Raw genomic sequence first — 61,590 nt, 5'->3', positions numbered from 1 at the left:
CCAAACTCTGAAGGGCATTAACTTTAGCACACTGCAATGCACTTCCCAAAGCGGTCTTGGAGGGCTGATATAATTTTTTCCCCATATGAGCTGAGACTGTGCCCCTGGCTATCAAAACTATAGCTCACGTCCTACTGTACCGTACCTTCTAAAAGGACCCAAGGACCCATCTCATAACACCTCACCTGACAAAAAAGCGGGGAAACGTTAATCTTTTATGTACAATTGTTGTTATTGGATCAATCAGAAGTAGTCTCTTTCAATGTAGGCAAATTTTGTTATAGTGTCTGCAAAATTAGGCAGACTTTGCGCAATCCACCACCAATTGTTAAATATTATCTTGTCTTTTCATTTCATTTCACTTTATTTTTAATGTTTCTTATTTGTAATGCTGGTCTGTGACTATAATAAAATTACTGGTATAGAAACCTGATCTACAGCATGACTCTTAAGTTCCTATCAGAATAAACTTATACAACATCTTGTTTAAATAGATGCCTAGGATATACTGGGTGGGCTACTAGAAATTTATTAAATTCCTCAAACTTTGAGACTTTTTCTGCTGATGGTTTTGTGAATAAATTTTAGTTTTACAGAAAGACTGGTTTAAAAAAAATCTATGAAAGGAAGCTGGTGGATGAATAATAGTTCAGACTGAAAAACCAGAAATAAAGTTAAAAATCCATAACAATTGCTGGAGTCCAAAATGACTGAATGTGGCTTGAAAATATAATTGCAAACTCAATGGAATATTAATTAAGCTCGATCATTCAAGCTGCATAAATGAAGTACAAAAAACCCTGATTACGATCCTATGGCTAACTGTGAACCAAGTAATTTGAACACTTATAAAAAATTAATAGCAACCCTGGGAGATGGTTCAGATTGCAACGACTGGAGCTCTTTATATCACTTCCCTATTTATAGGATTTGAAAATAAATTTGAAACATGACATTTTATATAAAGCATTTTCAATTTGGACACCCTAGTCCATAAGTCCAAATGCATAAATATTTTAAATTTAATTTTTTAAACAAGATTTTTTTTTTAAAAATTTTTTTTAAAAAATTAACCCATAAATATTTTATATTTTAATGCCAGATGCAAATATATTAATAATATATTTGCTAAGTTACTTTTGAGTAAAAAATATAACCATGCTAAAGCCAGGAGCAGAGCAGGACATCAGTCATAGCAACCCATGTTTCATCAGTCATAGGGACCCAAGTACATAAGGGTAATACAGGGAGTTCTCAACTAACCACCATTCATTTAGCAACTATTCAAAGTTACAATGGCACTGAAAAAAGTTATTTAGAACCAGTCCTTGTACTTCCAACTATCGCAGCACCTCGATCACTTGATCAAAATTCGGGGACTTGGCACCTGGCATATATTTACAAGGATTGCAGCATCCTGGGTTCATGTGATCACCATTGGAGACTTTCCTAGCTAGCTCCTGAGAAGCAAAGTCAATTGGGGTGGGGGGAGCTAGATTTGCTTATTAACCACACAATTCACTTAATTGCAATGATTCACTTAAGAACCATGACAAAAAATGTTGTGAAATCATATGTGACAACTGTTCTGCTTAGGCAATGGAAATTCTGATCCCATGTGTGTTGTTCAGTTGAGGACTACCTGTATTGATGTGATGTCATTGCACGCATACTGTGATTTGGGATTAATCCATTTTGCTATGGATGCCACCAGGCACATAGCATAAGTTACATTTCAAGCTTATCATTCCTCTCCAAACCAGCTGGTATTTCTGAAACTGAGGTGTATCTAGAATTAATAAAAACCAATCATAACACAAATTCAAGCTCTTTCACAAACAGTCTGAAAAAATATTGGACAATTTATCATAGCCTTAGTTAGGCAAATACTTCAGTCAAGTTTCAGATTTAGTTAGCCACAGGCAAAAGGGAAAGTTCTGAACTACCTCACTTAATTAGAAAGTTAAGTGCTAAGAGTATTCATGTTTTATAATAGTTTGTAAGCAGCATGCTATATTGTTTCAATTATATTAAATTTGTTTTTCTGTCGCAAGTCATAAAACAGTAATAGCTGCAGGCATGTTAAAACATTGACAGATTGTTAATTAATCTTTTGAAACATGGCAAATGACATTTTCCATTACAGCCGCACACTATTAATCTATTTATCAATTTAAAAGTAACAATATAATGGAAAAAACTGAATGAGTCAATTGTTGGTTCCTTTCGTCTTTCTCTTGTTAAGTACATTCTTTTAGTTTTAAGACTGCAAGCAGAAAAAAACATATCCAAGAATTCATTAACATACACTATTAAGACCTTTCCATTGGTTCTAAATTATTTTTCCATTCTTATATATTAACTAGGCCAGGGGTAGGCAACCTTGGCTCTTTTATGACTCGGGGACTTCAACTCCCAGAATTCTTGAGCCAGCCATGCTGGCTCAGGAATTCTGGGAGTTGAAGTCCCCGAGTCATAAAAGAACCAAGGCTGCCTACCCCTGAACTAGGCCAAAGCCTGATTAGTCTTTTTTAGTATGTTTTCAAAATGAGAATTGGTGTTACCTCTTGAAAAGCAAGCAGTAAAAATATTGCAACCTTAGATTTGTATATTGCATAAAAAACTAGGTATTTCTGTGAATCTATGTTTGTTAGTAAATATTGTCACTCATAAGATTGTTGCTGTATCTGTAGTCAAACTAATTCAAAAATAACTCCTTTAAAACTCATAGGGATTTTCTTCTAAGAAATAACCACAGGCTGGGCTATTAGTGCAATCGGTGAAATGGCCAAGTAGCAGTAATTATTTGTAAGTCTTGCTCAATAAAATTCAGTAACACATGATTGCAAACCATTGCATGTCCACAGAATTAAACTACCCTTACACACTATTCAAATTAGAAAATGCAAGATTTTAAACCAATACCACATATGGACAGTTTGTAATGAAAAACTGTTAAATTAAATAATAATCTGTTATCAAGCTCTATGTGAGGTTATATATTATCCTCAGGATGTGGAAATGCAAAATCTTGCTTTCTCTACTTTTTTTTGAGTTTATTAACACAAGTTGCAACAACACAATGCTAAAAAATAAACATGCATTATATATACTACAAAACTGTATTCTCTGAAAAACTGTTTGTTACAATTGCATAACAACAAGATTTTTTTTCCCTTTTAAAAGCATTCAGCCTGTAAAAAAGGTGAAAAAGGATGACTATTAAACTCACTACTGTTCAACCCCAGTAAGACTTTTCGCATTCTTGGGTATTTTTTTTTAAAAACTCTTATCACAAAAATTTAGCACTTTTTTCCATTTCAAGATGCGACTGATTTCTATTTACAATAATTTGTCAATAAATTTTAATATTTAAAAATTTACATTCATAAAAGTGTTGCAGAAATTTATATTTACTTTTTTAAAAAAAATGTACATACAAGGAAGTCCTATGTAAAAGGTTCACTGAAGAACTGAACCAATATAAAGAACAATTTTATTAAATTTTGCAAAACTCCACTTGAAGGCAGCTCACATTTCAACATTCAAAAATCCTTATTTGCTTGCTTATGAAAACTAATGTTCCAGTAATAAAGGTGAAAATGTAAACTAATATCCTATTGAGATCAGTAGAAAAATGTAGTTTCCACAGGCAGAGTATGTTCAGTAATGCTTTCTGTAGAAAGTAGTTCAGCTTGAATGTAGTGATGTAACAAACAGGTGACTCAAAAGAGTGGTCTTGAACAAACCTATACTTATTATAATTATTTTAGCAGCCAGCAGTTTTGTTTTCCAGTTCAGCTTTTTAGAGTACTAAAGAGATCTATCAAATTAATACCTTCTCAGTCATTGAATCCAGGGTTTTTGGCATCTAAAAAGACACATAAAAATGTAGTCATATAACATTTGCAGTCTAAATCCATCAATTGCACATAACTGTGCTTAAATCTGTTCTGAAATAATTAGGTACCCAAAATAAGAAAAATAGAAAAAAAATAAAAAATATTGCACAGCCACATACCTAGAAAGTAAAGTTGATGTTAAAAAAGCTCTTCACATGGATGATATAAATTATCTTCCATATAAAAAAGTATAAATATCTCTTAAAATACCGCGAAAACTACAATTTAATATCACACATTATTTATCTGTTAATGAGGTAATAACCAAGTCTGTTACAATGTTTTTATTCCTACTGGAAATATTTTAGGGCAGCAACCAGAAAAAACTTTTCCAAAAATATGTCTGAATCCAAAACAGCAATGTGTGCAGCTCTTCCTATGAGAGAATCAGCTGTGTTTGGCAGTGCACAATGCACATTGTATCGAATTAAATTGCAGTCCTTGCTTTGAAGAACAGGCAGAAGCATATTCTGGATCATTTCAGCATATATTGGTCCTGTAAAAGAAGAATCCACATTACCTATTTAAGTAAGCACTGCATGTATTTCCTTTCTAGCATGCGATTAACAGAACAAACATCATGTTTAAATGTAATCAGTTGAAACTCATTTATAAAACTCCAAGCAAAAAAAGTCTCAGCCTATAATTAGCCAACAACTACATGAACTACTTTAGCTTTAAAAGCCATGTTTGTACTGGCAGAGAAGTTAAGAGTGTCCCTAAAAAGAAAATCCCATAAAGTGCCATCCTAAAAAACTCAAAAAGATCACCTGGCAAATACTTGCTGCATTTCAGTCAAAGGACAGCAAGCAGGGCTTCAAGAGTTGAACAAGCACATAAGAAAGGTTGTATAGAAGGCAAATTTGTACATGTACATATGAACATAGAGAAAGACCACTGATGCTTTTAAAATAACTATTATTTTAAGCATAAAATAACTTCCAAAGTAAAGAAATATGATGACTGATCTGAATGAGACTGGGCGGGGGAAGTTACAAGGAGACTAATGAAAAAGGTGAACATTTGTAGCTGCTTTATAAATTTGGGTTCATTAATGGCAAACATACAAAACATTGCACAGAATTTCTTTTGTAATTTACTGTTTTTAATGAACCAAGATGGTACATTGTCTGTCTGTTAGTTTTTAGTCCTAGCTACAAAGTTCATGGCAAACAGATATGGGAACTCAGAAAGCACTGACTTTTCAAATACAGGCATCCCCCAGATGACTTAGCAAATTCAATGTTACAGAAACGCGGTACGCAAATAGGAGTTTTCATATTTGTGTAATACCATGTGTGATTATTGTATTTGGGTTTTTAAATTTGTTTAAATTACAATAGCAGCTGCCATAATTGCTATTGTAAAATGGGCACTATATAAAGAATATAAATAAAATGTACATATGCCAACAGGGTGCAGGTTTTATAGGAATTTTCATCTTACATAATCCAGGCACTCTGTGTGTGTAATTTCTACCTCGTATTATTCATTATAATTGAACTCTCCTGAATATTTTCTAAATAATGAACAGCTGTTGTTTCACAAATATCAATATTTTAGCTAATACCTGTCTGTTTATCCTTCAATGCTGTTTTGCACATCTCAATGCGGGCAGAATGATAAGGGACGTAACGATCTTGCAGGGATCCTACTAATATTACATTTTTGAAATACTGAAGACCTGTGAAGACAGTAATTATTAATATTAAGAACGCACTCAAACATATCAACAGTTACAAGCTTGGAGAAATTCTGCCCCCCCCCGCCCCCCAACAAAACCCCCTTGAATTAATAGATATTAGGGATGTAACAAATGCTAGGATCCTATTACTCTCTTTAGAACACATAGGGAAGGAGAATAAGGAAAATTACACTCTTTTGGCACTCATCAATACCAAGGTTATGAACTTTAACTGTGGGAAAAGCTCTTTGAAGAATTCTGCATTCATATAGCTACGTAGAGATCCAGAAATATAGGTAAAGGTAAAGGTTCCCCCGCACATGCGTGCTAGTCGTTTCCAACTCTAGGGGGCGGTGCTCATCTCTGTTTCAAAGCCAAAGAGCCAGTGCTTGTCCGAGGACATCTCCATGGTCATGTGGCTGGCATGACTAGACGCCAAAGGTGCACGGAACGCTGTTACCTTCCCACCGGAGTGGTCCCTATTTTTCTACTTGCATTTTTTACGTGCTTTCGGACTGCTAGGTTGGCAGAAGCTGGGACGAGTAACAGGCGCTCACTCTGTTACGCGGCACTCGGGATTCGACCCGCCAAACTGCCGACCTTCTGATCGACAAGCTCAGTGTCCTAACCCACTAAGCCACCGCGTCCCCCAGAAATATAGCTGTATGCAAATATGTTCATGATATTTATAAAAAAATATGACCATACGTGGTAAAATAGTTTGACGATTGCTAATCAATTTATAGAAGAATGGTAAAATACATTTCTTAAATTTCCACCGATAGTTGGAATGGAATTCATTTAGCTTTTTGGGGTACTTAAAGCAACTGTCTCATTTGTAGTTTCTGTGAAACTTGAGATTGCAGTCAAAACTATAATACTTGCCTGGTTAATCTTAAGAGCATTTCTTCCATTACCATCTTACAGAACAGTAGCAAGGCTTAACCTTATGCTTTTATCCACATTTTTTCATTTAATATTTTAGCAGTGGAAATATTTGGCAAGAAATAATATTTCACTGTGCTTGTGAAACTGAGCTACATGACTGTGATTTCCAAAATAAGCTAGCAAGTCCTTATATCAATAGCATAATTATGTTTTGTTTTTTTAAAAAATAGCACCATATACTATATTATTAACAGAAGACCTATGACATTTTGTAGGAAGACTATTTAAATCTGAATGTCTGAGCGCACTGGTATCACATTCACTTGCTCTTCCAGTTTGTTCATAATATACTAATGTATAAATGAAAACAATTCATTAAAAGTTAATGGCTTTAATGAGACTGATGTAACGTACCTGCTTTTCTACTAAGTTTGTATAAGAAGGTTTGTCGGGGGTCTGAATGATCTCGACAGGTCAACTGTAGCAAAGATCCTGACTTCTTCCACTTCTGCATAAACCAGAGACCTATATTTTTGTATATACTACATGTGAATACACAGAGCACAATTATACAAATCTTTAAATAATTTCATAATTAGTGTTCATACATTCCTAAAAGGTTCTACTCTATTTGTTTAGCTAGTATGAATTAAAATTGTAAGCACACATTATCAAATGAACACGTCAATAGACAAAATGCTTACTGAAAACATACACATGCTAAACACAATTTTAATGTTCTTTAGTACATCAGTCTTGTGTTCTTTAGCCAATTGATTAAATGATATGGTCTGTAGCTTTAAAAGCAAATCCTCATTGACAAAACAGAATGGCAATTATTCTGAACACTTTCTAGAAAGTGTTGGTTTTCAATGATCCTGAGTACATTAGGAAACAGTTCATCCCCTATAAAATGCTCTGAAATTTGAGGATGTATCAGTGAAGCTCTACTTCATGTACTAATCGAAGTGACTTTCAGGAAACCAGTGTGATCCTGGTGATCCCTTTTCAATAACATATTAATTTTTGCTCCTTCTTATAACAAATTTATCTTATTCCACACAAATATCAGCTATTTCTTTATGTTGTACCTGTTTATATACACCTGTGTTGGATTTTAGTGGCCTTTCCCTTACATTATTTTAAAATAAATAAAATATATAAATAAATCGCACTTAGCATTCAAAGCTGATACAGAAACATGAATATTGAATTGAAATGTTTTAGCTCCATCAATTCAGTAATGTTAGAGTACTTAATTTTAGGCAATATTATTGTAGAGTGTAGTTTATTTAATACAAAGGTAAGTAATCTCTGTTATATTCCAGATATTTGAACCATAATTCATGTTACTCCTAAGCAATGACCTTAATAGCTGAGAATTACAGCACTTGTGCTTTAATATATCTGGTTCCTTCTTCTTACTTCATTATACCCCTCTGTATTTAAATAGTGAGGCATCCTATGCATTTTAATGGATAGTAGAAATACTTGCTCTGACAATTCGAAGAAAATAATTACACTGTTTAAAAAGATTAAAATAAGCCACTCTTTCTTTATAGTTCTGAGACTTTAAAGTGGACATCAAATCTAGGGGTTTTTTTACCTGTATTAACAAGAGCACTGCTGTTGTAGAGCGTACCAAGATGTGGTCCAGACAGAGAGAGGAAGGTGTAAAGTTTATTGAGGTAATACCTAAACCTAGGTCTTGTGAGTACTGAACGGATTATTAAATTACCCAGTGAATGTCCAATAAAACTGAACAAAAAAGAAAAAAAAAGAGTGTGAGATTTGGAAAAAATATTTTTAATACATTATCAACTGAAAGCTTGCACTTTAACTTCTGTTTTTCTTTGTGCGTTTAATTGTGTCCAAATCTTGGCGACTGCCTTGTCAAGTCCCTGCAGTCTTCTTGGCAAGGAGTGGTTTGCTATGGCTGAGAGAAAATGGCTGGCCCAAAGTCACCCAGCTGGCTTTGTGCCTAAGGTGGGACTAGAACTCACAATCTCCCAGTTTCTAGCCTTAACCGCCACACCAAACTGGCTCTCCACTTTGTTTTGCAGTATGCTTTCTGCACATGCCTAAACAATCATGCAATTCATGAAAGGGTTTTCACTATGATTACCAAAATCACCATCAATAAAAGATTTTGAATAAAAATATTAAGGCAAAGCATGTTTTGGGTATCACTGGTTTCCAATTTTCCACAATACTCTCTATTCATTTCTCTCATTCCTCTAGTTCCCTTCTGAAAACATCAGAGACAGGGATTAAAATTCTGTTAAATGTGGATGGTTTATCTCAATATTTTACACACACACACACACACACACACACACACACACACACACACACACACGTGTGTGTGTGTGTATGTGTATATGTATATATATACATATATATATATATATATATATATATATATATATATATATATATATATATATATATATACACACACACACATACACACACACACACAACCTTTCTTGCTACAGTTGCTAAGTGAATCACTGCAGTTGATAGGTTAGTAACCCAGTTGTTAAGTGAATTTGACTTCCCCATCGATTTTGCTTGTCAAAAGGTTACAAAAGGTGATCACACGACTTTGGGACACAGCAATGGTCATAAGTATGAACTAGTTGCCCAGCATCTGAACTCTGATCACATGATCATGGGGATGCTACAAAGGCTGTAACTGTGAAAAATGGTCACAAGTCACTTTTTTCCGTGCCGTTGTAACTCTGAACAGTCACTAAATGAACTTTTGTAAGTCAAGGACTACTTGTAGTAAATTTGTATGCATATAATACCTGCCTCTTTACTTATCATTTAGTAGACTTTTTGTATTTTCTACAAGTAGTCCTCGAATTACAACCACAATTGAACCAAAAGTTTTGCTGCTAAGCAAGACAGTTAAGTGAGTTTTGCCCCATTTTACATCTTGCTTGCCACTGTTGTTAAGTGAATCACTGCAGTTATTAATAACACCGTTATTAAGTGTATCTCATTTCACCATTGACTTTGCTTATCAGAAGGTTATGAAAGATAATTGCATGACCTCAGGACATTGCAACCATCATAAATATGAGTCAATTGCCAAACATATGAATTCTGATCATGTGACCATGGGGATGCTGCACTGGTTATAAGTGTGAAAAATGGTCATAAGTCACTTTTTTCAGTGCCATTGTAACTTCGTATAATCACTAAAATGATTACAAGTCAAAGATGCCTGTATATTTTTTGCATCACGGATCATGTATTTATACTATTTAGTATACCGTAACATTTATACTATTTAGTATAACATAGTTCAGTTTTTAAAAAATACACAATTATGGCTACATTTCAAGTTGGCATTTTTTATTCTACAACAAAATACATTACCTGATTTTTGAAATTGTTAGATTGTAAATTTGAATATATTGGATTATTTCATCCAAAAGGCGATCTGTCATTGAATCAAAATCAGCAAATGTATCATTCTGTGGGGAAAAATTTCAGGGTTCTTATACAAAACTGTTTTGTGATAAGCATGCATTCCTAGCAAGTTATAGAAATATGGAAAATAACAATAAATAACAACAGTGGTATAATTCCCAAGAAAGCTTTACAATAGACGAAAACAACAGTAAGACAAAAAGTCTTGAGATCAAGACTACTCCCGCCATTTCATAAGCCCTAAAAGATTTTGCTGCTTTCCCAAGCCTTGGGAGATGTAACCCCCATGTTACATGTTAGAAGCATTCATCATATTTTGTATGTTTTGATGTGATTTGTTTGGATTGCCGTTCTGTTGATTCCTGCTTGTTATGTCCCTTGTTTCATTATCTTTTATTATTTTCTTCTAACAAGAGTTGATCTGGTGCCAGGTAGCACCGAAGTAGGGTGGGGATGGAACTGAATGAAACCAAACTAAACCACAATATGCATTAGAACCATTATAACTGCTTTAAAGACTAAAGCCTGGAAGACATAACATGTGTAACTAGACAAACCATATTATTATGCAAACTTAGTTTATTCAACAATTCAAAGTTAAATAAGTAACTATGGTGATTCCCAGTTATCCAGGACATGGTTGTCCCAAAGCTGTTTTTTTCCCCCCAAAAGGCAATTGGACTTTCTTGGTTTTTTTCCTTTGAAAATGTTTTGCTTCTCATCCAAGAAGCTTCTTCAGCTCTGGCTGGATGATGGGGAATGGAAAGACTTATATTCCTTGCACACAGCTGGCCATTTGCATTCTTTTAGAGAGTCGTTGATGCCACTTGGAGGTTTATGTGTGTCCTCAGGGTCACCTGAGTAGTGCAAATGGGTGTGGAACCTTCTTGGAACTGCCGAAAGGATTGTGTTGTAGACTGGAGATAGAAAACAGAAGGCTCCACACCCATTTGCACTACTCAGGTGACCCTGAGGACACAGATAAACTTCCAAGTGGCCTCAGCGACTCTCTAAAAGAATGCAAGCGACCAGCTGTGTGCAAGGAATATAAATCCTTACATTCCCCACCATCCAGTCAGAGCTGTAGATGCTTCTTGGATGAGAAGTGAAACGTCTTCAAATAAAAACAAGAGAGTCCAGTTGCCTCTTAAAAAAACACTTTTGGGACAAGGTTAAACAAGCCATAGCTGACCATGGCTCGTTTAATATCTGAGGTTTAAAAAGCAAACTAGAAATAACTTGGTACCAGCCAAACGACTGTATTGCCCAAAAGTAAAGATTCTGACACTCAAAAATGTGGCAAAATACAACTTCTAGCCAGCCTGGAAGGAATGTGGGATACCAGAGCCTTTTCACTCAGGGTTCAGACCAGGATACAGCACTGAGATGGTAGTGGAAAGTCGGTGTATATGTCGTATCCTGCCTGGATGTCTTGGCTGCTTCTGATTACCACCATGTATCCTTCTGAACTGGGTTTGGGGGCACTGTTTCCTTTCTCAGTGGTCAGTTCCAGCTGGAAATGGGAGTGGAACCTTGTAATGCAGGGTATCTCAGGGCTCAGCCCTTTCCTCCCTCCTCAATATTTGTATGAGATCACCGGGAGAGCTCATCCAGCAAGATTCACATATAAACTAATTTAAACAAGGCATTTCTAGCTTAGGTATTATACATTAATCAGTAATTCTTGGGTGCTACTACCTGATTTCTCTCAGACATCAGAAAATCTATTCGACTTCCAGGAAGACCAAGTTCAATATAAGTTTTTACTAATCTTAAATCTGCACTATTACCTAAAATAAAAGGAAAATTTCAGATATTAGAAAAACTTACTTGCCAGGAAACAACACATTTAAATTAAAACAATTATGTCTAATGCTGTAGAAATGTTAAATCGAAATTCATTTGGTTTGAGACTCACAGTTGAAATTCTATGAATTAAAAGACAACATTTTGCATTTGTTTATATTTAAAACAGAAATATTTTCTTTTGAGAGTTTTTAATAAAAGTAGCTCCTCATCAAAAAGTATACTTTGCTCCAAAATGGGTTTTGTGGTAGTAAATGGTTCCCTTTTAAAGGAACTGAACACTGTGTTTTGTTTCAGTTAATAATTGCTACATAGCTTATGGCATGAATATGCATTTAAAATATCAACACTTGAAAGCTAAACTTATTATTAGTCCTTTGCTCATTTATCTGATTTGTATCAGTTTCCTGTTCAACTAAATACTCAAGGAACCTAAATGGCACCAAAAATAGAACTTGTACAATGAGTTTTAGTAACATTTTATGACAATGGCTTCCCATAAATATTTTGACAGCTGCCTTGTTTTATTAACCCTGCATGACCTAATTTACTACATTAAACAATATGCTACGAACAAGGAATTTAGATAATTGCATGTGTTTATTTAAAAAGAAAATACTTGGTATTTTATGTAATGCAAGGACAGTATCAAACATAAGCAGTTTCCTAATGAGCAATAACTAGATGGAAATGCTAATTTGACTATTTTCAATTTAGTATTTTGGTTTAATTATTATTAGGGACTTGCTTATGTTTTGTATTATGCGGACTAAACGTTCTCATATTTAAACAATCTGAAATCCCAGCATTTCAAATATTTACTAATTTATTGTCAAGCTGCCACAGCATACCATCTAGGCCATGCACACAGATAATGAGATGTATTCCGTCTTCCGGATGTTCTTCTTCTTCTGTGCTGAAATAAGGTAAGGAAGATGCTAGACTGGAAACATCGCTGTACATGAATCCAGGAAGCTGAAGTTGCTTCAATTCTTCTTTAGCGTGAAGGAATCTATAATTAATAGATCTTTTTTTTACATTCAGGTTTGCAAATTAAAATAAGAAAATTGTAGATGTTTAACTTCCGTACATTCATTAAACAAGCCGTCCACTGGAAAACCAGCATCAGATTCCTCAGTAAAACTCATAGATCTTAATTTCTGAAAAATTTACACAGAGAATTTATGTCCTAAATGTCTGTTTACGTTTTCCAGTTATGTGTGCTTCAGATAATAACACTTGCAAGAGCATTCTGCTGCATTTAATAAAACATTCAGTACCTTCACAAGATTACTGAACATCAACCTGCATTTGAACATAACCTTCTTAGCAATTTAGCTGTATTTTCAGGTCACAGAGCTATGTATTACATTATACTGAAACAGCTATCTACTTGTAGAAATTTACAAACTTAAAACTCTCTTCCAGCTTACTGGCCTTCAAATATGTTGGGACTACAACATAAAGTATATCGAGTCAACACATCAGAAATTTCATCAGATCAATTTATTTAAATAAACAATTTAATTGAAAACAAAAAATAAATTAAAAAAACATATAATTTAAAAAGGAAACAAAAATCTCAAAGGACAGATTTGATGGACTAGGTCTTTTTCTGCCCTCAGTTTTCTGTTTCTATGTTTAACAATAGTAACACAATCAAATTAACATTTGCCTATCTCAAGCCCTTGGGAAGAACTAAATAGATGAATAAAAATGCCAAATCCAATCTGTGCAACGAATCATAATAATTAACAACAACAACAAACTACCAATCTCTTTGCATGCACTGTATTTAAGAGAAGCTGTATTTCTTAACCTTCATCTGTGCTGGCTCCCTGTCAGGCTATCCCAATTTCCCTATTTCATTTCCAACATAAACCAAGGTATACAATTTCAAAAATAGATATTTATATATATATATATCTTACCAGCCATCCAGTTTTACCCATAATTGGGGAAAACTGCAACCCCAGTAACTAATCTTACTCAGTAACTGGAAACAACTTCATCCCTTTAAAAAACAAGAATTCAACCTTCCTTTATACACATACAAGCACATTTTTTTAAAAAAGGTTACATTATCTGCATACAATAAAATATGTAGTTTCGTCTAGGACACAGGTCTGCAACCCGCGGCTCCGGAGCCGCATGCGGCTCTTTCAGCCGTCTCCTACGGCTCCCAGTCCTCTGCCATGTGCAGTCCAAAAAAAAAAAGTGGGACTAAAAAAGTTCAACCAATCAATTCAAATATGCAGGGTAGGTGCATATCTCGCCTTGGCTCCACTCTTCAGTCAAACCCTGTTCTGCACATGTGCGCATGTACGCGCATGTGCACACATTTTTTGCGGCTCCCAGTTTTTCCTTTTGTGAGGGAACCGGTTCCGAGTGGCTCTTTCACTGTTTCAGGCTGCTGACCCCTGGTCTAGGAAATGCTTAAGTTTGTGATTTTAGCATATTCTAGTTCTATCCACCAAACTGGTAAACTGTAGATAAATTCTGCTTTCCCAGTTGTTATAGGTAGGGTGCATCAGTCATAGTCCTTGTGAACAAATGGGAAAATGCTTACTATTTTAATAAAGAAATAATCCTAATTCCTGACCAAGCAAAATAAAGAAAATAGCAACAAACAGAAACAATATGCTATTTCTATTTCTGAATTACAACTCAAAAAATTGCATCTTTTTAAAATCTCTTCTGGTCCATTTTTTTTAAAGCATTGACTGAGTGAGTAAATAAGTATATATGTCATCAACTCCATTCAGGTTCATGGAATCTTACAAATCAAAATCAAAGCATCAACTTTAGGACATCAAAACAAATAATAAAACATCCACTTACGCTAGCATTTGTGATTTGGGAGAATATTCATACCAGGGAACAGATAAGATTGCACTACTACAGGATGTGTTACTGGACTGCTTGGAAAAAGAACTGGATTTGTCCTGTGTCGACCATAAATTGCTACTTGGGTATCCTTTCAAGAGTGGAGGAAAAATCAAACTATCTGGCTTGTACAATGGAGCTGTATTTGTCTCATTTCCCAAAAGTTCATTAGACAAACTTTCTATTCTTAAATCTCTTTCACTTGTTAGATCAAAGTTCTCAAGACAGTCATTTTCAGTTTTGTACAAAAGACCATCTTCTGCTTCCTCAAAATAACCATTTTCCACCATGCTTTGATCTTGATCCTCCTCTTCCTCCTCCTGTGGGGAAGCAGAACATAAAGTTCCTCTTTGAGGGCTAACAAGATTGCGGCTGTCCATAGAGTGTACATTGGAAATCTCTGTACTATTCTGATAGCCAAAGTAGTTTTCAACAAGTCCTTGCTTTAGTGTATCAGTACTACCTTCCGACAAGGGGACATTCAAGTCTGTAAGATTTTGATTTTTTGTAATTAATAACTTATCAATCACTTCTTTCTGCTCTAACATTTCATCAATATTCCTTTCACTTGTCTGTCTCACACTATCAGCACAGGAACTTACGGAACCTGAAACAACACAGGAGTTTCCCAGATAAACAACTCCCGAAGGAATTTCATCTGATTTTTCTACAGTGTAAAGGTCTTTCTCTAATCTTTGGGAATCTTTAAACGTATTGTCTAAATTAAATTGTGGGCTGTGAGTGTTCATAGCTGTAGGCATATCTTCATCACAAACTAGCAGTTGAGGATCCTTGATTTTTGAGATCAAGGAAGGCAAACATGTAGTTTCATTATCGGATTGTTCAAAATAGGTTATGCAGTGAGGTGGCAAAATGTCAGGCTCATCGGTATCATCACATTTTGTCAAATCCATTGCTCCCAGGTCTAATACAGTTTTGCTGTCCCTTAACTGGCATTCGTGCAAAACAGATATCTTTGAATTTTCCTCAGGAGAAAGATCATCATCAGAAGGGAGAGAGTTTATAGATGTCAGAGAAGACTGTATTTCACTAACTGCACTTGTGCTCTCAGTACAGTGACTTTCCATCAGAGTTTTAATAATGACATCTGGTTTTTGCACAAGTTGAGGAAATGCTTTTTCACTGTTGCAGGTGCTTTGGCCTTGAGGAGTTTCAAAAGCTGTATCTGCACTTGGGTGCATTGCAAAAGAACTTGGCTCACTTTCTACTCCAGAATCTGAGAACCTAGATGATGTATAAGTATTATTAACATCGGGCAATTTAAGAGTCTCTCCACTTAAAATTGTAGTGGGAATTTCTTTTGTCGATTGATTAGTTGTAACCCTGGCCAAGGAATCCTCAGCATGTTGGAAGTCTGTTTCTTGCAAAACTTTCCTTTCAAGCGTTAGTTCCTCTTCTGATTTAGATCTCTTTTCCGATTCTGAACCTTCAAATGTAAGTTCTGCTAATGCTTTCTCTGGTAAATCTTCTGCCTGTGATCCAATTCGAACAAATACTTTATCTCCTCCATGTGATTTCCTACAGTATGGTTTCACTTCTATTTTTGTAACTCCGGAGGCACTAATATAATTGTCACCAACAGTTCTGGATGTCAAGCTGCTCTCCACAGGACTATCTTCAATTGCAGTGGGCGAGACGGAAAATTTACCCAAACTGACTGAATTTGCACAGGGAGAGGTGACAGAAGCAAGCAGGCTTTCCTCATTCCTTTCTAGTTTAGTCATTTTTTGTTCAACTTTAAATTCTTTTTGACCAACTTGTTGTGGGGAGGTTCTTGCATCACAAACATATTCACCAGCAGCAACATCCAGTCCTTCTTTCTGGCTGCATGAAGATGTTCCTTCAAAACATTTGACAATGTCCTCTGGTGCTGCTGTTTTCAAACATTTATAGCCTACTAGGATAACAGAATCTTTAGAATTTTGTTTTACTACTTTTTTTGGATTTTCAGGTTTAATTGTTTTCATTAATTTGGTAACCTTAACTTTGGACTTGTTTATATCTTCACATTTTCCTTTTGTAGACTTTGTAAACTGCTTTTCACTTTCTGAGACAATCAAATGCTTATTTTTCAACTCTGGACTCAAAAACGTAGTTGTGAAATTTTCTTCAGTATCTTGTTTATCTGGTTTCTTGGAATCAGACTTCGGCTGAAGAGTTAGCCAGGGAACATCCACATCTTTTTATTAAAAGATAAAATATTTAAAAAAAAATTAGAATAAGCTCATGAAACTAATAGCAATACATTTTACTGTATTATTGTAAAGATTTCAAATATATATTAAAGAAGCAATTCTTTCAAGATCAGGTACCTTTAAGATAAAGTCAGACTGCTTATGACTTCATTGTCATATTAGAATATACTATCTAACCAAAAGTAGAAAGCTTTTCTGATTTAATCTAGATGCAATGGAATGAACCCAGGATTCTTTGAACATAAAATATATAAGGTACTTTGGAAGTATAGATCTTCAGCAAATTCTCTGATATCAGGTTATATAAAACAAAGCAATGGAAACGTTGTGTGGCATGTGACATTTTCAAATGCCAATTAAGATTATAGATGCCTATCTTCTCCCTGCAATGCTACACACACACACACACACACACACACACACACACACACACACACAGTGCCTTTATATGAAAAAAAAATCAGTTGAATTAGCTTATTCTGGTCTTGCTTAGTTTCAATTTATAAAACGTATTCAATCCTTGCTTTCAATTAAGAATCTTGCCAGATAAAAAGTCAAAATTTTATTTAATTCCAGCAAAGTTATATCCAACATTTCTGAATTACCTTCAGTGACAGAATCTAGATACCGATCTTCAAAGATTATGGGTAAGGAATTCAGATCTCCATCTAATTCACTGCATTCAATTGGGAGAGGTGGGAGAGAACTACAGAAGGAAGTGCTTTTTATTGCAGTACACATCTGAAGGTAACTCTGGGCACTGAAAGATACCATTTATGTTAAAAGTTGTCACAAAAAGTGAACATGTAACTTATAGTGCAATTAAAATGTAACTGTATTCGTGTATTTCATTAAATCGGGAACACTCAAAATCCAAATCCAAATCCAGTATTTTGCAAATGTGTTGCATTACTTAGGAAAATCATATTCAACAGAACTGCATTACATTTTATGAAGGGAATCTATCTGCCTCACCAACAGATGTGGCAGCAGTTAAGCACAAGGTCATTCATGTATTTCTTGCTGGGTACACTTTTTGAACTCACAGCTTAAGATACCGTGAACCACATATTTTATTTTGCCACTTATCCAAGGAGAGACTTGAGAAATGGATCCTAACAATCTCTCATTACATCACTGACTGAGAATGATGCTTGATATTATTACTCAGAATCTACTAAATTTAGTTGCTTTTTTCTCCAGGGGAGGCTATTTGATCCAATGGAGAGTTCCAAGACAGGAAAAGAGTGAAAGTAGATTGGCCTTATTTTCTATCCGTTTACTCCCTATCCCTGAATCTGGAAGAATTTCCATACATCAGGAGCAGGGCATGATAGGAAGAAAGGGGAACTGGACCCAAAGAACTGGTTCCCACAACTGTTCCCAGAAGACTCCAATAATGTAAGATACTGTAGCACTTAATAAAAGCCGCTAATATAAGAAGACTGAAAATACACATTACAGAATATGTTATACTATTTTATATATTACACAATTAATTTACATCAATACAGAACATAAAGACAAGAGGTTTATGAATTCTGATTTAATCATTTCTTTTTAAAGTTACTTACTAAAGCTCTTGATATGCAAGGGCTGCCTCCCGAGGATGTTCAAAACAAAAAAAAGCTTCAGAAAATCTGCGTACCTAAAATGTTTTAAAATAATATGCTTTGAATTTGCTTTATTTCTCCTAAACAAAATACACAAAGTGTACTTATATCATCATTTTAAAACAATGGTGTTTAATATTTTTTTTTTTAAAAAAATCATATTTAGAGAGTACTGAAATAACACAGATCAAGCTTTGTAGCAATCCTTTGAACTAAAATAAGCTTTTTCAATCTGAACAGTTTATGAGGTAACACCTTAGTGCAGGGGTGTCAAACTCAATTTCATTGAGGGCCGCATCAGCATTGCGGTTGCCCTCAAGGGGCCGGGTGGGCATGGCCTACTGGGTGGGCGTGGCCAGAGTGCGTATGGCCTACTGGGTGGGCATGGCCAGCTCTACATCGTTCGCATCAAGGGTGCCTATGGGGGCCTGGGCAGGAGTGGGACAGATCTGAGGGTCTCTGGCAGAAGGAGGGTCTCTGGGCCAGGGCCAAAGCAGTGGGGGCTGTTCCCTCACTGTTTCCAGCATGGCTTCGCGGGCCACATGAAACCACTTCGCGGTCCGGATTCGGCCCCTGTGCCTTGTGTTTGACATGTCTGCCTTAGTGCAATATAGTATTATTTATGTATAAACCTATAGGGATTTTTAAAACAATAAGCACTACTTGGCTGTTAGCTTTTTTCTTTATGTCAACCTGAGATATATGTAATGGGGAAGCATTCAAAGGGCAATAATAATACATTTAAAGGCTACACATTCTACTCAATGTCTCCAGTCTGAAAAAGTTTATTCATAGTTTTATTTAACAAAATATTATCCATTGTTCTTAGTCATCTAAATTCAACATCCTAGGATTCCTCAGTACATTTCCAAACATCATAAATATCCACATATAAGAAATACAAACTCTTCCACAGGACTTTTATGCAGCTGAAATTGATTTATTTATTGACGTTCAGCTTATATTTCCCTGTACCATATTAATTTAGTCCCTGTACCATATTAATTTAGCTATTCCATTATCCTGTAAGTACATGTTTAGTCTACCTCAACTGCTTCTTATCCTGTCTCCTTTCGTAGCAGTTGAAATTTAATTATTTATATAATGTGCAAGAACTTTATAGTGCAATTCACTGCTTAGTCAAAGTAGCTGACTCAGATGCCATTAGAATTCATTTATATTGAATCAAGATCTACAAATTTAAAAGATCTGTAGGATAACTGAAAGAACGTTAAAGCATCTAATTTAACTTGATCAATACTTAGTTCCAATATTATTCAGATTATAGATGCATTTGTTAGCTATTGTTAGCTGCGAAGTCATGTCCGACCCATCGCGACCCCATGGACAACGTTCCTCCAGGCCTTCCTGTCCTCTACCATCTTCTGGAGCCCATTTAAGCTCATGCCTACTGCTTCAATGACTCCATCTAGCCACCTCATTCTCTGTCATCCCGTTCTTCTCTTGCCCTCAATCTTTCCCAGCATTAGGTTCTTCTCCAGGGAGTCCTTCCTTCTCATTAGGTGGCCAAAGTATTTGAGTTTCAACTTCAGGATCTGGCCTTCTAAAGAGCAGTCAGGGTTGATCTCCTTTAGGACTGACCGGTCTGATCGCCTTGCAGTCCAAGGGACTCGCAGGAGTCTTCTCTAGCACCATAGTTCAAAGGCCTCAATTCTTTGGCGCTCAGCCTCTTATGATCCAACTTTCACAGCCATACATTGCAACTGGGAAGACCATGGCCTTGACTATACGCACTTTTGTTGACAGGGTGATGTCTCTGCTTTTTAGTCTAGATTTGCCATGGGTTTCCTCACCAGGAGCAAGCGTCTTTTAATTTCTTGGCTGCAGTCTCCATCTGCAGTGATCTTGGAGCCCACGAAAATACAATTTGTCACTACCTCCATTTCTTCCCCATCTATTTGCCAGGAATTGAGAGGGCCGGATGTCATGATCTTGGTTTTCTTAATGTTTAGATTCAACCCAACTTTTGCACTCTCCTTCAACCACAACAATAGGCTCTTTAGTTCCTCATCACGTTCTGCCATTTGAGTGGTATCATCTGCATATCTCAGGTTGTTGATATTTCTCCCAGCAATCTTAATTCCAATTTTTGATTCACCTAGCCCTGCCTTTCTCATGAGCTCTGCATATAAGTTAAATAGGCAGGGAGACAGTATACAGCCTTGCCGGACTCCTTTCCCAATTTTGAACCAATCAGCAATTCTCTGTCTAGTTCTTACTGTTGCTTCTTGACCTGCATATAGGTTTCTCAAGAGACAAATAAGATGGTCTGGTACTCCCATCTCTTTAAGAACTTGCCAGAGTTTGTTGTGATCCGCACAATCAAAGGCTTTAGCATAGTCAATGAAGCAGAAGTAGATGTTTTTCTGGAACTCCTAGCTTTCTCCATGATCCAGCGTATGTTGGCAATTTGATCTCTAGTTCCTCTGCCTCTTTGAAATCCTGCCTGTACTTCTGGTAGTTCTCGATCCACATACTGCTGGAGTCTAGCTTGTAGGATTTTAAGCATAACTTTACTAGCATGTGAAATGAGTGCAATGGTGCGATAATTTGAACATTCTTTGGCACTGCCTTTCTTTGGAATTGGAATGTAAACTCATCTTTTCCAATCCTGTGGCCACTGTTGAGTTTTCCAAATTTGCTGGCAAATTGAGTGTAGCACTTTTACTGCATCGTCTTTTAAGATTTTGAATAGCTCAGCTGGAATACTGTCACCTCCACTAGCTTTGTTGTTGTTCAGCTTTCCTAAGGCCCACTTCACTTTACTTCACATTCTAGGATGTCTGGCTCAAGGTCAGTGACCACCTCATTGTGGTTATCAGGGACATTAAGCTCATTCTTGTATAGTTCTTCTGTGTAATTTTGCCACCTCTTCTTAATCTCTTCTGCCTCTGTTAGGTCCCTGCCATTTTGGTCCTTTATCATGCCCATTTTTGCATGATATGTTCCCTTCATCTCTCCAATTTTCTTGAAGAGATCTCTGGTCCTCCCTATTCTATTGTTTTCTTCTATTTCTTTGCACTGTTCATTTAAGAAGGCATTCTTATCTCTTCTAGCTATACTCTGGATTTTTGTATTCAATTGGGTGTATCTTTCTTTTTCTCCCTTGCCTTTTGCTTCCCTTCTTTTCTCAGCTATTTGCAAAGCTTCTTCAGACAGCCATTTTGCTTTCCTGCATTTCTTTTTCTTTGGGATGGTTTTAGTTGCTACTTCTTATACAATGCTGTGAACCTCCGTCCATAGTTCAGGCACTCTGTCTATCAGATCTAATTCCTTAAATCTGTTTGTCACCTCTACTGTATATTCATCAGGGATATGATTTAGTTCATACCTGAGTGGCCTAGTGCTTTTCCCTACTTTCTTCAGTTTAAGCCTAAATTTTGCAATGAGAAGCTCATGGTATTTTCTAAGGTTTATGTTTTTTAATTTTAGTTAGCCAGAAAACTTAGTGGTTAAGAATTAATTATCACTATTATCAATATATTAGATATTTATAAAGTTAAATAGTAGCTTTACACAATTTTAGTAGCTTTAATCCACTGTTAATAATTTTAACATTTTAGAAAGTAATTTATAAACTTAAGGAGATAACAGTTTAAAGAGCTGAACCGATATATTTTAACATTCAGCTTTAATAGAACAGAGCTAAAACATGATTTTACTTTTATGAATTGTAACACAAAAGATAAATACATACACGCATTATATGATGTTCTTGTGATAATAGTGCAATGACATCTTCTTGGAAATTAACAGATTCCAGAAATTGTCCCCATAAAGCCATCAAGAGAGAACACAGCTGTGCAAGATTCATGTTTATAAGTTCTGCCAGTTCATCAGGATTTTCCATTTTCTGCACCAATAGAAACCAACAAGCCTATAATCCTAGAAGCAGAATGGCTAATATCTGAAAACTTATAAGATTATTTTTCCCAAGTGCCCACACTGAAACTTTTTAAAAATATAATTAACTTCTCTTTGTTTGAATTACAATATGTACTTTCAACATCTCTAATAATTTCTACATTAAGAACCATCTGTGAAAGACTGCATCTAGAAATTCATTTTCAATAGTGACTAATCAGATGAAACTTCTGAAATTCAAGAGAATGGGCAAGGAGACAATAAACCTCTCTCTACACTGTTGCTCATGGATTCCAATGAACACTGACTTTGAATTTACATTTCCACTTAGCAATAAAGCCTAATAATCTCTGATAACTTTCTGAATCCCCTTTTAGAGCTTATGATTACCACATCATCTGTACACAGCTAAACAAGCTACCTCCCCAGCACATAAGACATTTTCCATTCTCTCTTCTATGTGTCGCTCCTACAATTGGTAGAAGTTGTTAATTGTATACCATTATCTTTCTTCTTAAATTAGTAAGTCATGAATATATTATCTTTTTTCAAAAAAAAAAGAGTTCTCTATACTTTTAATAATTTTAAGTGTTTTCTTTGGTAAATTTTGTGCTTCTCTGAATACCCTATCAGTGATGATTAACTAGGTTTGTAAAAAAAAAAAATTTTAATTCCATTTATATCCCGCCCTTCTCCGAAGACTCAGGGCGGCTTACAAGCTTAGCAGTAGCCTTCATTCTATGTATATGCCTGCTTATTAGGGCTTTCACACACACCCCAAGCGGCATTATTACAAAGTCAGCTTAATTGCATTAATAATGTTGTATTTTTACTTTTAACATTTGCATTTTCCTTTTCCCCCAGTGTTGCTGATATCTGTTTTGAACACCTTCTTCTTCCTAGTTATCAGTGGGTTTGGGAAGCTGGACATATGCTGATTGGTGGACAATACCTTTATTTCTTCACAGAGTTCCAAAAGGCGTGCTTCTACATCTACATCTACGTTCTCTGAAAAGACCAGTATATGTAAAATTAATATTCCTAAGTTCTAAATAATATTTAAAATACAAGCTAAGCCACAATTGAATGCATCACAGATATAAAAAACAAGGAATTTATCTTGACAGTTTTAAAACATTACAAATATCATATGAAATTTAGTAATTCCTAAAGTGACCCTTCTTCCTGCAATAGTTTCATTCATAATTATGGTTTTAAAATATTAAACACATATGGTAATATAGATTTTTCCTTTAGACCTCTTTTGATTATATATTTTAAAAGGCAACACTGTACAATGCATTAAGATGAAATGTTGACATTTGATTATCATGAGCTCATAAAAATTATCACTAGAAAAACAAGTTTGGAAGAATGTGTACTGAAAATCTAAATGGAGTTGTATTTTAAAAATGTCCAAAACTGGATTGGAGAATAAGGAATATACATGGAGTCTAATGGAAAAGGTTAACAAACTTTATTTTGGAATTTCATTCATCATATGCCCTTGATATAATAAAGGAGTAGGCTGGGATTCTCTTTCTCTCTTTTTTTTTTTACTGAAAATTTGTTCTTTCTCCCTTAAGACGACTGCCTAAAACTATACAGGCAGTAGTTTGACAGAAGGAATTGGCAAAAATGTTTGCTCCACTTTGGCCAGCAATTGTCTCTACTGGAGCCCATTCTGTTCATGTAACTCAAGACAGAAGCTATTAAATTAAATTTATTCAGAATACAAATCACTTACAGGGGGTCCTTGACTTATGATCACAATTGAGACCAGATTTCTGGTTGCAAGTTGTTGTACTCACAAATCAAGACACCTAAGTGACTGAATCAAGTGAAATAAAATACAGGAATTGTAAAGTGTTTTCATATAGGTAAAGTTAATTGCTAAGTTTTTAAAAATAATTGATTAGCCTCACAGATAAAGATATCTGACCTCAATTTAAATCTACTAAGGCATCTTTCAGATTAATTATACTGTAGATGTATTTGTTTTCAAATGAATAATTTACATCTTTTTCTAACCAAAAATTCTCACAACCATCTTTTAAAATTGCATAACTGGCATTAAGATGACCCATTTTAGAAAGTTCCAGGAATGGGCAGAAAGATCTGAACTTGAAGCAAGTCTTTTACCATCCATAGCTTGGACCAAATTTTCCCATAATCCAGAATTTTGTCACAAGCACAGAACAAAATGTTTTAAATATTTTGATGTCTCATAATTGTCTTGTGTTTTCTGTAAATTTCCCCAAGTGATAAAGCTTATTAGAGTCTGTGTTAGCCAAAACACAAGAGCAGGTTTACATTGTTGACATTGACTTGAGTGAGATAAAAGAGGGAATAAAGGGTCATTTAGTGTGAGCCAGAGCCATCATATATTGCGGCCTACATGATAAGTAGCTTTAATTTTGTTTTTAATTATTTGCTGTGGGGAAGTTGCTACTGTTTGTAATGTAATGTGTTGTGCACTTTCTGGTAGATTGCCAATTAGAAAAATGAACATTAAACTAAACATTGGAGAGAAGTCTCCAACCAACAGCCTGAGAAGTGTATTTATGCTGCTGTCAGGCTTTTCATAGACTGTGTTCAAGTCAACACAATGTTGTACTGGTGATTCTTCACTGGGTTTAGTTGTGCATCTGTCTGTCGAAGAAGACTGGAAAAAGTGCACTTAAGCTGTTGCTTTATTTGTTCTTATTAGATTTTTATCCCACCTTTCTTATATTTAACTCAAGGCAGCAAAGATACCTAACAATACAGCCTCCTATTTTCTCCTGAGAAAGCATGACTGGCCCAAAATGACCCAGCTGGCTTTCATGCCTTTCCTGGTTTCTAGGCAAACACCTTAGCCATTGTTAAGTTGCCATTGATTAAGTTAGACAGCCCCTTGCATAGTATGTATTTTCTACACTAGTAAATTATGCTATATATTAGCATATGTTTTAAGGTAATAATTTCAAGACAAAAGTATGGAGCATGTATTATGTGTGAAATATGGAGGAATGGGCTCGTTTTAAACTATGAATCAACAGGGCCACAATCCATATGACAAATCATGTGGAATTAATAATTTACAGTTGCATGTTTTCTTCAATAGGCACGTGAATTCCTTTAAGATACAACAATTGAGTCACAGGAGATGGTATCAAAATATTAGGAAGTCCTCCAGGCAACAAGGCTAAGGAGCACCAACATCTGCAGAGGAATGGGGAAAGATAATGAAATCTGTGTGACATCTACATGCAAATGCATGTGATTTATGTAAGATGTCAGGATGCAAGTATGTCATCAGGGCATTTGGATGGTGGTGTCAGAGCATGCGTTGTCATTTTGATGTCATTAGTTTGCCCCAGATGCTGTTGCTAAAAACATATGATACAAATTGAAGAAATTGCTGAAGAATTATTTTATTTTTTAAACAGCTAGAGCCAGTTTAATGGACAAATTAGGATATCATCCCAGTGATTATTCCAGTTTAAGGGAAATAAATACCAAAAATGCAGTGCTTTTTCCACTTAAAATGGATTGTGTTTTAAGGTACAATTATATTCCTAAGCAGACTAACTACAACTCAGTTAAAATGTATTTTGGTCTTCTGTAATTTAAGACAATCGAGAACATATTCTCCCTTTATCTTTCTAACTAAGAAGCTCAAAATGAACAAGAAAACCGTTATTTTTAAAAATAAATTGTAAGTATACAGAGCATTCAGAAAGTATTCAGACCCCTTTCACTGTTATCAATTTTATTATGCTGCAGCATGATTATACAGTTGTTGAGATTTATTTTTTTCTCATTAATCTACACTCAGCACCCCATAATGACAATATAATTTTAGAAATGTCTGAAAATAAACTGAAATATCACGTTGGCATAAGTATTCAGAACCTTTGCAACAACACTTGAAATTTAACTCAGGTACCCCCCCCCCCTTTTTCTTGATTTTTGTGGACACACCTTGATTGGAGTTGACCTGTGGTAAATTAAATTGATTGGACATGATTTGGAAAGGCACACACATATCTATAGAAGGCCTTACAGCTGACAATGCATACTGTAGCAGAGCAAAAGCCATGAGGTCAAAGGAAATGCAGCCATCACTGCAGCTCTCCACTGATCTGGGCTTTATGGCAGAGTGGCTAGATCAGGGGTAGGCAACCTTGGTTCTTTTATGACTCGTGGACTTCAACTCCCAGAATTCTGGGAGTTGAAGTCCACGAGTCATAAAAGAGCCAATGTTGCCTACCCCTGGGCTAGATGGAAGCCTCTCTTCAGTGCAAAACATCTGAAAGCACACTTGGGAGTTTCCAAAAAATAACCTAAGCAGGGGGATGGAATAGAAGACCTTCCAACTCTGTTATTCTATGCTATTATAAAGATTCTCTGGTCTGATGAAACCAAGACTGAACTGTTTGGCCTCAATTCTAAATGTTATGTCAGGAGGAAACCAGCCACTGCTCATCACCTGCCCAATATCATCCCAACATTGAAGCATGGTGGTGGCAACATCATGCTGTGGGGGTCCCAAAGGTGCTCTGTGGAGGCTATTGGGATGAGTGTTGTCTGCATCTCAAACTGAAGCGCAAATGGTTCCTGTAGTTTGCATTTTTTTTCGGGAAATCCATTCATACTCCTGCACCATTAGAAGGGTGTTCATCCCAAAGTGCACCATTCCCCACCACCCAGTCAGAGTTGAAGAAGGTGTTTCTCAGCAGCAGATACTGAGAGACTGGTCAGGATTGAGGGAAAATGAATGGAGCAAAGTACAGGGATATCCTCAATGAAAACCTGTTCCACAGAGCTCAGGACCTCAGGCTGGGCTGAAGGTTCTCTTTCCAACATGATAACAATCTTAAACACACAGCCAAGACAATACAGGAGTGACTTAGGGACAACTCTGTGAATGTCCTAGAGTGGCCCAGCCAGAGCCCTGACTTGAACCCTATTGAACATCTCTGGAGGGACCTGAAAATGGCTGTCCACTGACACTGTCATCCAACCTGACTTAACTTGAGAGGAAGAATGGCAGCAAATCTCTTAATCCAGGCATGTATAGCTTGTCGCATCATACCCAAAAAGGCTTGAGGCTGTAATTGCTGCCAAAGGTGCTTCCACAAAGTACTGAGTGAAGGGTCTGAATACTTATGCCAATGTGATATTTCAGGGTTTTTTTTCTTTTTAATAAAATATACAGATATTTCTAAAACTCTGTTTTCACTTTGTCATTATGGGCTACTGAGTGTAGATTAAGAAAAAATTACTCTTAACAACTGTAGAATCAGGTTGCAGCATAACAAAATTGATAAAAGTGAAGAGGGTCTGAATACTTTTTAAATGCGTTGTATATAAAGGCAACAATGGGATTCCAAATAAGATCCGAAAGAATATATTGAACTGGATCTTTTTCATGAAAGAAATGCTTTTGCCGTCTTGCTTTGACAGAAGACATTCCAATTCAATGGAGGCTCCTACTAAAGGGGATGGAGTGGCTATTTGCCAATTTTATTTTTCCCTTGACATTTCTAGTATCGCCCCATATTCTGTTCAGGAGAGCATCATCTCCCAATCCTCCTACCCTTCCTTTTTTTACCAGAACATATTGGGATCAGAATTTAATGTATGGGGAATCTGAATTCAACTCACTGAATATTTGCACTTATAAGATAAGCCTGTATTATTATTTTATCTCGTGCATGGAAGTAGAGCCAAAAATTATTACAAAGCACGCTATCAGATGGACAAATAGGAAGGAGAAACTGAACTTCCGGTGAAACTATCTCATTTCATCAACACTGTAACTTCAGACAAAGCTGGACAGAGCCTTAATTTAATGTATTTATTATGGTAATTAAGCCTTGGCCCCTGAGGTTAAATTGCTCTTTAAGGCTCTTCGATCTTCTGTAAACCTGAAATAATAGATATTATTTACAAACAGTAATATAACTTTACTATAATAAATCCTAATGGGTTATAAGTATAACCCACTTTTTAAAGAACATACCTAGACAGGCGTCTCCCTGGATTCGTAGATATTTTCTTCTGAGAAGACGTTCATAAAGGACCTGCATGCTGGACTTGGCTAGTTATAGGGATTGTACACACGACTAGTTACTACACTCTTCCATTTGTGCTTATTATTATTATTATTATTGTTAGCTTTAAAGTTAATAAGAAAGCTTATAATTTCCCTACTAATTAGTGAAATTAGATAAGAAAATTAAAGAATAGAATTTAGTAGATTTCTAGATCTGGAGTTGATGATGTACATTATGGCTGCTTTGGGCTTATAATTTGTTTGGAGTTTAATCTGTTAACGAAAGTTTATGCAAATGCTGACAATTTTTGTTATTTAAATATAGTACAGTGGAACATGATTCATTCAAAACTTCTCTCTTTTTGTAAGACGAAAAAAAGCCAATTATGAAAATAAAAATGTACATCAGAAAAATAAGAAAACAGAAGGCAAAAAGAAAGTACACAGTGCAAGGCAATTTAAAAAAAAACAAAGATTTCAGATTCTTTTTGCTAGAATCCCATTTGAATCAAAATTCTAGATGGTGTACAACAACATGATGTACATTACATTATATTATATTATGATAATAATTCAAAATACTGCATTTTTCTGTTTATAATCTGAATGCACATTGCAGGTAAGTAAGCCAATATGTCATCCAAACTTACATACATGCAACTTTGATTTGCACTCAGTATGTTTAGCAATACGTTTTATAAGTTCATTGTTAGTAATATTAGTACACATCAACAATCCAGTAAATGTCCTAGGCATAACAAGTTTTTTTTCATATGCACAGGCCAAATTAAAATATTGAATAAATGAACCTAAAAATCAAAATAGAATATTATCTACAGAAAATGTCAGAAAATAAAACAATGTATTCAAAAATCTTCTTTTCAATTTTAAACTTAAAAAACAGTAATTCTCTAACTCATGAGTTCAATTCCTGCAGATAAAAAGTGGGTTCATTTAAATACTTTTTTTTTGTGGGTTACTCTTATTATGGAAACATAATTTTTAATCTCAAGGAAAATATTTAGATATTTTTCCTTAAATAATTCATAAAAGTAGATAAATATATTTACAACTATATGACTATATGAAACAATTTATTACAGAATACAAGGATTTTATTACTAACAAAACCAAATGCTACATCCCAATTCATGTATTAATTCAGGGGTATATTTTGATATTCTAATGAAATTTTAGATGAGGACAACAACCTATAGTCTAGGAATGTGCAGGTATTTGCATGTTCTGTGGAAAAAGTGCTTCAGAGAAAATATGTGCATGCTATTGCATTTAATGACACCTTAAAGAAGCCATGCCTTTGTTAAGTAGATGGCCACAGAGTATAAGGATTTGGTTGAATCTTGATTTCTCAACTAAGATAAACAGTTTTGTGGGATGAGGTGGCTGCAGTGTAAATCCAGGAAAGGGTGTGGCTTTTTAAAGAAGGTATCGACAAATATAGTTATGTTCTCTCTGAAATATTTTTCCATGTCAGATTCAAGCATCTGCAGGTAATTGCTGGAGTCTTAATGTACATTTAATAGATTTGAGCTGTATCTATATGCTATTTCATATAAAACTAGGTTTATGGAGACTATTAATTTGTTGTGATCAGCCTGTGCACCTATGCATAAATCTGCTGTAAATATAGTACTCTGTTCGTGCTAACCCTAATGCTAACTCTTCCAGGAGCATGATCTGATAAATTCACCCAGAAGAAAAGGCATAGTCTCTTTGACCATATCTGGATCCTTGGATTGCTGGATCATTTTCCACATTAAAGTGGCAATAGTAGATTTTCTTAGTTAAAACAGCATAACATGTTTATTTATTATATGGAGCTACACTAGCATATCCTCATTTCTGAAGATCCTTAAAATCACACCATTGAAATTTAGAAGCATGGTTAGGACTAATGGTTAGCTTCTAAGGGTTCTGGCTTCAATCTGTTTTATAAATATATCTAAAAATCTAAATAAATATTAAATAGAGAAATGTCAGCAATAAAAGCATAATATATTAAAAACTCTATTTTAAAGTTGATTTTTTTCAAGATAGCAATTGGTTAATTTGTAGCCCTTAGTGAGTAGGAAAAATAGTGTGACCCCAGCTGCTATGTCAGCAAACAGAGACAAGCATGAACCAACATGCAGCTCATTCATGGTAAACTAGATCGTCTAGAAACGTAGCATAATATTGAATTTGAACACAGCTGCTAACTTTCTAATTCTGTCAACATTAAATCTTTAATAACTGAAGTTCCAAAAAGCAGTTTACTGTACATATATATAAAACTGCAAATACAACCAGGTCTTTCTTTGTCATTTTAACCATTGTATCAATAAAGACTTTCTTGCTATTACTAAGTAGAGTGCACAACGATTATCAAGCTAGAAATCAGATGAATGCTGATACTCCTTCTGTCTGCGTTTTTTTTAACCGTTGGTTTACGTGAATTTATTTTGCTTTTCGGATGGGATGAACAAGAAGTGTACATGCAGTCCTTGTCTTATAACCACAACTGGGACTGGAACCTCCATCATTAAGCAATGTGGTTGTGAAGTGTGCTATGCCCAATTTTAACACCTTTTTGCTGTGGTTGCTAAGCAAATCACATGATTATTAAATGAATCTAGCTTTCTCCACTGGCTTTGCTTATCTGAAACCCCCTGTGAAGGTAGCAAATGCTGATCACGTGAACTGGGATGCTGCAGCCACTGCAAATACATGCCAGTTATCAAGTGCCCAAAATTTGATCCTGTGACAGCAGGGATGCTGTAAACCATAAGAACTGGCAATAAATCATTTTTTCAGCACCACAGCTTTGAATGTTCATTAAACAAATGGTTTCAAGTCAAGAACTACCTGTACTTGTCTTAACAGTGACTATATGTTTATCTCCATGTCTCTAAATCCTCGGCTTATCCTGTATTAGTAAAAGTGATGAATGCAATTAAAGCTTCTAATATTCCTGTAAGAACGCTCTATTATCACTATATCAAAGTTATATAGAGTATCATATCTCCACTGTATGCAATATGCAGTATTAGGTTATACTAAATCACCATATCACATGACACGGTCTCAGAAAGAACTGTAAGCCCTTTGTTTGAAAGAAAACTGTTTTCTAAGTGTATATCCTATTATACTATGCAGGAAGTTTTAGCTTTTATTTCTGATTGTTATTAATGCAAATATATTTGAAATATTTGTAATTGTAGTTTGTTTTGAGGTGTTGGATCAGGAACAGGGATATTTTTCATGAAATGACCCCAACTTGGTGCCCACTGGACACCTGTGAGCACACTTGGCCTTTCTCTTTGGTATACCAGCTCACAAATACCTAGTTTTTGATATTTCCAATCAACTCAGAATTCTTTTTTTTTAAGCGAATTATTTGGCATAGGAACCTCTGTGATTACTAGAGTTGGTGAATAAAAGCAATAAAGCAAATATGGACTATATAATATGTATACTATTTTGACCTAGGTGTCAAACTAGAAAAAGAACCTTAGATCTTAATTTGGGGGGGGGGGAACTCTTTTAGAATCATTTTCAAAAAGTATTCGACAATTTGTTATCCAAAGGAAACAAATAAGCTTAAATGTTTTAAATGTTTATAGATATACTGTAACAATAGATTAGGGCTGTGCACTTTTCAATATTCAAAAGTAACCAAGTGATAAAGGTATGCTCTGATCACATTTTGTTGAATTAAATGTTCTTGTTTTAGGCTGCTGTAAGCCAGGAAAATACTCAGCTTCTTTAAGGAGCTGTTGATAGTTACGACATAGGTGTCCATGCATATTCCAAATATTTTTCCTTCTGAATCCAGATCACTGCATAGCCCTGCTTAAAACAGTGACCAGACAGATAGCTCAATCCATATTTTTTGGAATAATTGGATTTAATGGAACAAAATTCTACACATTCTTTAATTCATACATGATCTTATATATAATTATAAGATCAATTATATATGGATTATATATAATTCACATAGAAAATTATAGTAATCCTGCTCACAATAAATAAATGTGTCTGCCTAATATGGACAAATGAAGCTGTGAATACAGAATAACTATCTTCAAAGCTTTTCTTGCAAGTGTTAAGGATCTAGGAGAGACATGTCAAACTCGCGATGTCACATGACGTCGCACGACGTATCGGAGCTTTTTCCCCATTGCCGGAAATGGGGTGGGCGCTGTTTCATTGTGATGCGTCCGGCCCACAGGCCGGCAGTTTGACACCCGTGATCTAGGAGCACAGGATATTTTTATTAATATATTATATAATTAATATTATATAAGTATAATATTAATATAATTATAACTCATATCTGTGGATATGTTAACATATGAGAAAAAAGGGTAATTTTTTACTTTTTAAAGGAATAGTCATCAAAATATGTAACAAAAATAGAATACATAATTCTTTGGACAGCACTTTTATTGTATTATCTATATCCTAAGATGTATATTAGCAATACAGTGCCATATAGGCTTTGCCACAGAAGGAAAAAGATTTTGACATACCTGCGTCTAATTTGTGACAGGAAGGCAGTTCATTTGATAAATTGGTAAAATAACCGTGTAATCCTTTGAAAGCGAGTAGCAAACTGGCACAAAGTGTATGGTGAAGATTGTAAGCATGATTCAAGAAAGGTTCTGCTATTACAAAACTGCAGCCCTAAAAATGGATTTATAATTTTTAAGTCATAAGGAAACAACAACATTTTATTTCAAGTTTAAGGACAACACTCAAGATATTACCCAAGGCATTCTTTTTATATAAGCTTTGCCCCCTCACCTATACCTACATATACACATGCAAACACCCAAAGTTAAGGGCACTCCAGAAGGAAGGGAGGGAGGGAGGGAGGGAGGGAAGATTCAATATTACAGTTCACTGAACTTGTTAAAAAGTTTACTTTTTAAGATATATTTCTCAATCAAATAAATAAACAGCTGCAGTACTGTAAAAAAAAATCTATTATATAGCATCATGACCAGTATTGCTACTAAGCAATATTTTAATACAGCAGCTATTTGTCAGTATCCACTCCATATAATGTTTTGCTTCTTAAAAAATATTCTGTAAAAGGCGTGCACTCTTTAGTCTATTAAGAAGACAAAATAATTCCAATCTTACATCAGCTGATAATTGCTTGGTGTAATTGTTGCCAAAGACAACACTTTCAAGAGAAGGAATCACAGAATCCCTGCTCTGCGCTGGTGCATTTCTGTTTAACCAAGTATTCTTTATAGGGCGAGGAAAGCTAAAAACAAATGGAGGAAGAATTAAACATCAAAACAAATACAAAAGTGCAAAGTCTACAGGAAAAATCAATAGCATAGAATTTAAACTTGATATAAACTACTAGTTCAGTATTTGTTGCAACTGGTATTTAAGGCCACTATACTGCCCAGATTAAAATTAAATATTATTTAGATTATTGTAACTGCAGATAGTCCTCAACTTGCACAGCTGAGCCCAAAATTTCTGTTGCTAAGCAAGAGGGTTTAGTGAGTGCTGCCCCATTTTACGACCTTTATTGCCACCGTTGTTAAGTGAATCACTGCAGTTGTAAAAATTAGTAATGTGGTTGTTAAGTTAATCTGGCTTCCCCACTGACTTTCTCAGGTGGTCATAAAAGGTGATCATATGACTCCAGGATAATGTAACTGTCATAAATATGAGTCAGTTGCCAAACATCTGAATTTTGATCACATGACCATGCTGATGCTGCAAAGGCTGTAAGTGTGAAAAGCCATCATAAGCCACTTTTTTCAGTACCGTTTAACTTCGAACGATCACTAAGTAAACTGTTGTAAGTTGCCGACTATCTGTAATATTTTAGATGGTTGCAGATGAATGGATAAACAGTTGCTTAAATGTGAACAGTCTCTGAAGTCATCTTAGGGGCAAATTTTGAAAGTACCTTTAAAAATTTTCATTCAGCTGAAAAATGTAACTCTAAGAAAGGGAGGTAATTTTTTTTACTTGAAATTTACCGATTCAACCTGTTATTTCTTTTTAACAATTTTTGCTAACCAATTACTTTTGGAAAAGTGAATAATCATATTATAAGTTTGTACCCGGCATATATAAAAAACTATATTGGAATATCACTATGTAGAGAAAACAATTTTTTTTGCCAAAGTAAAAAGTATGCATCTTTGCACATTTGAGGGGAGATACACAAATTAATTCATTTGTATGTTTTATAATTTTGAATTGGTGTAAGAAAAAACAAAACCAAAGTAATTGATCATATTTTTCATTAAGGGAACAAATAAGTTTGTTCCGCTTTCTTTCCCTTTGCTTCTGGGTCCAAAATTAGGTCTCTTTCAAATGTGCTTAGTTAAGTAAAAAGCAAGGGTTTGTACAAACTTAACAAATGTAACAACGGGAAGTGCATTGCATGAATAATGAATACTACAGCAGAATGATCTAATGGAAGCACTATCTGTGCACGCACTCTCGTTCCAGCAGCAGATGACATCTCTGACGCAGCTAAATGAACCTTGAAAACGATGAAACTTCTTTAACTCTTTGAAGCGTGCTGTCCATGCAAATGCACTTTGCAAAGTACTTATTTCAAATGCTTTGCATAGCCCTACTACAAAGTTTAACCTTTCCCATGAATAAATGTGCTAGGATAGCAGTACGAAGGATACCTAGTGACTTTTAGGATGCCACGCTATCAGAAACATAACTTATAAGTGCTTGCTGGTAGGGTAAATGCAAGTTCATAATCTGAACAAAAAGTATGAGATGTTTCAAGCTACAACTACATACATAGCTTGGGTATTTTTTCTATATTTTCTCCCTTTCCCATTCCTATTCTACAATGCTAATTTAGGAATAATTTCACATTCAGTTGTTTGCAGAGAACTATACCTTCTTCACATATCTTATGTCTATAATATATCTACTATAAGTGGTTTCATGTCAGATAAAAATCAGTTTGCATCAACGTGCTCAATGCAAGAGAAATATACTCAAATAATGATCAATTTAGATAGTATCTTTTGTCCCAAAGAAATATTTACACTAGCAAGTAGGGTTTTTCATATTAAGTACAATTCCACGATTACCTGCAAATGAACATCCTAGTTAAATCTATTAAGAACTGATATTTGATGGTCCTCAGTAGACATACCCTGACCAAAATACATACAAAGTAATTGGAAATTCAAATGAAAGAAGTCTATTGAGAACCACTTGAGCAGTTTTCAAACTGTCAAAAGAGTTATGGAGTTTTATTTGCATAATAGAGTTAGTCAAAATAATCTTCCCTAACGCAGCTTCACAGTTTTTAAGAATGATGCCCTGGAAATCAGGAAACCTTATTAAATAGAATGGCGTGTAATGTAAGTGACTAACAGAGAAAGGAAAAATTTTAAAAAATGATTGTGACCATTTTATTAAGAGAATTTTAGTTCAAACTTCTGAATAAGACATAAATTAATTATATAATTCACTCAATTATATAATTCACTAAGTGAAAGTTTAAGCTTTCAGTTTTCATTTTTAGCTAAAGCAAAGAAACCAACTCACATATTTCAGACAATACAATTATGCCATCCTGTTTTTATAGTGCTTTCTTTCCATAACAATAATTAACACAATTTGTTATTTTTTTAGTGTTTAACATTAAATTATTTCAATATTTCAATATTCAATGTGTCTAAAGATTTAATAATCTAATAATTTTAGCAATCTAATTACCTGTCCAAGAAGTTTTATTAATGAAACCAACAAAATAGGATTCAATTTAATCACATTAAAGTATTGAAAAACAGAACATTTTTAATCATTACCTTATCAACGGCTGATGAAGAGCAACTAAAGAGGCATGCACTGCAACAGAGATGACAGAGAGGTGAAAATAATCAAACATAACATTAACGTAGTGATGAAGGCCTCGGTGTAAGGTAAAGTGCAACTTTAGTGTTCGGCTGCTAATTAGCTGCAACGTGTTCAGATCCTCTGGTCTAAATGAAAAAGAACATAAACACAGGCAAAAAAATGTGTTAATAGCTTAAAAGAACAAATATACAACTTAAATTATTTAAAAAATAATTTAACACTAGGATTAAGAATCCAAGAATACAATGACTGAGATCTTCTATAATATATAGTTTTAGTATTCATTCTCATTTGATAATTTGTTTAATGAGGACCTTACAATAATCTTCTGATGAAATCATTAGAAGATGCCATGTATAAGGAAGACTAAAGAAAATCTTATATTAACCAGTTGTAACCTTTAATGAAAGCAATATGACAGTGGTGGCGAACCTATGGCACGCGTGTCAGAGGCGGCACTCAGAGCCCTCTCTGTGGGCACGCCTGCCACCGCCAGCAGCTTGCGCAGGTCCATTAGGCCGGCGCCAGCATCCGGAGCAGCAGCCCCGCCCAGCACAAAGAAGGCAAAGCAGCCGGCTAGCAAGCTCATGTAGAGGTGATAGATCATATCCCCATGCGCTCGCTGGCCTCTGTGTGCGGGGGCTGATGGTGTCAGGCAGCAGCTGCCCCTGCCTCGCCTTGCCCCACAGCATTGGCACCCCCACCCTACCCCCTGCCTCACCCTGCAGGACAAGCCTCTTGCCCTCCGCCCCACCCACCAGAGACCCTCTGGATCTCCCCCAATCCTGCCCAGCCCCCACAGGCATCCCCCCATGAGCAAAATCAAGCAGGCCATACCCATCCAGTCTGCCATGAGCACCGCAGCCAAGCCCACCCAGTAGGTCACACCCCACACCCACCCTGAGGGCACCACAATGCTGATGCGGCCCCTGGCACTTTGCGATAAATAAGTGGGTTTTGGGTTGCAGTTTGGGCACTCGGTCTCTAAAAGGTTCGCCATCACTGCAATATGACATCATATACACAATTATAATGTATACTGTAATATCAAATATCAAACATATGGAACTGTGTTTATACACAGACATACAAAGTATATAATAACAAATTCAAATGTAAGCAAATAAGGCAATCTCAGAACTAATAACTACAAAATCCTTAATTTGGCTTTGATACATCTATTTAATTACAATAATGTTTACAATTTATATCATTTTATGTAACCCAATCTAGAAAGTATTTTTGAATTAAACATTAAAATCTCATAATGAATCAAAAATACACAACCTCTGACGTTCTTATTTCAATATTAAGGGCAGGTTAATACAAGAATGAGCTCAATGCTTACAACTTTACATGAACAATGACCCCCCCCAAAAAAAAAAATTCCATGCACACATTGATTCACACAGAACTAATGTATATAAGATGCCACTCCAGATGAAAAAAATAAATATTTAATGTAATTGTATCAAGACCAATATGTAACTTAGCTTTGAACTTACGAATAATCTGTATCTGTGAAGTGCAGATCTAAAGATAGTAGGAAATTCATTTCATTAAGAGACTCTTCAATCTAGGAAAATAAAATAAGTTACACAAACTATGATTTACCATGCATTCTCATGTTGAAAGATACAATATTTATATATTTCTCTTTATTTGCTCATAATTACAACGTTGTTTACAATACACTAAAATACTTTCATATAAGAGTTTTCTATGCAGTATAAAGCAACGGAGAGCAAAGCAAACAATGCTTTTAAATGTTACTAGTACAATTTAAAACACTGAGTAATAAAATAGTGGATTGTAAATCCAGTATTATTTGTACAAAATGGACCTATGTGTTTTAAAGTTCTATATAAATAGCATGCTACTCTGTCTGTTTCAATAATCCAAGGCTTTGTTTTTTTGCTGGCTTGCCAGGGAACATAAATCATGTATAACCAAGATGCATGGCATGAGACCAGTCATTCTCATTCCATGCTGACAGAACCAAATTGTCAATACTGGCAGGTAATTTGGACCACTGGATAAACAGTTGAGAATACGAAAGAAAAATAAAGGGCAGATGAACAATTGTCTTGATAACTGGATCTGAAACAACATGTACCAAACATTTCAATTCTTCTTACTGAGCCGTGATTGCAAAGATAAAATATTCTCTACAAATAATGAAAGGAATGGATCCAACAAGTAACTGGGAAGCCATGCTCTGAAGGCTAATTTGCACTTTTGGTTCTAGCCTTTTCAGGTTTCCAAAGAAAAAAAGATGGGTGTGCACTCCCCACAAATGTGGCTGATAGTATCATAGCTAAACATTCAGCTTCTCAACCATATTAAGAAAATAGGATTAATTATGCAATTTATATTAATGAAGTTTTTATTAACTATCAGGTAGTACTTATGACTTGTCACTTAGCAACCAAAGTTATGATAGACCCTGAGAAGGTATTTATGACCTTCCAATGGACTGGCTCCCTAGTGGTCATGTGGTCAGGCACTTGGCAACCTATCAGCATTTAGGGCCATTTGCAATTTCCCAGTTATTACTGCAATGTATGACATTTGCCAAAAATCAATGTTTACAGGGTATAAATGGGGGGGGAGGTAGGTGGTTAGGGGGAATGGGAGGTAGTCCCTGCCTTTTCTAATGCTTGTAGATGGGAGGGACCAAGCCTGGAATGGTTTGGATTAAGGTAGGTAGTTAACGAGCAGTAAAAATCACGTAACGATAGCAATGGGGATTGTCCAGATTTGTGGTTGATAAGCGGAGCAGTCATGTGACACCTCAATTTTTGACCACATTACTTTGTTACTAAAAGTCTGGTACCAATTGTGGTTATGAGTCAAGGACTACGTGTAATACTATGCTTAGAATTAGAGAGAAAGTCACATTCTAGGCATTTGGACATTTCTCTGTTATCATTTAGGTCGGAGAACAGTCTCTACACCAGTACACTTAGTACCTATGAATAAGAGACTAAAAATTTCTTTGCCTTATGAACCTTGAAAATAAATTAATTTCTAAAGGGGAAAAACAATTCACATTTCTTACCCTAATCTTATTCTTTTTCATTAAGTCTTGAAAAAGAACTCTGAAAAGATCGTGCTGTAGAGGTGGGCCAGCCAAGATGTTGACATTCTGGTAAATTATAAAATGTTGTCTACAGTATTCCCAAAATTATGCTTATCCATACATACAGGAACACTGTGTATGCTGCGTAGGATGATATCAGGTCATCCCAATTTCTGGAGAATCTTGGCTTGCTGTTTCTTTGCAAAGACATAGCACTGAGGTGCTACATCCAGTGGGATAATATTTATTTATTTGAAATATTTGTCTTCTTCCCACTCATCTAATGGCTCTGAGCTTCTTGAATGCTTTGGTTGTCTATTAACGTACACAGAATTTTGGAATATATTAGTCTTCATTCACCAGGGCTTTTCTTAACATTCTTGGTAGCCACCCATGAATTAATTGTATGTATGTATGTATGTATGTGTATGTATGTATGTATGTGTATATATCATTAGTTAAGCAGATGCCAGTATTACCTTTCTTTCATCCAATAGCATTTTAATTTTGAAGATCATTGCATCGTTCACACAGACCTCTTCATTTTTGTAGAGAATCTGAAATGTTTTACTGCAGACTACATTGTCATGGACAGAAGCTGGGAAGGCAAGATCAGCACCTGAAAACAAGAACATTGGCAAGCAGTCATCATGGCTCAAAATTTATTGCTATTCACAAACTCATATATTATAATTAATATACAGCCATTAAAAAACAGGAACATCTGATGTTGATGCATTAAGGAACAGAAGTGAAGCACAACCAGAGCACACCTTAAAAATCAATGCAGCCATTGTTGTAAATGTCTGTGTGAATATATGTGTGCATGGCAAGTGTCCATAATATTTTAGGAACTTCTTAAACCATTGTTAAATTCAGCAATATTAGTATTTCTAATCTGGTCTGAAGAGAAATTCTAGAAACACTCAAAAGTATTTTAAATTCAAAATGTTCCAAGTTTAAAACGGCTTACTGTTTTGACATCAAAAAAAGATTGTTTGAACTTATTGATCAGTATGCTATTTTTTCCAACTATTCTAAAAGTATTCCAAGTTTAAAATGCTTCTCTGTGGGAGCGCCAGCCCTTTGGAATCAACTCCCCCTTGAGCTTCGGATGGCCCCGGACCTCCGGTCCTTTCGCCGCGACCTCAAAACGTTCCTTTTCCATCAGGCTGACCTGGATTGATGATGGGTTTTTAAAAGTTTTAATTTTTAACTGTGTAATTAATATTTGGGGCTATTTAATTTTTTGTTAACTTTTGTACTGTTGTTTTTTATTGCTGTTAGCCGCCCTGAGTCCTCTGGGAGATAGGGCGGCATATAAGTCCCATAATAAATAAATAATTAAATAAATCATAATGGAATACTATGAAGCCTAAAACACGTATAAACATTTTGAATTCAAAGTGGCTTTCATATAATTGTAAAAATTCCTTTAATAAATTTTTAACAAAATCTAGTCAATCTTCTATAAAAGAGCTCCCCATCCTTTCCAGGTTGGCGGCCTGGAGGGAAATGGAGGAGCAGGGAAATGTGTATGCGCGCACATGCACAAACGGGCACACGCACAGCAGTGGAACTAGCACTCACACACATGTGCCTGTGGGCCGTGAACGCTTGCGGCGGTGCTGGCGCCTGCGGGCTGCAAGCACCTGTGTGATGCTGGCGGCCGCACTAGTGTTCCCATGCATGTGCAAACGGGGCTGCTAGCGCCCACGTGGCGGCACTAGCATAAGTGGGGAAGGCACACACACCAGCCACTCCCATTCTCGGTGACCAATAGGCCACAGCCCTGTACCGGGCCGTGGTCTACAAGTTCAACACCCCTGTTCTATACAATTTCACAACAGAGAACAATAAAAAATAACTGCAAATACAATTTTGGCCATTTTTCCTCTATTTTTTTCATTTGTTCAGAAGCCTTAAAATGCACATATGCTCAAATTTCTCATAAATATTAAGATCAATTCATGAAACTCAGTAGCTTTACTGGTGGAGCAGTGGGCTAATGCCTCCTTAAGTAACACCAGCTGCCTGCAATTAGTGCAGGTTCACATCCCACCAGGCTCAAGGTTGACTCAGCCTTCCATCCTTCCGAGGTAGGTAAAATGAGGACCCAGATTGTTGGGGGCAATTAAGCTGACTTTGTAATAATGCCGCTTGGGGTGTGTGTGAAAGCCCTAATAAGCAGGCATATACATAGAATGAAGGCTACTGCTAAGCTTGTAAGCCGCCCTGAGTCTTCGGAGAAGGGCGGGATATAAATGGAATAAAAATAAAAATAAATAAATAAAATTATTTAATATATAATGTAATGTTAATAAGCTGATAACTTTTTAATAAAAGTACTATTAAACAGCAATTATAAAGCTTAAATATTAATGAAATATTTATACTTACTAGTTGCACGTAATAGGTTTGCTTCAATTTTGTGTGGTATTCTTGGAGGAATTTTCATAGATGCACGAATTTGATAGAATCTTCAAGACAAAAAGAATATTTCTAGAATTATTCTGTTTATGATATGTTCACCTTTTAAACACTTTACCACAACTTTAAACTAATATGGTTTTCAATATGATTTACAGAACATATAAGAATAATGTAAAAAATACAAAAGTCAACAAATTATACATGGAGAGTACAAAGATTGCTGCTGAAAATGCCATGCACATTAAGTGAACCCATTGTTCACAATGGTGCAATTTTGCTAGAAACCAAAAGTAAAGTGTTGGGTAAAGGTGTCATAAAACATAGTTATGTGATCATGGGATGCTGCAAATGGCTGTAAATGTTGCTGAGCAACCAAAGTGCTAGCACAAATTCGCAATGGGGTCCTCTGCCCTTCAGAGTTTTAGATCCAGGTCATAAATTCCCTCTTTCAGGTAGGTTGTAACTTTGTTAGCAAAGCGAAAATAGGAATATAAATTTTTACAATGTATAGTAATTCTTCTATGTTGTAGTTTTGGTCCTTAATGTCAACCCTCACTTCTGGGCATCCAAGTGCTCTTGGCAACATTTTCAGAACTGGTTTACTAATACATTCTTCCTAATGATGAAAGAGATTAACTGGCCCAAAGTCATTCACATACGTTTATGCCCGAGAGAGGATTAGAACTTAAGTTTCCCCATTCCTAGTCTAGTACTTTTAACCATGACACCAAACTGAGTCTAAGTCATCTTTAGAATTTAGTAAATTTTAACATGGAAATTTCTGCATTCAAAACACAAGGACATGTGAAGATATGTTAATTTTCAATGCTTTAGCGTGATGTAATGAAGATTTATTTCATTTTTCAGGAAAACAACAGCCATAAAGAAATTTCTTTCTTTGGGACATGAAAAAGAATAGCAATATGTATCCAAATGAGATTCAGAATGAAGATACTGATCACAAAACTGCTGTACCATAAACAACAGAAACCATAAACAAAAACCTTTAAAGCCTTTTGAGGAAATTCTAAGACACAACTTTATTAATTTATATTTATAAATGTCACAGAAACCTAAATATCAAGGTGTTTATGTTCCTTATCATTGTAATTTAAAATCCTTTCAAAGTTGCAAATGTCAAATGTTAATACCCTTTTTAAAATAGTAATATTTTCAATCCCGCTCTCTTTCTCATCTATCAATTCAGAAAGATGATTCAAACAACTTAGCTTTTCTTATATAAGTAACATTTATCAAAGTATGTCCTCCACTACTTTTTATCTCAAGATATGCATTAAAACACACAATAAATTTCCCTATACAAAGACTTCTGCAGTAATACCATCAGAATTTATAGCATTTATTGTATGGTAGGAAAAATAACTCACCCTCTTTGAAACAAATCCACATTATAAAATTTGTGGAGCTCTACAGAGAATTCTACCATTGCTTGCACTTCGCTCATTTTTATGTAGATGGAGGAGCTGTAGAACAGTTGCAAGGAACTTAATTACTGAAAAGAAGGAAAAGAAGACAATTGATATGACTCATAAATGACTCTCATACTCGTATATATCATTCATAAATATGATTTCCACTAATTCATTATCTGTTTTTTGTAATTAAAAAACCCCCTAAATTCTTAATCTTCACAGCCATTTTAGAATCACTTTTTAATGTTATATGACAGAGGGGAAAGGGAAGCAGCGGAAAGAAAATGTCTATTTAAAGTGGCAAATTTAATGAATTTGCCTACAAAAATGTTATTCAATCTTTAATTATTCTTAAAATAGCTAAGTCTGCTGCATTAGATTCTATAGCAACGAAAATACATTCTATTTCTTTTCAGTGACAGATATAAAACTTTGAAAACTGAGTTGCAATTTCACAACAAGGGCCTATTAGAGTGTCTTGAAAGCTAGAGCTACACAGAAACACTCTGATTAAGACACCCCACCAAACAACATCTTTCTTCTGCTGACATTTTTGTGAATGTCTGCAGAAGAAAACAGTCATGCATACTACACCTGTAGGTTTTAGCTTTCCTGTGAGGCAGGACTTCTAAACACAATTATGCTGAACAAGCAAATATCTGCAGAAAAGTAATTTGAGCAATGTCAGCAAAATTATGTTTAACTTGTACACTCACTTGATGAGTGCCCTGATTTTCTGAATGCAGATAGTGAGGATTGCTTATTTTAACCTATTTTGGATGTAACAGTAAAACCCAATTTAGCAGTCAGGATATCATCAGCATCTACCTTTTGGCTCTTCATCTCCTCTCTTACTCTAGTGTGATTATGATGAAAAAAGTGATCAATTTTAAAGCAGAATTTTTTAAAGCAAAACTCCAGAATTTTTCATCACATCCAAACTAAAAAAGATCTTTCACTTAAACACTGTTTTGTTCAAACAAACCATTAGTCATATAATTTTATAATTCTGGCTTATTAAGAAACCAAAACTTTCTCAAGTTCTTCTTGGCTGAGCCAGGGGAAAGTACCGTAGGCAAGTGTGTAAGTTCAAGGCTCACTGTTAGTCATATTGTATATGATCTTACAACATAATTTAACATAAGGTCCAAAGGGGACACTTATTCATTTATTTTGCTTATTATGCTTTAAAATAAGCTGAATCAGAGTATTTCCAGTTAACATAGCAACCCAAAGCACACTTTTTTGCTTACAAACAAGAATTTGATATAATCTTTTCAAATAATTCAAATAATGCAATATCAGTTACATTAGAGCCAAAGCAGGATCAGTCAGACACTGTTGTATCCAAACATGTGTAGAATAAAAAGTAAAATTGTAAAGAAATAAGCAGTCCAGTAAACTTCAAGCATGTTTGGCCATGTTCAGAAGCATCAAGAGTGGAAGTGCCAAGCTTTAAGGCTTTGTTAGTAATCAGTCTGATCAAAGCTGTATACCTGCAGTTCCCTTTGGTCAGTAACACAATATTTACTCCTCCTTACAATACTTAATATTTTGTTTAATGCATTTCATTTAGTATAAAGCATTAAGGATCCAACAAGAAGACAGAACATTATTTCCTTCATAAATCCATCACCTTGGGAGTGAATATAGATTTTCTAACTCTTTATTACAATATGGTAAGAGTGAGACTTAACATAGAAAACCTTACAACTATGCATTTACAGTATTGTTAAAAGTTTAAGCTTCATCTTTACCTCTAATAATAAATAATCCATTTTAATGAAGGTAACAAGCAGTCTTCCAGTTCCTCATTTTTGCAATCAAAACCATTCTGCTTACTCTGCATGGAAAAGAAAGCAAATTATGGAATATCTAAATCCAATCTATTTCTGGGTTTTCTCATCAGAATAAAACAAAACGTTAACAGTATTCTTTGTGCCTCGGCATACAGTCATGCTGGCCTCATGACCACGGAAGCGTCTTTGGACAACGCTGGCTCCCTCAGCTAAGAAATGGAGATGAGCATCGCCCCCAAGAGTTGGATACGACTGGACAGGGGAAAGCATTACCTTTATTTTGAAAGTGAATGCCTAAAAAAAACCATAACATTTGAAATGAAACCAACAAGTCAGGAATATTTTGTAAAATCCACATTAATTTATTGTGATTAAATGCAGGAAGAAAAAAATAATCTAATAGTAGGCAATACTTAATTTTAGAGGAAATTAAAAAATCTATTATATTAAAATATGTTTTAATGCTGTATCTTTATTATAGCCTTTTATTTATCTAAATCTTAGGTTCATTTATATGTTGACTGATCAACGTCCTACGACTAACAGCAATGTGAAACTACTAAATTGGTTTAGGCTGGTTTCTGTTCCTTGGTCACAAAGAAAATACATTTCTGTTTTATATGTATTCTTTGAATCCCATGCAACTGATTTTTTCATACTGTGCTTTCTCAAGGAAAAAAATATTTTAATCTGTAAGATAAACAGTATTGTAACTATTGACAAACTTGTAAGAGAAGCACTTTGGAATACAGTGTGACCATTTTAGTTGTTATTTTAATTGTTTTAGAACATCTATATTCTGTTTTTAAATTATTAAATGCACAATAAGATATTTAAGGTAAATTTTCAGTTCACTAGGCAAGAAAAGCAACTAGCATTTGCAAGGATTGCCTGACTAATTAAGATAAGCAGAGAGCAAGACAGGGATAATTTTTTTCTAGCCTGGGGACTATATAATCTTTGTGCTCCACCTGGGGCTGCTAGTGGCAAGAGGTCACGGGGTAGAGTGGGAATTTTAGCCCTTAAGGGGGAGTTAAGGAGCAAAATGCCTTCTTCAAACACCTTTAACTTCTCCAACATCAGTATACTAATGCAGCACTTTCAGAGCTTTTAAGAAATGAATGACTGGGTCATATCATACGCTAATCATGTTCCTACTGAAACAAAATAATTGTATGGCTTTATAGAATAATTCTATAGTCTTCTCAGATAGAATTCTGGGATTTTATTAAATAATATTCCTTATATTTAATAACAAGAAGCTAAGTTGGGATATTTGTGAGTATGGGAAAAAAGAAGGCATAGAAAGTGGTTTTTAAGTTATAAATATTATTGGTATAAACTGCTTTTCTGAAAACTGAAAGATGGTATATAAATATTTGAAACAAATAATTTTATCATTTATACAGCATTCTGCAGTGTCCAGTGGAGATACAATTATTGCTTTATTATACTGTTCCAAGAGTGCTAACAACTACAAATAAAAAGCTAACAAGCAAAGATGTAATATCTTATAGATGTGACAAACAGGATGTTGACTGCTTACTAAATAACCATCTTTATTTCAATAAACACACCAAATTTCTTTCTTCACTGAAAAATAAATTGCTGCACTTTGTGTTCAGATGAAGTCATAATCTGCCCTTTGGTTTAATTTATTTAGAAATTTGAGGTTGGTCCTTTTTCTCATTCAATAAATTTCAATGGTGAAAAATATGGCTGCTCTCAAATAAATTATCCTATAAGTGTTGGAATTAAGATTGCCGGCAGAAATATCAACAACCTAAGATATGCAGATGATACCAGTCTAATGGCAGAAAGTGAAGAGGAACTAAAGAGCCTCTTGTTGAGGGTGAAGAAGGAGAGTGCAAAAGTTGGGTTGAAACTTAACATTAAGAAAACCAAGATCATGGCATCCGGCCCTCTCAATTCCTGGCAAATAGATGGGGAAGAAATGGAGGTAGTGACAGATTTTATTTTCCTGGGCTCCAAGATCACCGCAGATGGGGACTCTAGCCAAGAAATTAAAAGACGCTTGCTCCTAGGGAGGAAAGCCATGGCAAATCTAGACAGCACACTAAAAAGCAAAGACATCACCCTGTCAACAAAAGTGCGTATAGTCAAGGCTATGGTCTTCCCAGTTGCAATGTATGGCAGTGAAAGCTGGACCATAAGAAAGGCTGAGCGCTAAAGAATTGAGGCCTTTGAACTGTGGTGCTGGAGAAGAGTCCTGCGAGTCCCTTGGACTGCAAGGCGATCAAACCAGTCAGTCCTAGAGGAGATCAACCCTGACTGCTCTTTAGAAGGCCAGATCCTGAAGCTAAAACTCAAATACTTTGGACACCTAATGAGAAGGAAGGACTCACTGGAGAAGAGCCTAATGCTGGGAAAGGTTGAGGGCAAGAGAAGAAGGGGACGACAGAGAATGAGGTGGCTGGATGGAGTCACTGAAGCAGTAGGCGTGAGCTTAAATACACTCCAGAAGATGGTAGAGGACAGGAAGGCCTGGCGGAACGTTGTCCATTGGGTCGCAATGGGTCGGACACGACTTTGCAGCTATAACAACAACAACAATAACAACATAAGTGTTCTCATTACTGCCTGCCAAATAACTACATAACTTCTATTCTCAATCTATGAAATCAATGGGTCGGACACGACTTCGCAGCTAACAACAACAATTGTGCTAATGAAATATTATATAAAAATTATTTTAATTCAGTTCCTTTCTAGATTGTTAGACCCTGACTGACAGAAACCCTGTATGGAGGAACCTTTTCCACTACTGTGTGTCTTAATTAAGTATTTAAAATAAATACTGCATGAATTTAAATGTTCGGAATAGGCAGATAAAATTGCCTATTCTTCTGCACAAAAAAATAAAATTAGAACTATAAATATGAAGTCTATACTATTAAAAAAATAAAGAAGACAATCAGGAATATAAAGAATAAAGACTAAAAAGTGGTGTTTGGAATTATATAGCAAACATTGAGGAGCAGGAACATAAAATACATCTAAAATAGGAAAAAAGAACCATATAGATTTGTCCTTATACAAATATTTACTACATATAAAAATTAAAGGGGTGCTTATGAAAGAAAATATTTAATTTTTCAAATATAATATACTTGAAGTGTGATGCATAGTGCATGACGCATCGTGGTTATGTTTTTACAGTTATAGAGGTAACATCATTAATTTGTTGTATTCCAGAATGCATATTAATGGAAGTAGATGATTAAATTTAATGCCCTTTATTATAGATAGAATGAAATTTTCCCCAGGTTTTATGTCGTAGCATATATAATGAAAAATACCCTCCTCTGCAATTTAAAACAAGTTATTTCTAGGATCTATGTACTCAATCTTTTTATTTGAATACAGGCAGTACTTGACTTACAACCAAAACAGGGACTGAAAAAAATGTTTTTAAATGGTATGGTCATTAAATGAGACATCACCTGACTGCACCCAATTTTACGGTCATTTTTCTGTGGTTGTTAAGTAAATCACCATGGTCATTAAGTGACATTTCATTTGATTGCCATTTGTGATCTTCCCTGCTGATCTCCACATTGACTTTGCTTGTTGGAAGCCATTGCAAACAGCAATCAAGTGACCCCAGGACACTGCAACTGCTGCAAATGCATGACAATTGCCAAGCACCTGAATCACAATCATGTGACCGCTCGGACACTGCAACAATATTTATACGTGACAACTGGTCATAAGTCACTTTTTTCAGCACTCTTGTGACTTTGAGCAGTTGCTGAACAAATGGTGGCAAGTTTCAGATTTACCGTACTGTCATTGCTTGTGAAAGCTAAACAACTTAATGGGTATAGAAGCAAAACAGGATACAAAGAAAGGCTTAGGCTCCTGCAAGAGGCTTGCACCATACTAACAGATTTATATCACTTAAGGAGCTAAGATATATGTACAATCCTATCCTGAAAGTCATTATCAAGCTCTGTCTGAAATTTACTTCAGCACTGATAGGAACTCTTTTTAGAGACTAAGCCTAGTAGTATCATACCTTCTTTGAAATATACCTGTGTAGAAGACAGTAGCAATTCCAAGTTCCTATAATTATATAATAGGATGGTCAAATCATATACACCAGTATTAAACTAGCTTTGCTATAGAATCTCATTCTTCCTACTGTGAAGGAAAGAATGGAACTTAAGAATCCAATGCTCAATCACGGATCATTCCTGTTTCTTGTTAACAGTATGTTATACACCAAACGTAGGGCCAGTACATGAGAGTGGAGTTTTAAAACTATTAAGACACAGCTGCACATAAGCCAAATAGAAAAAAACCACAGCCATAAAGAGTACACAATTCTTTTTCAATTCCATAAATATTGTCTATATGACAGCTTGGTGATTATGCAAAGTATCCTTTTAGGAAAGAATCAAAGTTCATAATAAAAAGAAAAGGAGAAATGGAAAACTATGTTGCCCTAAACCAGGGGTAGGCAACCTCGGCACTTTTATGACTCATGGACTTCAACTCCCAGAATTCCTGGCTCCGGAATTCTGGGAGTTGAAGTCCATGAGTCATAAAAGAGCCGGGGTTGCCTACCCTTGCCCTAAACCTTTAAATGTATTTTATTTCAGATCTTAAATGTTTTTTAAAATTGATTATATGCCATCGAGCCATTATTAATTCTAAGTAACCACATAGCTTTCCTCCACGACAATCCATCCCTATCCAGTTTTTCCAAGTCTCCCAACGGTGCACTTAATAACTCTATAACCGAGTCCATTCACCTTGCTGCTAGTCATCCTCTTTTCTTTCCTTCCACCATTTCCCAGCATTAGAAACTTTGCATAATGGATCATCCAAAGTATGATAATTTGAATCTGGTCATTGGTGCGAGAGAGAACTCTGGGTTGATTTGTTCAACCTTTTGTTTTCTTTTCTGGTATTCTCAGGAGTCTTCTTCCACACCAAAGATCAAAAGGGTCAATACTCTTCCTATTCTTTAAATTCCAATTTTCACTTCCATAGTTAGAATACCATGCTTGCACATTTCCAATCTTTGTAGGTATAGGCACAACCACAGCATTTTAATATCTTTGGCGCTGCCTTCATGGCTGCTTTATTGCGTGCTATTTTGTAATGTAGTTCTTGACTGCTTGTTCCTTTATCATTAAGGGTTGATTCTAAAAGTTACCCCACCACTTTGATACCCTTGTTGCCAATTCTAAGGTTGGTTGTTCAACCTGTTGCCATTAGTTTTTATATTTAATTTTAGTCTCATTTGTTCACTGTTCTCCTTGATTTTTATTACTACAGCTTGCAGATCATTTGCATTTTTGACTTTCAGGATAGTATCATCTATGGGGATTAAAATCTGAAGTAAGCTAGCAGCCTTCATTTTTCTCCTTAGTAATAACCTTGAAGCATTTTATTCATGCAATTTCAAATACTTTCCTCCTGGAGATCATTTATAAATGTAAGAACTCATTAGTAAAAAGGCTGTAGCAGTGTTTTGTACACTGGGTTTCTATGTAGACGGGGCATCCATTTTCAAATATAAGTCTTCAGAGTGCACCTCCTGATTCTTGAAAGTTTGTAAAGTCCTACGGTAGTTGTGCCCTTAAGCCTTGAAGGCAGGGTTGTGGACTATTCCTCTGAACAGAGTTAACTGAAGGTGGGGTGTTGAATGCTTATATTCCTGATTTATGTACAGTTGTAGTGTGATCTCTGTTTTTAATAGTGATTTTGATTATCTCGCTGATAATGCTTTTCTTATTTTTCTACGTTTAATCCAAATTATGGATTTCAGGAATTGTACACTGCAGAATCAGTTTGACTGGTATAGCAGATGGATGGATGGATGGAAAAACTCCACTCTCACATACCGGCCAAAGTTCATGATTTAATCTTTCTTGCAAGGTGTAAGTGCACTAGACTGTACAGTCTCAATACAGGATAGTAAGTATGGCTGCTTTGGTATAAAAACAGATATTGCTTTCTTGTCATTTTACCAGGAAATTCACCCAGGAAAAAAAGCCCTATTTCCATATTATTACTAGTATTAATTCACTTAGTTATTTTATTCCAAGGTCATACTCATTTCGTCCTTCATTTTTCCCAGCATTAGAACCTTTTCCAGAGAACTAGGTATTCACACAGTATCTCTGAAGTAGGTTAATTTGAGCTTAATAATTTGTGCCTTGAGTAAGAACTCTCGGTTGATTTATTCAGTGGTGCATTTGTTTGCTTTCATGGCTGTCCACAGTATATTTAGGAGTCTTCCCCAACAATAAAATTCAAAAGCCTCAACTCCCTTTGTATTCTGCCTCTTCAAATACCAACTTTTGCTTCCATACAGAGTCACAGAGACTTTCACTGCTTGTACAATTCGGATCTTATACCATATAAGCTACTGCTATAAATTTTCACATAAGGCTCAAAGGGTACAGGTCCTTGTGCAAATATTTCTACTGTAAATGTTAAAAACAAACTGAAAAATAATCGTATTTCCATTAGAAAATAATTATGTTCCCAAACAGGAACATCTCATTCTATTAGAGAGATAATGGCTATTAGGAAACAAAAAAACAAATATGATACATGAATGAGGAATAAATGAACAAAAGCAATAGAATCTTCACATGGTTGATTAAAAATATAATCAGCTACTTATTGAATCTGAAAAGAACTGTATTAGCTTATCCAGACTCCATATTTTGACAGTTTACAGTCTAATGTAGAATTTTTATAGCCTTGGCCAACTATGTGAACATGGAAAAAAGCAGTAGCTTTGGCAAATTATGTCTTCCTAGCATCTTATTCTATGCTTCTTCACCATGAAACTCCTGTGTTCTATCATTGAAATTTAATGCATCCCAGATGATTTCGTAATATGTTCTAAAACACACATTCATACCATTCCTACTTCTCCACTGTTTTTCATAAAGTACACAGTTCAAAAGACATTTAATTCTATTTCAATGGCTATGAGTGGCAAGATAAAATTGAAAACACCAAAGGATATTTTTAAAGGAAAGTTTATTCACCATTATTTTCTCCCTGATTAATCCCCGATTATTTATTTAGTTATTTCAATCATATAGCTATACATCTTCTAAGCAGATTTCTCAATTTACACTCTGAAAACATTACCTATTAAAACAAAATTACAAACACAAGGAAATATAAAGATGGAGAGAGAAAGAGAGAGAAATTATTGTATTCAATAAACTTTTTCCTCCTTTATACTCCTAAGTGTTCTAAAAGAAAGAAATAGATTTTGTTTTGTAGGACATAACTTATAGAAATGAATAGCAGGTAATATCAATGGTCAGACATCCTGAATATATCATTCATCTTTCCAAGTGATGTCTGTGAAAATATATAGACAAAACTGAGGCCCACGCCTGCATGCAATTCCTGAAAACCTTTTATATAATTCCCAAAGGCCTTTTATAAGTTAACAAATTCCTGTAATTCTTAATGTAATAACTGTTAAATCATTGAGCAATAAACTGTTTAATAAATCAACAATCACATGAACTATTTAATTAAAAATAAGTTTAACGTTCATTTCAATTTTCTTTTTTTGTTTCTAGCTGTACCTAGTTTTTGGACTATGACATTAGCACTGTCACTTAAAGATCCCCTGACATCTAGAGCAGTGGCCCACAACCTTTTGGGCACCATGGACCAATTCCACGGAGAAAGGCTTTTCTGTGGACTGGAGTGGGCATGGTTTTGCATGCTGCCTGCATCCCGTGGATGGAGCTTCACTTGTTTGTGCAGCCCAGTTACTGGCATGCCGCAGCCTGATGCTGGTCTACGGACTGGAGATTGGGGATCCCTGATCTAGAGGCATGCTACAGGACACAAAACAGGCAGTCCATACAATCTCTAGTTTGTAAGGTCACTTCTAGCAAAGAGAAAGAATAGCTCCAGACAAAGAACCTGACAGTGCTTGGCCAGCTTTATTCAAGGGGAAGAATCATATTTACAGCTATTCACCATAGGCCACAAAACCCAGAAAAATTACTGTGCTTTTCCTAAGGAACGCCAGGAAGAACATCTCAATCATACCAAAACTGAGTGTTTGTGGCTTTTGGAACTAGGCCCAGGGATTTTTCTCATAGTTTCTGTTTGGCCAATATGATCTGGCACATTGGGTGTGTTCTTTCTCGGTGGTAAGACATGCTCTCTGAAATGAGGTCCCCCGAGAGATCCATACACCCTGATGGCAGTCCCAAAAGACCTTGAAAACTGGATGTTTTCCCAGATAAGGGTTAATAGGATTCCTGGTGTTTTTATATATTCTGGACTACTGCAACACTCTCTACACGAGGTTACCCTTGAAGATTTGGAAGCTACGGTTGGTACAGAATGCAGTTGCAAGGACAGTTCTTAGGACTACTCGGGTGATGTTACATTGCTGTTGTGCAAGCTGCACTGGTTGCCAGTTCGCTTCCAGGCCCAATTCCAGGTGTGGTTATTACCTTTAAAGCCCTTTATGGCATGGGTCCAGATAACCTGAATAACTGTCTCACCCCAATGAATTGGCCCACCCCATCCACATGGGGCAGGTGGAAGGGCATGCTGAAGGACCCCATCAGTCAAGGAATTTTGGCTGGCAGGGTCTAGGAGAAGAGTCTTTTCTGTCACGACTCCTGCACTCTGGAACATTGTGCCTCTTGACGGAGCACCTTGTTGGCCTTCCAAAAAGGCCTGGAAACCTGGCTTTGCCAATTGGCCTGGGGCTCTGATAGGGGCGTGTCATACTGGAGGTGGCTAATGGATTGAGATAAGACTCCACCTCCATCCTGTATCTTGCTCCCTCCCTTGCTATGTTTGTTAATTTTAAGTCAATTTTAATGATTAATAAAATATAATTAATGTTAACCTTTATTATTTTAATGTTTTATGTTGGAGGATTTAGTTAATGTAAAAATTTCTCCACAGTTTCTTCAAGTCCCTGTGTACAACTAAATACTTAACCTATCTGCAAATTTACTGTTGTTGTTGTTAGTTGTGAAGTTGTGTCCAACTCATCACGACCCTATGGACAATGTTCCTCCAGGCCTTCCTGTCCTCTACCATCTTCTGGAGTCCATTTAGGCTCACGCCTACTGCTTCAGTGACTCCATCCAGCCACCTCATTCTCTGTCGTCCCCTTCTTCTCTTGCCCTCAACCTTTCCCAGCATTAGGCTCTTCTCCAGTGAGTCCTTCTTTCTCATTAGGTGGCCAAAGTATTTGAGTTTTAGCTTCAGGATCTGACCTTCTAAAGAGCAGTCAGGGTTGATCTCCTCTAGGACTGACCGGTTTGATCACCTTGCAGTCCAAGGGACTCGCAGGAGTCTTCTCCAGCACCATAGTTCAAAGGCTTCAATTCTTTGGCGCTCAGCCTTTCTTATGGTCCAACTTTCACAGCCATACATTGCAACTGGGAAGACCATTGCCTTGACTATATGCACTTTTGTTGGCAGGGTGATGTCTCTGCTTTTTAGTGTGCTGTCTAGATTTGCCATGGGTTTCCTCCCCAGGAGCAAGCGTCTTTTAATTTCTTGGCTGCAGTCCCCATCTGCGGTGATCTTGGAGCCCAGGAGAATAAAATCTGTCACTACCTCCATTTCTTCCCCATCTATTTGCCAGGAATGGAGAGGGCAGGATGCCATGATCTTGGTTTTCTTAATGTTTAGTTTCAACCTAACCTTTGCACTCTCCTTCTTCACTCGCAACAAGAGGCTCTTTAGTTCTTCTTCACTTTCTGCCATTAGAGTGGTATCATCTGCATGCAAATTTACTATCTGGCTTTAAATTGTGGCTGGATAATTTGATGCTACTAAAAACAAAGTTATGATTTAAATTCATAAAGAGGGAAAAAAGCAAGTTATAAGAATCTTTCCTGTGGGAAAATGCTGTTTTGAATTTTAAAAAAAGTTGCGATTTTGAAAGCTGAACATTACAGGGAACTAAAAGGAATTAAAGATTATAATTAAAGAACAATTAAATTTGATTTATTCATACAGAATGGAGTAAAATTGTCCTTCACATTGGACATATTGAGAGTTATTTGTGAACAATGGATCTCGAAGTAAATTTTAAGGATGTTTGCTATAATAGATAGTTTAAAAGATATTATGGAAGAAGAATAAGACAGAGACCAAATTGAAAGTGGTTTTAAAAGTGACAAGCTACAAGAATGATATGGGAAAATATGCTACACTGGACATCTTGAAAGATCAAGATTGTTATATATAAAAGAAATATAAAGTTTATTTTATCAAAGTTAAAACAGATATGCTGCTATTTCTGATAATCCTAATGGACTTTATTTATAGATACGAAATATGGAAAGAAGAGATCATTTACTGTATTTTAAGAACTTTTTTACTGTATTTCTTTTTTTTACTAAAATTATTTTTGCTCATTGTGATGAAGTGGGAAGTCATTTCTTATAAATTATGGTTGGCTTATGCCTAATATCAGATTATGGTTTGCTTTTTCTGAATTCCAAACAGTGACCTTAAAGCAAGAAGCATGGCATACAAATTTAATATATTACTATTATTATTATTGTTCAAGACAATGTGAAATCACGGCTGCCAGTTCTTTAACTGATGTTGGCATTATTATACATCAAGGTCTTCCCACGAACCTAGGACATCGTAATGTATCAGTATAATATATGTGCGGATCCAAGCAAGATGGCCTTTTGAAATTGACAGATGGAAATTTTGTCAATGTGCCAGGCAAGATTTTTCAGTATATGGCACTCAGTGTGCCGATTGTTATTATCAATAACAGCCTATTAGTTTGGATGAACTAAGCCACAATCAGTCTAAGTAGTGAATGGAAATCAGTTCTCAGCCCTGTTTATAATTCTGATGTGATGGTCACTCATAACCTTACAACTTACAATATATTGTGGTATAGATACAATAAGGATTGATATCAAAATAAACTAGATCAGGCATGTCAAACTGGTGGCCCATGGGCCAGATGCGTGACGCCAAAACCACATCCACCCCATTGCCGGCAATGGGGAAAAAGTCCTGATACATCGCGTGATGTCACATGACGAGTTTGACATGCCTTAACTAGATTATACTTTTTTAAAAAAGTATTTGCAACAATCTTGTACCACTGTGAAACTTTGAAATGTATACGTAAGTACCTTATACTTGCAGGAAAATGCTAGGAAGAAAAAAATGTTCAACAAAAACTTATGCTATAATAAACCTGTTAGTCTAAAATATCACAAGATGCAACACAGCCATCTCTCTGAAAACATTGTGTGTGTGTGTGTGTGTGTGTGTGTGTGTGTGTGTGTGTGAAAGAGAGGGGCGGGAGACTTTAATAATCTAAATAGTTACATCCACAACTCATCTTTGCCCCAAACTTTTGTTTGAATAAATATATTTTGAGGTAAGGAAACCATTCAAAACCACTATGAAACCACAGTTACAGTTCATTAATATATATATACAAATGTAAGAAAACAGGTAACAAACACTAGAGCTATAGGGAAATCATTTCTAAAGACTTCTGGAAAAGATCTTTTTGAGGTTATTGTCAATCAATGTAAGCAACATTAAAGAAAAAATGGTAAAAGGTTTAAATTAATTTAAATTATATAAGTATCATGAGAATGGCATTTTTAAGGTCACAGGAAGTTATCTGTAAGCCACCAGGAATCACCATGAGTTGGGCAGCCATATAAATTTTTTAAATAAATAAATTATATGCTTCGGTAGCTAAAACAAATCAAGACAATAATAACTAAGTATACCCAATCAAGTGGATACAGCCCTTAAAATAACACTCTTATATGTTAGGACAGGTTTTAAGGTACACTACCTAAAACCCAGTAAAGAGCTGTTTTTATAAGGTATTATTAAGTGGCTTTGGCAGAGTCAAACCAGGTCACAGTATTATCCTAGGAATGTGAAGAATGTATATTTCTAATGTCTGGAAAAAATAGTAGACATCTCTACTCTAAATAACAGGTAATACCAAAGTTATATCTGGTTATACAGCACAATGCATTGGGCTGGAGAGGTCTTTCTTTCCCTTCTATTCCAGCTTTAAGAATAAGAGAGAACAAAATGCCCCCAAGAACAAAAACAACTTCGAAACCCCGCGAAATCAAAGGGAAAGAGCTTTTTAGTTAGCAACACCAGGCTTCCCCCCCCCCCCCTAAGACGATGAAAAAGCTGTAATTCAACGGGCAACCTCGGCTGCTCTGCTTGAACTACACAGAAATGAGAGAAAACTATTTCAAACAGGGCAAAAAGCCAAAGGACATTTCAGTACTCTCGAGTAGGAAGGGGAGGGCGAAGAGGAATCCGGGGAGAGTAGATCGTGGGATCTCGTTTGAGATTTACAAATAAAATACAGCCAGAAACGAAAAGGGAACACAAGAGAGGGAGAGAGGGAGAGGGAGAGGGAGAGGGAGAGGGAGAGGGAGAGGGAGAGAGAGAGAGAGAGAGAGAGAGAGAGAGAGAGAGAGAGAGAGAGAGAGAGAGAGAGAGAGAGAGAGAGAGAGAGAGAGAGAGAGAGAGAGAGAGAGAGAGAGAGAGAGAGAGAGAGAGAGAGAGAGAGAGAGAGAGAGAGAGAAACACAGAAAAACACAAACACCAAGCTTTGCTCCCTTAGTTTAAGGGAAACGCCACGACCCACTTGGGACTGAATTACCAGGCTTGACTTTCACTCGAAAGCCCAGATCATTTTTATTTTTTTTAAAAAAATATGTTCACTTTTTACCTTTTGGGGACCCCCTTGGCGAAGCCCCCAATGTCTTGCGCAGGCTGCCTCTGCCTTCGTGCAAGAGGAAAGGGACGCCCCTCTTCCTCACAGCAATAACAGCCTTTTTTTTTCCCTGTTCGGGTTTTCCCACCTGGGCCCCGCCGACCGACTGGCGAGAGCGGCAGAAAAACAGGCTTCCCTGCTGGCCGGGAGCGGCACCCACCTGCCCGTCTCCTCACCTCTTCCGGATCTGCTGGCTGGCTCCTCTTTGAAGACGAGCCCAGGCCTCAACCACAGCACCGGCGTGGCGTAACGCGAACATCCGACGCCGGTCCCCCCCCTCCCTCCCTCCCTCCCTCCCTTTCCCGGCCGAACGGCCCGTGCGTTGGGGAAGCGAGTTACGAGCCGCCGCCGCCGCCGTCACCAACCAGCCACCCAACGACCAGGGCGGGAGAGAAGAGGCGGCGTGCGCCGTGAGGGCCGGCAGGGAGCGCCCAAGTTATGCCCCGCAGGCGACGCTCCGGAGCGAGGGCGGCATCCCGGGGGAGAAGCGGCGGCAGCGGCGACGGCGGCGGGGAGGAGCGGGGGGGGTCGCTGCCTGGGCGCCGGGCTCGTGACTGCCCTCGCCGCCTCTCCCGCTTTCCCGGAGCTCGAGCTGGAAGAGGAGAGAGCTGGCCGCGGCGGTTCCCTCCGCCTTCCCGGCTGGAGCGCCCCCTGCTGGGCCGCGCGCGGGACCGCTGCTGCTTTTGCTCCCTCTGGCCGGCGAGCCAAACAAAAAAGCGCGGAGAAGAGAAGGCGCTGCCAGGCCGACGCTTTGTGAGGGACCCTCCGGAGGGCACGTCTTCCTCCGTCGCTACCGCCTCTCTCCGGGGATGCTGAACGGTGGTGGAGGTGGTGGTGGAGGGTGGCTTTTTACTTACCTGGCCGAAAGAGTTTCTTCTTCTCCCGGTGAATTCCTGGGAGGGCTGTAGAAGCAGGCAGTTGCCGCCGCCGCCGCCGCCGCCGCGGCTTCAAGCAGCCGTCAAACCGCCGCAAGCTCTCTAAGCCAGTTTACAGCCTCAGTTTATAGCGGTTTTATCTCGCCAAGTCTTTCCAGAGAGAACGCTGTCTCTTTGGAGCCCCAGGACGTGAAAAGACCCCGAAAGCAACATAAATTAAACATGTAGCACAATCCAGCCTTAAAGCGACTCCCCAAGTTGTCCCGGGTGTAACGAAAAACGGGGAGGTGAATTCGCAAAAGGTTTCAAAAGGCAGGGCGATTTGCCTAGGTATCACCAGAAAGCCAGCTAATCTTAGGAGCGAGAGTCCAGCTCTTTCTTCAAAGGCTTATTATCTCGAATTAAAAAAAAAAGCTCTAGGAATGTGGCCCTCAAATAACCAGCAGTTAATCTAATCAAGATGTAGTACAAAAAAAAAACAACCTGTGGCAGATAAAGAGTGCGGTATTACCTCATAATTTTTTTAATGGGAATGAGTAAACTTCAGCTTCCAAAACAAGTTCTGGCGTATGTGTGTATTTCGAGCTGTTCAGAAGCCTTGCATACAGGTTTTTTTTAATAGTACAGTAGTTGCACATCATTATAAAAAGAGTATCGCACAGTAATTCTAATTATGTTAATAATATGGGTGTGTTATGTGATCCTTTAGCGTGTTCGTGGCAAATCAAGTACGTTATTTCAGAAACCGTAAAACTTCATATTACAAATAAGCTGAAAGAATAGTAACTTCCTTTAGCATTCCTCCAAAGTTTGTAGGTAAAATAATGGATATAGGAAAAAGCAATGGAGTGAAAATGATAAGCACCATGCTGAGTTAAAGATTATGCAAACAAGGTCATCATAGAAACTGGAGCTTTCATTGAAAAAGATTTGTGATGACCAGTGTAAATTTGTTCCAATTGTGAATTTGTTCCAATTGTGTCCTTGGGAGTGACATAACCTAAAGTGAATAACTGAGATGGAATAAATTTAAGGGGATGTACTTATTGATCTTCAAAGTGTGTTCAAAGTGTGATTGATTTTATAGTAGTGACACTTTGGAAAGCCAATTCAAAGATGCTTTGGAAAAGCTAATCAAGGTGTTTCAGTGAATTTGCACGTCAGTTTAAACAACATATTGTAGGTTCCCTGAATTCCTATATTTCAGTTCTTCAGTTTTTTATGACTTGGCTATATAAATATTTTCTGATTCTGATATAAATACTGTAAATGGGATCTTTTTTTTCTGGTTCCAAGATCTTTGTTATATATTATAATTTGCTACCACCAGTTCAGACCAAACATATGCACATATTTTTTTAGTGGAAATCATGTGAGCTAAATAGAGATTTTTAGACAAAAGAGTGAGTTTGAACAATACCACTCTGCTTTTGTTTTAATTGAAAAAATGGCATTGGCCTCAATGAGCATTTTTGTCTCCAATAATCAGTCATCTAGTGTTTGATTCTATTCAAAACACTTGTGCCCATTAAATAATGGTTTGATGTGCTGTGTGAATTTGTAAATTCAGACTTGGTGTGTTGTGTGCACTCAGCTTATGGTTCATGCCTAATGTATGGCTTATCATGTGGGAAGACTCATGCTACACTATTTTTTCAATGCTTTACCAGTCATCTCTTACTTTAGTCACTATTGACATATACTTCCTGTTTGTTTGTGACATGTAGAAAATCAAAGCAAAGGCAGTAACCTGATCTGGATTGAACCATAGTAGATATTGGAACACTGAGTTTTTATCTACTATGTGATGCCTGTGTTTCACTGTCATACACCTTGTAGGGGGAGAAAGTATAGGAACAAGAGAAATACTTTGTTATTGTGGCATTCCTGCATTGAAGCTCTGTATCTAAAAGCTGGAAAGGTGGGAGAATAAAAATAAAACAAATTTTGCTTACAATAAATTAAAAAGTGGCATATAAGATAACTAACATTACAAATAAGAAACATAATAAAACAACAAATTCATCCTGAAAGATTATGCAGCATTTTTTGCAAACTAACATGAAACAAATTGCTTGTTTCAAATTTAGTGTAAATAATATGCTTGTTTCATTTTTTTAAAGCTCATTTCAGAATAATTGTTGATTCTCAGTGTTAAATTCAGTTGAGATTCAGTTTTCCCCCCCTTCCACTAAAAGGAATGCTATCAAAGCAGTGTTACACTAAGAATATTCCTGCTGACTAAAAGGTGAATGTGATAGTTGATTTTCTCCTCTTTCTTTGGTTACCAATATAATCTGCCTCAGTGGCTGGAAGATCGTCTTATCTTCCAAAACAGATACAGAAATACCAAATAAGAATTACAGCATAAACACTTTAATCATCTTATTCCTTCATGAATGGAAAAAGCACTTTAATTTTGGGGTGACACATTCTGGATCTAGCTCAGCTCATTAAAAAAAAGCATATTTGATAAAATATGGTGATAAATAACAATTTCTCTTTAGATTACCATATCATCATTAATCTTCCAAAACAGAGTCTATTTGTCTTTTCATAGCCACTTTTCATATGGACACATCTGCAATTCTATGCATATTTATGTGAAATTGATATTCAAAGTGTCAACGGAGTTTATTTTTAAGCAAATATAAGAGTCGAAGAGGTCATTTTGACCATCAAATCCAATTGGCTTATCAATACAGGAATCCAGATCAAAGCATTTCATAAAGATGGTTGTCCAACTTCTGCTTCCCTGCATACGATGAATAGGTGACCTTTCGCTATCAAACTATTCTTGTTGTAAGGAAGAGTTCCCTGACATTCCTTTGAAATCTACATTGCTGTAAGTTAAATATGTTATTTTATATGTTATCTTCTAAAGCAAGAGACAGCAAGTCTTCTGTATGACATCCTAACAAGACTGTATG

At 36.1% G+C, this 61,590-nt stretch overlaps 1 protein-coding gene across 10 annotated transcripts; it reads right to left on the bottom strand.

Annotated features, from left to right (window-relative positions):
* Positions 1–2,080: 2,080 nt before the first annotated feature.
* FAM135A (family with sequence similarity 135 member A) lies at positions 2,081–59,682 on the bottom strand. 10 transcript variants are annotated; one of them, XR_014028007.1, is made up of 23 exons: positions 57,946–58,599; positions 44,948–45,033; positions 43,146–43,270; positions 41,725–41,804; positions 39,804–39,943; positions 37,748–37,818; positions 36,194–36,367; positions 33,519–33,645; positions 32,903–33,056; positions 28,335–28,412; positions 23,277–23,332; positions 22,158–22,313; positions 18,401–18,474; positions 17,432–17,586; positions 14,566–16,810; positions 12,576–12,736; positions 11,617–11,708; positions 9,865–9,962; positions 8,081–8,232; positions 6,889–6,999; positions 5,473–5,586; positions 4,022–4,398; positions 2,081–3,871 (listed from the first exon to the last, which is right to left on the bottom strand). XR_014028007.1 is itself a non-coding variant. In XM_081339786.1 (23 exons), the coding sequence occupies exons 4-23, from the start codon at positions 43,220–43,222 to the stop codon at positions 4,193–4,195; spliced, it is 4,521 nt and encodes a 1,506-aa protein (XP_081195912.1). In that variant the 5' UTR covers positions 43,223–43,270; positions 43,785–43,849; positions 44,948–45,033; positions 57,962–58,599; the 3' UTR covers positions 2,081–4,192. The 10 variants fall into 10 exon arrangements, 8 of the variants coding, with proteins under 8 accessions (XP_081195912.1, XP_081195910.1, XP_081195908.1 ...); XM_081339786.1 differs by adding an exon at positions 43,785–43,849 and having other exon boundaries at positions 2,081–4,398; positions 57,962–58,599; XM_081339784.1 differs by lacking the exon at positions 57,946–58,599 and adding an exon at positions 58,643–59,682 and having other exon boundaries at positions 2,081–4,398.
* Positions 59,683–61,590: the final 1,908 nt, after the last annotated feature.

The sequence above is a fragment of the Vipera berus genome (genome assembly GCF_964194415.1).
Source record: "Vipera berus genome assembly, chromosome: 1".
NCBI lineage: Eukaryota > Metazoa > Chordata > Lepidosauria > Squamata > Viperidae > Vipera > Vipera berus.
The sequence above is the reverse complement of the archived record's forward strand: the minus strand, read 5'-3'. Positions and strand labels throughout refer to the sequence as shown.

Excerpts from the sequence above, each read along its gene's own strand:
- FAM135A (XM_081339784.1), bottom strand. The coding sequence starts at position 43,222 with ATGAGCGAAGTGCAAGCAATGGTAGAATTCTCTGTAGAGCTCCACAAA. Across the intron at positions 41,805-43,145 it reads GTGGATTTGTTTCAAAGAGG|ATTCTATCAAATTCGTGCAT; the intron begins GTGAGTTATTTT and ends TTTGTCTTGAAG. Across the intron at positions 37,819-39,803 it reads TGCTATTGGATGAAAGAAAG|ATTGAAGAGTCTCTTAATGA; the intron begins GTAATACTGGCA and ends TTATTTTCCTAG.